Source organism: Dermacentor variabilis, chromosome 3 (assembly GCF_050947875.1).
Source record: "Dermacentor variabilis isolate Ectoservices chromosome 3, ASM5094787v1, whole genome shotgun sequence".
Lineage (NCBI taxonomy): Eukaryota > Metazoa > Arthropoda > Arachnida > Ixodida > Ixodidae > Dermacentor > Dermacentor variabilis.
In genome coordinates this window covers 144,485,954-144,558,042 of record NC_134570.1, presented here as the reverse complement: position 1 = coordinate 144,558,042, position 72,089 = coordinate 144,485,954, and the positions used below count along the sequence as shown (strand labels likewise).

The window sequence follows — 72,089 nt, the reverse complement described above, 5'->3', positions numbered from 1 at the left end:
TTGGGAAACCAGGACAACCGACAAGGGCAAGGTCTAGGAGTACTAATGGTAGGGCACAGCCGGAACGTGAGTCAAATCCCCGAATATTGGCATTAGAATCAGAAAATCGGAAATTAAGGCAAGAACTGTCTGAGCTCAGGGAGGCTTTCAAATCCTTTAAAGAAAGGTCCGAAACACCGCGTAGTCAGATGGAGACAACGGCTCCAAAACCCTTGGCCGGCAAAACTAAACGTAAAGCCCCCCACCGTGTTCCCATTAGTGCAACAGAGGAGGAAGATTTAGAAACCTCTGAGGCAGAGGAGATGGGAGAGAGTGAGGCACCCCCCAAACACAAAAAAGTCAGAATAGCCTCAAGGTTAGACACAATAGACAGGACTCTGGCGAAAATCATGGAGCTCATCACTAATCTAGATGCTCGAGGGGGTCAACTAGAAAGGCTTAAAGTTAAGGCAAAGGCAAGCGCAGCGGCTGCATCGGTAGTCCACGGAGGCACAAACGGTAGCCCGAGCACGGACTCTAGGGGTTCGGGTAGTCAACCAATGGTATCATAATGGCTTCAAACGACAAGAATAACATTAAAATATGGCAGTGGAATTGTGCGAGTTTCCGAAGGCGCAAGGCTCCCCTGCAGCAGCTCATTAGATCGGAAAAAGTTAAGCCGCACGTTATTCTATTACAGGAAACACTAGCTAAGGAGGATATCTCTCTACCGGGTTACAACTCCGAAACCTTGACCATTCCAGGGGGTCGTGCAATAGCGACTCTGGTTCGAAAGGGTACCTCCTATGAAACAAACGAGCTTCCCAAGTATAAGGTTGGTCTAGATGCACAAATGATCGAACTCATCCTGAAGAACAAAATAGCAGCTAACGTGTATATAGCTAACGTTTATAGGTCTCCGCAAGATAGGAAAAGGGATTTTAAGACCCTCTTGGGCTACATTTCCAGTAAGGCAGATACAGCCCCACTCGTAGTGGCTGGGGACTTCAATGCTCCCAACAAAGAATGGGACTATGGTCATCAGAGCGTCAAGGGTACTAATTTAGCAACCACGGCAAGTGAATTAAAATTTGCTCTTATTACAGATGCTAACTTCCCCACGAGAACTGGTACCTCCACTACCAGTGATACAACCCCGGATCTAACATTCCTTCGGGGAAGTGACAATCATGGGACAATCTGCAGGAGAATTTAGGAAGTGATCATTACATAATTGAAGTCATCTTACAGATGCAACCACCACCACTAAGGAAATATGAGTACGTGGACTGGGATCTCTTTCGTAAGTTGCGTAAGGAAACCCGCATAGATGACAAATCTTATGAGGAGCTTTTAGGTCAACTAAAGGCAACAATTAAGAAAGCTACCAAAGCAGTCTCAACAGAAATCGAACTCCCAAAAATGGACTGCAAGCTAGCTCACATGCTGGTAGCGAAAAATTCCCTTCTAACCAGATGGAAGAGTCACAGACTCAATAGAAGACTTAGAGCCAAGATCGCCCAAGTTAATCGTGATATCGAAACATACGCGGCTCAACTTTCACGTCAACAATGGGACGAAACTTGCTCAGAAGCAGACGGTAGATTGCGCAGAGGAGGCAAATGGAATCTATTGAAGAGCCTATTTAATGAGAAGCTGTCCAGAGGTACTACAAACCTCACCATAAACAGACTCGCCAATAAACAGATAGCTATAGGGCGGACAGCAAGAGAGGTCGCAAACAACCTCGCACACATGTACCTGCCACTTAAAAATGAATATGAAAACGAAGAAGAAATAAGCGAACCTTACTCCGGAATATCGCAACCGGACTTGGACAGTGACTTCACTGCACCTGAGATAAGGCATGCACTTTTTAATTTAAATGGGAGATCTGCCCCGGGTCCGGATGGCATCACAAATAAACTTTTGCGAAACCTGGACGATGATGCCATAGACATAATCATGGTCAAAATGAGTAGTCACTGGCGATCCGGCACTGTCCCACCGGAATGGAAGGATGCCAAGGTGACGTTTATACCGAAACCCGGCAAACCACTAGCAAAGGAGAACCTCAGGCCCATATCACTTACATGCTGTATCGCCAAAGTAGCCGAACATGCTTTTCATAACAGGATAATTGAACGCATAGAAAACCAGGAGCTTTTGAGGCACAATCTCATAGGCTTTCGGAAGGCATTATCCACACAGGACACCACGCTCATGATCAAACGGCCTATTATTGACGACCCTAGCAGGGACGTAAAGGGCCTCCTGGGTCTGGATCTTATCAAAGCATTTGATGCGGTTGCACATAAACATATCCTACATGAAATCTCAACCTTGAACCTGGGAAGCAATTTTTACAATTATGTGAGGTCATTTCTAGCTAATTGGACAGCTCGGGTCAAACTCGGCATAGTCACAGGCGGTCCATACAATTTAGGCAACAACGGCACACCACAAGGTTCAGTATTTTCCCCACTCCTCTTTAACATTGCCATGCACAGGCTCTCGGAGGAATTGTCCAAAATCCCGAGCTTGGGGCACGTCATATACGCTGATGATATCACAGTGTGGGTCCCAAGGGGGTCACTCGCAGCACTAAAGCAGACACTACAAGCAGCGGTAGACACCACAGAATCCTTCATAAGGGCAGAGGACTCAGGCTATCACCTAGTAAATCTGAGCTGCTGCTCTTTAGACAGGGGAGACAAGGTGTTAGAAACCTTGCGCCTTTAGAAACTCTGCCAATTAAAATCACAGACAACACAGGACGGGTCATACCGGACGGGTCAAGTAGAGAAAATTAAAATTCTGGGTCTTCTCATTGCCGCAAGGAGCTGTAACGCTACGGCCCTGAACCGTCTCACAGGTCAGGCCAACAGTACTTTAATGCTCCTGGACAGGGTCTCAAATCGAAATGCAGGCCTCAAGGAGGACAATCTCATCAGAGCATATCATGCATTTTTCATCAGTCATGTGACGTACATTGCATCATACCTGAACTGGGGGAAAGGAGAGAAGGCTAAGCTAAACGCACTTACACGCTCCGGACTCAAAAGGGCTCTGGGACTCCCGCACGGAACGAGTACCGAACTCTTCAGCAAGTTAGGACTTCATAACACTATAGATGAGCTCATTGAGGCACATTCGATGTCACAAATTGCAAGACTCTCCAACACTAAGCCAGGGTGTAAAATTCTAGATGAAGCCGGAATACTGCCTCGAGGAGGAGACGTCTCTAAGTTCAAAATACCCAAGGAGGTGGAGACAGAATTAGTTGTAGACCGCATACCAATAAATATTCATCCTGTCCACAACAAGGGCAGAAGGGACGCCAGGGCCAAATGCATTCTGGGTAAACTGCACCAACAACACAACTCAGCTCTTTTTGTCGATGCAACTAGTTATGGATCGGGCAACCACTACGCTATTGCCGTGGTCGATGAGAGCGGCAAATTAATAAGCGCGGCGTCACTAAGAACGAGCTCCATTCATGCCGCCGAAGAAGCAAGCATAGCACTTGCAAGTACAATGAGGAGAGGCTCCACGATTTTCTCCGATTCCCGTACAGCTATTAGGAATTACTCAGCCGGCTTCGTCTCAGTGGAAGCACACAAGTTACTTATACACAGTATTAATGCTCATAATTACGACCAACTGGATAGCTCACACCTAGTCTGGTTTCCGGCTTATCAGGGCCACTCGGTCAGCCCCAATGGCTGCAATCCTAATGAGCAAGCTCACTCTGCTGTGCGAGATCTCACATGCCGCACATCAGATCAGGAACTGCTCCAGGATGACTGCGGCTCCTGCAAAGACCCACTTACTACTTTTCACGAGATCACCTCAAACTATAGGGACGGCAGGAGGTCTTTTCCTCCCCCCCATCAGAAGCTCAACCGAGCTCAGGCAGTCACATTAAGAATGATTCAAACTAAATCTTATCCCACACCTTTCGTGCTTAACAAAATTGACCATGATTATCCCGCGGAATGTAAAAGTTGTGGACACACTCCATGTCTATTTCATCATATGTTCTGGCTGTGCCCCAACCAAAGGGCTTCGGATCCCAACAGTGAGGAGGACTGGAGTCGACGCATATCCAGCGAAGTCCTCCAAGATCAACTCCTAGCCGTCCGGAGAGCTCACGACATCGGGAAAGCCTTTGGCCTACCGGTGCCTACGTGGGCGGAGCCACCGACTTAGCCTGGGGTTTGTGCCCTCGGACCCAAGTTTCCCTGCACTAAAATAAAGTTCGTGCCATGCCATGCCAAGTGAGCTTAAAGTTGCCCTTTGGCTGAAAAAAAGGTTATTTTGCTTCGATAAGAATCGTTAAAAGCAATACAAGAAACAACGATGTAAAATTAAGTGGAAGTAGTGAAGGAAAGGATATGAATAAAATACATACGACCGCAAAAGTTCCTGTATGACAGTGCCGTAGGTTATATTATCTAAATATGCTTTGCCTGGCGCATCCACGACACCTGATATTATACGGCCGGGTTCCAGGCTGTTGGGTTGTTGGGTTCCAGGTTGTTGTTCAGATGACCCGCATCAAAAGCTCATGCGGAGCAAATTTTCTCTGCCTGGCATTAGCGCTACTTTTACCACTACTTTTGACGACGTCACTCAGGTGGTATATACAGAGTGCTCTTTCTTTAGACAATACCGATCTTTTATAAAATCCCATGCCCATGAGACATCTGTCGTCTTCACGTACTAGCTCTACGATAAAGTGGAAATGATTTCTCGCTGCTTAAGTTACTCAGAAAAGACTAGGTAACACAATGCGCTAATTAACTATATAATTATTATATAACGTGAGGCCCGTGGTTTATATGAAGAACTTGTGTGGCGTCGTCATTTATGGCATATGGTTTTCGTTAACAAAAAAGAAACATCGAACGTAGTTTGAGATATTCATCATCGACATCCGAGGCCAAATCCAGGCAAATTCGAGACTTGCTTCATCCCGCTGCACACCGAGCGGCAACGCCCCGTAAGAAGTGGGGGGCGAAGTTTGAATGATAGCATGACATGGCAAATGCTGACCCTACACAGCGGCACATGGTTTCAGTCGAAGTATCTGTAGTTGCCGCTATTGCCCGAGGCGTGTCGTTTTGTAGTTCCTCGCGCTTGTCGTCACGGGAGGATTGGGTATGATAAGTCAGCGGGGCCGCTTTTTCTGCTTTGACCCAGCGCTCGGTTTCGATATTAGCTTTATTTAGCGTTGAAATACGATAAGAACTTCTCGATTTAGTTAATATGTTCAAGATCTATAAAATGTGAGGGTGCAGGAAAATGTGAGTTTCTTTCAATTCTTCACTTAAACGTGCCCCTAGAACATTAATAAAAATACTTAAGTAATAAAGTCTTCTGAAGCTCACGTTAGCAGCGGCATAGCGTATTCTCGCCTAGGATCTCGTCTGGAAAAGCGCCATATCCGTTACGCTTATTCATCTGATTACACAAACTCTATTATCTAAGAAAAACACCCTGTCTTAATATTCGATACAGACAAAAGAACAGTATGCATAATGTATTCTGCATAATAGTTGGCCTTGGTGAGACAAAACACAGTTCGATAAGCGCACCAATATTTACTTGAATTGTACTTATGCTTGTCAAAAAATAACATTCTACACTGATTTTTTTTCCAATGTAGCTCCTTACGCAAAACGAAAAATTTCACTGATCTGATCGTAGTGAGAGATGGCGCCAGAGAGCAAAGGTCACAGTCCCTGTACCAGTAATCCATCCTGCTGGATGAATACGAGGGACGCTGAGAGGAGATGCTACAGCAGGTGAAACTTAATTGTCCACGCCCGTTGCTGGTTCCACAACGGAAGGAGCGGCCGCATAGGAGGAATAGCGCTTGCGCTGAACGTCAAAGAAGAGAGAGTAGCAGCAGGCCGGCGTGTCCGAGGTTATTCGAGTACAAAACACGATGACAGACATGTGTTCTGACGATGCGGTCGCCAACGGAAGAGCGTAGTGTTGTCCGGTATGAATGGGCACCTATTTCCTGAATTGAAAGCCCCACTCTCGAGATGTCACTTCCAAAAGAATGCTGAGGTAGATCAGGCTGTGCAACTATTCTTCGCATCGCAGGGAACCGAATTTTACCAGGGTGGTTTCTTGAAACAGATTTTACTCTACGACAAATGTCTCAATGTCGGCGGCGACAATCTGGAAAAATAGTGCAATAGTTCATGATGCCTGGCGTACTTATTTGCTAACAAAATTTCCTTGCTAAAATAAGTGACGAAGCTTAGTTTGGGAAAATCTCCCGTACCCATTGTAGAGAGATGTCGTTAGCAGTAACTTTACATTTTACGATCTCATTTTTTCCATGGTGAAAAGGCTACTGTAAGTCTATCTATTTTTGCTGTTGTGTATGCCATTTGGTATTCGTAATGACTTAGTGGTCTAGTGTTCAGGGTAAATTGCGATTTCTAAATTTGAAAACGACTTTATTTTCTCTACCTATCATTTGTTATGTCCGGTTACCTAAGCTGCGCTCGGTGTTCGATTGCATTAATTAGGATTTTTGCTTGCAAAAGTTTGTTGCTCTATAACATTTACCGCAGTATACAGGATCGTAAATAATCGAGCAGAGTGAACTCTCAGGATTCTGTCGTCGATTTTTTAATGCAGCAAGCAAGATTCCAGCATAACCATATGTTGGTATTATTTATCAAGACACTCAGAAAGTGAGGTCCCTGCACGTCAAGGTTAACCGTGATCAGTATTCTCGCTTTCATAAGCAAAGAAATTTTCTGCATATATTACATTTTCATAGCTCAAACGTATGCACTTTTTTTCTAAGTTGGAATAAACTAATATAATTGTTTAATATATTTATGCTGTTTTATGGAATCATTTCTCACTGGAGAATATTAAGCGTGATGTTTAACTTGTACTTATTCATCACTGCGTGTGCTTAAAAAGGGCAACTCGCATAATTGAGCTTCATTCAGCAACTACATTATGGCGGATTTAACGAAACATTATTCGCTCATTTATCTACTCACATGCTACAAGTCCTAATCTTGCATCACCGCACCGAGTACAAATAATTTAGAAAGCGACGATTTATTTTAACTCACTTCAATCACCTGTTGTTGCCAGCAGAATAAATTAATGAACAGTGGTTTGTTGCTATAAGGCCCCAACTGATAGTGCACTTTGCCGCTAAACAGCAGTAAATGTGGAATATTCAGGGCTCTATTTTGCAATAGGAAAAGAATCCATTTTCAAGCGACATATTTTATAACAGACCATGCATTGCCTTTGCATTACACAAATGTAAAGAAAGAGGAACTGTATTTGAAAAATCTGATACAGCGCACATTTAGCCCAGAGAGCTTTCCTATTAACACAAGAATATCCCACACATTTCTCGTGCTTAAGTAATCTGGTTGAAGCGCGAGACATTGACAATGATGCTCCTTACCCAAACATTATTTACCGCAATTTCATGTCTGGAAAATATTATTGGTGTCTATCAAAAAGGTTGGCCATTCAAGCTTTACATTGACTTTCCAAATCAACTTTTCGCAATGCTTTTCCATGCGAATTGGTGTATAGAATAACAGGTGTGCTTCACGTCATGTGCTTGATGTGCATTTCATGTACTTCCCTAATTGACTTTGCCATATACAGTTTTTTAAGGCCATCATAACTTAAACTTTTGCACTTCGAATTTAAGGCTGAAAATTTATTTCCTTGGGTGGCACAAAACGCATTCAAGGCGAACTCCGGCTCTTTGAGTGTTACCATAATATTTCTCCTTTTTAAGGACAAGTTTGATGACTTCATAGTGTTAACATACTTTTAAGAAAGGTAAATACTGTGGCGCTTACAGATGTGTTTTGGCATTGCGCTTGTTTAGGTTATTGTTATTGATCTATATTGTGTACTCTGTATTCTAGCATGGGATAATTATATTTACTGTTTCCTTCAAAATGCAGTTGCGCATGTCTTGCCGGTCCGCATTGCATTTTGCACGGATCTGAAAATCTTGACAGCTATTGCTCTAAATATGCACAATGAGAAGTATGGAATTTGATAGGTTGCACTTGTTCAGTGAAGACAACTTTGGCCATACACACCCTGAATTACTAATACTTAATGTGATCCACACATGTAAACGCTGTGTACGTCCATCGAAGCTTCAAGCTCGGCTATCGAATTGCGGGTTTGGTAGCCGATATGTAACCGTCTGGCGCACAGGAGTTACGCGTGGATCGCTCTAAATCGTCGTGATTCAAGGTGTGTAAAGCCGAGCCTGCCTTCCGTGCAAACTCTACAAATATAACGGTGTACACTCTTCCAACACCCATGAATATGGGTATTGATGCGAATTAGCACCCTAACACCCTAACTTTATTGGTGCTGGGCACCCTTCTTCTAGGGAGCTATAATAGCACCCCAACTGTAAGGTGTAGGCAAGAGTGCCGTTAGGGTGTTTGTCTGGCGACAATGGAATCTACACCCTCAAGGTTGGTAAAATGTTTAGTACGTATTCTGACGTATTAAGTTTCCTAACGCCATGAAGGCTATTTTTGGTATTGAAGGGTAACTTACCAATGCAGCCCAAAGAGTGTTTATTTCGAGCATCATGACAAGTATTAATTGGCATTTACGAAGCGTCCGCTTGCATTCAGGGTCGATGTCTGTCGAATTGAACCTGCATACGCGTTCGAAGTTTTCTGCGCATACACACACTTTGAGTCAAATTGTCAAGGAATAGCAATAGTTGCGCCCTTTAGTGTATTTTATAAATTCAGAAGACATTCTCACAGCGAACGCATCGTAAAAAACAGCAGCTCTTTTCGATCTGTCCAACCTGCTCTACATTAAGGTAACCTATTTGGGAGAAATATAGGCTGCAACACTAACCACATCTCGCTGAGCCTACGTGGGTGCCACTTTGAAGTTTTATATAAATGGACGCAATGATAAGAATGTGACTGCGCTCATAATACAATTCCTGACACCACTTCTCTTGAAGCCAGCCATTTTAAGTCCCCCAGTTCATGCATTGTAAATTCATCCTATGCAGCCACATATCATGATTACGTCACTCCGTCTAAGTTCTTTTCAACTGACGCAAATCATATTTCTCTAGCAGATCCAAATTTTTCTGCTGCGTTAACTATTGCACTTGCTTCGCAACTCATCTTGTTTTTATTATCCGAAGAACAGAATATCCACTGCTTGTGTTTGCTTTCTTATTTTATTGTTCGAGTTTGCCGCGAGATCAAGTGGGGTCACCACCCGGCAGACATGGCTAAACTAGCTGAACGTTCGCTGAGTGTTTCTTTACTTCTGTATAGATTTTTTACCTTTTTTCCTCTTTCATTAGTACAGCTCAGGCCATGGATCGACATCGAACCTAACTAGCCCAAGGAGAAGCTCTTTCAAATGAATTGAACGATTTCAGACCATTATTGTGCACGTAACCATAAGACACCTTTCCTTAATGCGATGTTATTATGGTAGCTAGCACAGAAATTACGGAGTATGAAGTAACTTAGAAATCATGCTAGCGCAATGACAGTCCCAGTGACATATAGCTTGTTCATAGAACTTACTGTTCTTGGCTTAACAAAAAAATGTGGTGCGTAGGAGTTCTGAAGTTGAGCGCACTTTAACAGTTAATTATTTTATCAGCTAGACCTTATTATGCAGCGCAATATCAGCAGTTGATGCTGCTTTATTTAACCTACAGAACTTCCATGCCAAACGAGTAGGCAAAATAAGCGCTACACAATCAAGCACCACCATGGAAGTGTCGAAATAAACTTTGTGTCTGGCTGTACTTAAATTGTAGCTTCTGCTTCTCTCACGCATCACAAAGACATTCTGCTCGCTTCGAGCAAGGATGTGAAACTGCAGAGCACTATATCATCAGTTCACCACAGTGAGAGCGTTTTATGAGCCTCATACAATCGCTGACAGAAATCAGGAGCAGCGAAGCGTCGAAGTCTACATTTCAATGCGCACCGACGACCACGTACAAGCACCAACGAGGGGACAATGCTCCCATCCACATTTGAATTGCGTGGCGAGTATTACGATGTTTAGCACATCATTTCATCTTTCAGAATCTGATTGTATAAGTTACAAGGTACGACGAAAAGATACAAACGCGTCACTCTTCACGTAAGCACTGTCTTTCTTTTTTAAATGGTTTTGCTATTCTAAATAGTAAATGAGCTCGAGCACATATAAACTCCACTGCAGGTGCGCTTCAGTGGCTCATGCCTATTGCTAGTATTGCATCATTTTTACTTCAGTCTTAATGAATGAATTCACGCACTGTTTGAGAACTATTTTGCTTTAATTTGCACTAAGCAATCAAATACAGCTCTGTAGCTGGTGCAGCGTCCAGATATCATCTTTTAACCCGAAGGGATGATTAAGCGGCACTAGCAACAATAAACAAGGCAGTGGCGTAGATGTAGAACACCCGCCTCGCGTGCAAGAGGTCCATGGTTCGAATCCCGGTGCCGGTAATTTTCCACCGGATTAAAAAAAAATCCGCGTGTTGATAAAATTGCACAAACAGGCCTGGAGTGTGGCCTGATCCCGGTGACCAGAACCGGTAACGCACTCCCTCACCAGAGCAGGATTGGCCACCCTGGTGCAGTACTTGGCCACAACCTTCTATATGAACACAACAATCAAACCCGGGCCCTCAGTTCCCAGCAGTTGCGAAGCAACTGACCACGGCGGCGGTCAGACCTGCGACGCAGTAGAGGGTGCTAAGAATCACTGGCTCCGGACAGGCCGCCATTGGAATATGAACCTGGCAACGTTTAACGCTAGAACGTTATTTAGTGAGGCGAGTCTAGCAGTGCTATTGGAGGAATTAGAGGGCAGTAAATGGGATATAATAGGGCTCAGTGAAGTTAGGAGGCCGAAAGAAGCCTATACAGTGCTAAAAAGCGGGCACGTCCTGTGCTACCGGGGCTTAGCGGAGAGAAGAGAACTAGGAGTCGGATTCCTGATTAATAAGAATATAGCTGGTAACATACAGGAATTCTATAGCATTAACGAGAGGGTGGCAGGTCTTGCTGTGAAACTTAATAAGAGGTACAAAATGAAGATTGTACAGGTCTACGCCCCTACATCCAGTCATAATGATCAGGAAGTCGAAAGCTTCTAATCGGCGATGGGTAGAGCGAAAACTAAATACACTATACTAATGGGCGACTTTAATGCCAAGGTAGGCAAGAAGCAGGCTGGAGACAAGGCAGTGGGGGAATATGGCATAGGCACTAGGAATAGCAGGGGAGAGTTATTAGTAGAGTTTGCGGAACAGAATAATATGAGGATAATGAATACCTTCCTCCGCAAGCGGGACAGCCGAAAGTGGACCTGGAGGAGCCCGAACGGCGAGACTAGAAATGAAACAAGGCATCGGCATTCACTAAATTTAATTTTCTACTTACCTGTTTCTGTGGACGGGCAAATGAGAAGTAAAGACCCACGAAATAACCAAGAGCAGTCAACACGCCGAAAACAGCGCAGTCCGTAGCATCCAGTCTCGTGGTGCTTGACATGTTGCCTCAGTTTTCCCCCACTGTCTCGCTGTCTGAAATTATTTTTAAAAGAATAACTAACATGCGGCTTTTTGTAAATTAGCGGTGTCCTTATTGTGTTTCCTTTACATGCGACGAAGCTCTTGCGTTTTATTATTAGTATTGCGAAACTGGGAGCGGTCGGCAGTCTTGCGTAGTTCTTATTGTTAAGCCTAAACAACCAGAAACCTGCAAATATCACCACGCTAAAATGAATTATACTTTTCCAAGGTAACTATGACCTCCACATGACTGTCGGGCTAAAATTCCGCCTGCGACAATGCAATATTTTAAACGTTAAGCCTTGGCTGACATAGACTCTCGAAACTCTAGGAAGTGCATAGGAAAACTAAGTCAAGGTTTACTGAAAGCTTTCACCTAAGTGAGCGAATAGTCGACTGAAAACATTTGCCACAGTACCCCCTCCGGCTATGTCCGTCATCATCAATGAAAATTTTGTTGAAACCAGCAGGTGAATGTGGTGTTGCAGGACTACGCACGCTATCAAAGTTACAGCGCAACGGACGCTTACTTCCTGGTGTCCTTCCCACGAGAAGCGAGTCTCAGAATAGAGAATGATTAGGTAAACTATAACAAATAGTGCCGTTACTTTAGCACTTGTATGCACTAAAGCACACAGACATGGTCTCAAATAATCAGTATGGTCCACACCTGGCACTTTCAATTAAGAAAGACTGGATGTCCCAAAAGCATTTAGTGACGGTACAGCGTCCGCTCTTACTGCGCTCATACAACACTATTCCGCTTAAAAACTCAGCAAAACGGAAATTGTTTACCGGATGCCAGCTTTTCGCACATCGTACCTGCGTGCTTGCTCGGATTGCCCCTCCCCTCCCCCCCCCCCTCACGTCCGCTTCCATGATTTCAAAACTCTCCACCATTATCAGCGCAGAAGCATATGAACAACTGTCGTTGGCAAGCACGTGCAAACGAAAGAGCAGCTCGCTGAGCAAGAACCCTGGCTCATTCAGACGCTCAAGCTGATTTTATGTCTCTGTAGGTTCTTGATAAATACAGTTATGTTAGTATACTGCCTCTACCATTCAACCTGTTAGATGCAGCCTTTGCTCTGGTATACGAGCGTTCAGACAAGAAAACAAATTGGGACCATGACTAGACCATCATGCATGTACGCGGGCCTAAAAGCACTACTATGCTTCTTGAAGACGTCTGAGCACTTAGACTGGCTTTGATTGCACTATGAATAGTTTCAGTTTTTATTGCTTTCCTTTTTTTTCCTTTTCAGCCCGCTTCCCGCCTCTTCCAGTGTAGGGCAGCACACGTTATCTTTCCTGTACTTTTTCAACACGAAAGCATTCTATGTCCCATGAGGCACAAAATCCGGCCTAATTACGCGATGGTTCGGAAATTGGCCTACGGCACAAAGAGTAAAAAGCACGTCAAAATACCCCGATTGTCAAATTTCTCATGGAGCTTCCTGAGAACAAAGTAAATTGATGGCATTGAAAAAAAATTTGGTACATTTGAGTCTCGGCGGCCATCCAACACGGGCCTCCGTGGTGCGAGACCAGAACACGACTATCCGGCGGCTCTGCGGTTCTGATAGACTAAAGGTGTACCTATGGGGTGTTCCATTGCAAACGTCACCTTGAAACCATAATTGCGACGTTACAGTGGCTTCAGTTGGAAAAAGGTTGGTGCAAATCAGAGCAAAGTTGATTAAAATTGACTAAGGCAAAGTTGCTTAGGACACGTGATAATACATGGCGTCCCGTATCATGGTCCTATGATAGGTGCAAGTGAAATTGGTTCCGAGATGCTGATGTGTGTCATCGCGTCACGTTTGACACCACGTTGCAACTCACACAACCTGACGCCATGCCCTACCATTGGTCCACATGTTTCATACGATGGAACGTGTTGACACATGAACTGTGCACATGATGAGAAAAGGTAGCAGTGGAGAGGAAGAAACGCCGCTGCGGTACATAAACGCCGCGGCACGCGGCTCCGTCAATCTGCGGTCTGGTGCGTTAAGGTTGGCACAAATTCGAGCATGCTGGATTAAGGTGGATTGAAAAAGGATTAAGCTAGGCACAGATTAGAGAAGGGAAATTAAAGTTCAATAAAGCGAATTAAGTTGGGTTAAGGTCGTACAAATGAAAGCAATGGGGAATAAGGAATGTTGTGAAGGACACGTGAAATGTATGATGTCACGTATCATAGACGTAAGTAATTATTAGAGAAGTGAAAATGCTTTTGCATTGAAATCACGGAAGGATTAGTGCACGTAATTTTTGTCTTTCTCTATATGATCTGCGATGCCGCTAGCGAATAATGAAAGGGTGACTGGGTTTGATTATTCTTATCAGAATTGCATGGCAAACCATGGCCACCACGTCGCGTTCTCCTTCTTGACAAATGCAGCCTGCGGTTCCTGCTCGTTTCTGACGTTGTGTCAAAAAGGAGTTCGTTCTTCTGCTTTGACGCGTACGATGTAGAAACGCACGAAATATCTTGAAGACGATGCACTCCCGGAAATTATCGCTCGAGAGCGTCGCCCTGGAACACCTTACCTTTGAACGTTACTTTTGGGTTTTCAGGCGCCATCGTACCCAAAGTCACCCCGAGAAAGCGTTTGTCAAGCAGATGTCGATGGGCAAGTGACTGATCTGGGGAAATGTAACTTTTGCCGCTGTGTTTGCTGCACTTTACATGCTTTGTGCGCGTTGGCTGGTCCGCGTCGCACTTGCCTGCTGCGCCGCGGTGCACACTTTCGCTCTGAAAGTTGGGACAGGAAAGATGTGCTCAGCCTTTCTTTACTAAGCGTTGTGGTCTACGCAGCCAGTGCTCGCGTTCGAGTACGTATTCGAGCACCTGACGGGCACGCAAGGAATCGCCATTCTTGCGAGAGCTGAAGTCACGACCGCAGTAGGGAGAACTCATGCTGTGTCAACTTGCAAATGATGAGCGAGCAATTCACCTGGTACACTGCCTGGCAACCCAGGTGCAACATCTCCCAACTGAGAGAACAACAGTTGCGCACGGATCTTCAATATTCGCAATATCCGCATCGCTGCCGCTTTGCGGCCATATGCACGCGTCGTCTGCGTAGCTGTTATTTAATTGGTGCTCATAACAAAATTAGGCAACTAGCCGCCCTGCGGCGTTGCAAAGAATACTTTGAGAGTACACACTAGGCATTTATAGACATTTTAGCCGAAATGAAATTTCGTTGCAGTTGGCCTTTAAGTCGCAGGGCGCCCAGCTGTGAGAGGAAAGCGAGCGCCGGAGGAGGAGGCTGCCTAGAGGTCGACAGGAGGCACCCGAGCCGGGGAGGTAGGGAGGATCGTGGGACGCAGCGGTGCAGGAGGTGCTACGCGGAGATTCGCGATAGAGAAGGGTATTCACCTCCTCTGGCAGTATCTACAAGCTCATTATGCCCTGTGGATGTACCGGGTTCGTCTGGCGATCGAGAGTCCGATTGCCGAACGAGAAACTCGTAGCAGCAACGCAAGCGGTGGTCGGCAGAGCGCGAGTAGAGCGACGCCGAAGTCGTCTTTGCGCCGGACATAAGCTGAACAACACCGACAAACAGCGCTGGCTAGCCGTGAACAGGAGATGTTTACAGGGGCTTACCATCCTGTCTAGTAGCACTTAACACTTTCTAAAAATAAGAAAATGAGTATAAAATCTGGAAAATAAAGATAAGCCTTAAAGGTCGGCAACACTTAGATACAAACAAAGGATTTCTAAAGCACTCTGCCTGCAATTCACAAACAGAGAATAGTACTCATCCACTTGCAGAGAACCGGCGTTCACAAAGTGAAACCTCACTGTGCCTTTGATTCTGGTTCAAGAGGCGAATCCAATTCGGTATATCATTGACAGGACAAATATATTCGTTAAAACGAGGTGTTAAGTATACGGAGCTCTGTGGAGATTTCAAGGAATATTGCCATTCCTTCGTTATATCCTATATTCCGTGGTATCCTTTCTTTTTAAAATGAGATTAAAGTGCGCGATACTATGCAAACGGCAAGTACTGCTCTCCAGAACCAAATACTCCACCACCCGCTAAGCCCTTGCATTTGTCCCTTGCGATGTGAAGAAACTATAAACAGCAAATGGAGAAGAGTTCGGCAACAGAAAAGTAAACATGAAGTCGCCCCCAGAAACACCCGAATGTGGAAGGCAGTTGTAAGACGTAAAACTTTAACAAAGTCAGACCAAAGCGTGAATTAAGTGTCGAAGAATCGGAGGCTCGGAAGAAGCTGAATAAGAACATCTTCGTGACAATGCGAAACGCGGTGTCGAAGTCAAGCGGTTTCTAGCTCAAAAACGCTTTGGGAGAAAACGAACAACTACGTCCGGCGGCCGTGAGCTCCGAGCAGCGTGGAGGACATTAAAGCCAAAAGAGGGGAGTGGAGCAATCACGTAAGACGACAATGGGTAATCGCGACTTTGCATTGAATTCACATGTACAGGCGCCGACAAAAGTGGTATGCTCCACGCAGATTGCTACTGCAGCGGCGTCGCTCGGCATTTTGGCGAGCTGAAGCACGAAATATTGACACGAGTCAAGCGACATGCTTGCAGATAATAAAGGGCACCGATTAGCTGTCTGGATCCCAGATGCTGCCTGTAGATGGCGTTGCGATGCAGGTTGCCGTTGCTCCGGCTCCCGCTGCGTGGAGTATGCCACTTTTGCCGGCGCCTATACATTTCAGAATAGTTGAAATGATCTTTCTTGTTGCACTGAGATCGTGCATTTCCTAGCGATGACATGACGCTCGCGCAACTACTTGATATGGTACTTGTTGAATACGCGGTGGTGATTACAAACACAAAGAATTTTGACAATAAGGAACGTGAAAACGCTGTCTTGCGATTGGTCGTACTCACGTGGTGTGTAATTTACATTGGACCGAACAAATACATAGTCCCTTTCTGCTGCTTGAAAAGGCAGGCCCCACGCATACGCATTGGCGTCATCGCATTACATTCGCATACACGCTGCATTAGATTTGCAAATTATTTTAACATTTGTGCTAACATTGTATTTATTGCATATACACGACATTCTGCAAAGGCTTAGGTTGTTAGCGTCACGTTTAAGTTATATCTGTGGGATTATTTATGTACAGCCAAACAAAAATTTATATAACCCGCACTTCCATACATACATGAGATCTAACAAATACTTTTCTTCTTACATTCTCTATGCCAGAAATGTTTCTACACGACAAAAATAAAGCAGTCAGCAACAGCGTTGTGCAGGTATGGCGTATTTATGGGAGGAATGCATCAGAATAATAAATCTACGGGATTTCAAATCAAGTGATATTTTTGCTGGGAGATTCCATAGAAATGGCGATAATAATAATTTACATTTTAATGGTAAATGCCATAACATTTCAGCCAAAGTTCAGATACTACATCGTCAAATATCGACTTTTCAGGGTAAGCTGAAACTGACATAGTGAATTCAACGAGTGCTATAACGACAAAGTACGTTTCGCTATGAAACGCTTTGCTGCACAAGTATGCTAAAATACCTATTTATAATATGGCACGGAACATGTTATTGCTCCAGTTGGCAGTTTCTAATATTCTCTTTTCATTGAGCGAAATGATAATAATTGCCGAGTTTTTCTAGCAAAAGCTCGGGTTTGTGTACCGGCTGACTTCCGTTACACTGACACGTGTACTTATTTATCTTTCTTTTTCCCGGCGACTGCATTTCACCCGCTAAGCACCCAAAATTATTCCTCAACACAAGGCACCTTTGCATGATTTGGAGCTTACTCGAGCTTTAACGTTCATTCTACGTGTTTTGTATTTTCTTACAGAAATTTGTGTAATCAGATTGTTCGCACAAAAGGAATTGTGTAGTACTTTCTGGAAGGCACGCCGGCACTAGCATTTATGTTGGAGCGTTCGACGTGAAGACTATTTTCCTTCTAGTTTTAAAGGCGAAAGACGGGGTTAAAGGCTGAAAGGCCTGATGAAGGCCTCGGTTCCAATGTGCAGTTTGACATCAGATGACACTTAACTGAAAACATAGCATTATCAACATAATAATTACGCGCATACGCTCGCAAGTGTCACATAGAAACAGATAACAAGCGACCAACAGAAAGAACTTGCGCTACACAAAACACACATCACAATCAATGAAATATTGTTTAATTTGTTTTTAAGTACACTGTAAAAAAAAATGCGCCTTACCCTACAGAAAATCTGTTGGTAATTTGCGGCCGAACATTCTTCCATAAATAAAGAATGGTCATCTCCTTTGCACGGGCAGCTGTAACAGAGAGGCCGTAATACAACATACGAGTGCGATTGTATTTAGAAAACGGAAGACTCTGGTATGCTGAATCTGTACTCAAACAGTTAAAATACAGGTGCTTTCTTTATTCAGAAAACAAAAGACTCTGTATGGTGAATCTGTACTATATCCGTTAAAGTACACGTGCTTCCATTATTAAGAAAACTAAAGACTCTGTATGATGAATCTGTACTATATCCGTTAAAGTACAGGTGCTTCCCATATTTCGTCTGGCACAGGACATCCATTGTTTGGAGAATGCACCACATGGACAAACAAAATTGCCCTGGACGCGCGAGAGTCGACTGCATTTTATTTGTGTGCTATTTGCTGGGATCAGCCGTTCTACCATATGCGTTCGGAATGTGCATACGTGACCAACTGTTTCCAGCGGTCTTGAACACAGATATGTAATTTGGTCGACGCTCGCACTTATAGGTTACTTTTGTCGACGATAGCACATCTACATTAATGTTGATGAAGGCAGCTCATAGCCCAAGCAGCAGGTAACCATTGAGAAAATTGACTTGCCAGCACAGTGACATAGCTGCAGAGATGCAGAAATGCACCTTAGGTCCTAGTGAACCATCAGCCGCTAATTTTTTTTCAACATAGATGCCTACACATTATATATGTTGGCAGGAGTGCCAGCGAATTATATACTTCTTGTCGCAACCAAAGTGAAGCTTGGTATCACTGAGTGAAAGAAACAAACAGCATTACACAATACTGATTTAAGTCATCCCGAAGAGTTGCTGAAGCTATTGTACACCCCCCACCCCACCATGCACACAATTATACAACACACTGACTGTCATGGTATCAACCATGCTATTATAACACTGGGTGTCAAGTGAGGACAATTAAAGAATAAGAGGGCACAATACTTTTTGTTAGAACATCAAATGTACTTTACATTAATGCTGCATTCAAGCTAACAAAGAGGCAGCCGGTTTGCGAGATAGTGACAAATGCATACGAAAGCTCATGACATTCTTTACAGCAGAACGTTGCCTATGACGTGTTATCCGCAAAAGTGCACTCTTTCACACAAAATGACATCCTGCAGTCAAACCTTGTGCCAACATTACAGTTTGAAAAACACCACAGTGGAAGGCAAAGAGCGCTAAATTTGTTGAAAATTACAAAAAATTTTTCGATTATTCATTGTGCGTACTGTTCGTTAAAGACTCACAAACTGTTCTCTACGGGTGCCTCAAAAGGACACCCTGCTTTAAGAGTTGTAGCAACAATGATCTGTGGCACAGACAAGGAGAAATGCTTATGAAGTTTATGCAACAGTATGCCCTACAAATTACGCACCATTTCACATTCGAATCTGGTAGAGGAGGAAGATGAAAAAACTATTTTCAGCTGGAGAACGCATACTCCAGAGCAGAGGAAACAAGTGTACCCTAACCACTGCTATTGCCGATGTCTGTGCACTAGCAGTTACATATAATATGGCAGTTACAATTGTCTTTCCACAAGCACTGCAAGCTACTGCCAGTTTACCAGAACAGAGCTGGAATACATTTAGGGCAAGTTAAAGCTCTTTAATGAATTTATTTCATATGACACAATTGGAATGCCATAGTCTGCAAATAAGTGAAACGCGATGTGCCATCCCATACAATGAAACACCTTTGAAGAACCTGGGTAACCACCTGGGCCGTGGCGAGGTAAAGAGTGTGTTCTGTGTAAAGTAGTGCACCTGTATAGCCTAAAGGTGTGCAGAGTGCATTAGTATCAGTTGCGAAGGTTCATAATTTAAATTGCACACAGTAAAAACCTCCATGCAGTTTTGCAAAACCCAAACCCCCGACCTTTTTGTTGTTTAAAGATAATGACACGTACGACCATAACATGCACACTATGGGCTTTATTGCAAAAGGATAGACAGTTGGGCGAGTTCGTACGGTAACATGGTCTTGGTTTCTAGCACGAAGTGAACACGGAAACAGAAAGGAGCAGACAGGACGAGCGCTCGTCCTGTCTATGGGCTATGGGCTTTATTCCCAAACAATCAAAACGAATAGCACCACCTCAAGTGTTATGGGCCTTCTGTCTTACATTTCCCATATGGGAACCAATGTGCACTCTGAGGTTGTTAATGCCAATGAGTTGGTCCATGACGGCGAGAGGTCTTACACACCACGGCGGTTCAGGTGGACTCACGGGCGGCGACTTACGTCTGCACAAGAATTCGCTTCTCACCTTCCATGAAATCTCGGCACATTATCAACTTACTCGGCGGGCCTTTCCGCTACCACATCCTAAACTTAATAGACCACAATCGTCGGCCTTTCGCATGCTCCAAACATGTTCATTCCCCTGCCGGGGTCGATTCAGTCACTTCGCGCCTAATGTAGAAACCCACTGTCCAGACTGTGGGGAGGCGTACTGCTCCTTATCCCATATGTTCTGGCAATGCCCTGCGTTACGCAGCTCATCGCTAATCACTTTAACCGTCTGGGAGGCAGCCCTTAAGAACGGCGACTTCTCAGAGCAACTACTGTCCAGAAGGCCTGCGACAGGGCGGAGGACCACGATCTTCAGACCACGACGTGGGTGCGGCCCGCGACGGCTACGGGGATTCCCTGAAAAGGGGGCTACCCTAACGCGGTTCCTCAGGAGCATTAGTAAAGTTCTTTGTCTGTCTGTCTGTCTGTCTGTCTGTCTGTCTGACATTTGCTGTGAAAAATTGTTAGTGTCAGATGCTGCAATCAGCTGAAAAACTTATTTCTACAGCAATATGAAGTATTAGGTACTGTGATATCAGGTATTTCACTGCTGTATAAGCATTATCGCGTCCTCAAGTAAAAAAATGAGGAATAAATACAACATGTATATTTCACGTCGCAGCCCTCATACAAAGACACATAGTAGTCTGAATAGTAGTAGTAGTTTCCAGATTTACAGCGCAAGACAGATTTTAGTCCACTAAATGAATGGCATCACGCCGATTATTCTTGCATTTGGTGCTATAATTATTTGTATTTATTTCAGTTGTGTGTGAATTGTGAGGGATATCCCTTGACATGTTTTAGATTGACTGTTCGCCAATTTAGGCAAACTCATATTTGCAATTAACCTTGTATAAGACACCAAGAACTTGCTTAGCAGGAGTATTTCTAACATTTGCAAGATGCGAGGTTCCTGAATGCATATCTAAGCCTGGGGTGCATGCCACCCTTTAATCTCATCAGCAAGTTTCAGGAAATCATCTATAAGGTTTCTTATGACGAATGTAAATTTGCTTGAACGGGAGAAACAGTGAATTTAAACAGGCGAATTATGCAGCATCAGAATAATGTCAGCAAGAAGCAAGCATCAAGAAGCGCTGTCGCTCGATGCGCATAGACTATCAAACAAAAGAATTATTTGGGATGATTTCAAATTCTGGAACTGGAATGAGATATCTCTGTTAATCTATATATAAACTCTGATTATTGACTCTACTACCCATACTTTCACCAGAAACGTTCATAATCATTTTCGTATCTATGCAAATCATCCTGGCCAATATTCAGCCCTCCATAAGCTGATTGTTTACTTCTGATTCTCGGAGGAAAAGAGGTGTCCATATGAAGACCATATCATATATTATTTCCTATTTTATAAAACAGATAGGGGAAAAATTTCTCACACAAAATGTATTAAGCTTGAGCAAGTTCTATGTTTGAAGCCGTTGATTTTTTTCCCATTTGTCATCTTTGACCCACCTGGCTAGCAAAGTAGACAGAAAAGCTGCGGGAAAAAGGTGGTGGTGCCAAATTAGACTTGCGCCCGAGGCGATATTTCACGGTCACTGGAGGTCACTGTGATCTTAAGTTCTGCAGTCAACTGCTGTGGTCTCAGCATTTTCCTTGAGGGCCATGGTCATGTCTATGAAACCTTGTCTTGGCTGCATAAAGAAGGTTAATTTTCTGAGCTGTCTTTTTTTAAAAGACCCATCTAAGTTGTGTTCGTGGCTTTGCAACACAATATTGCCACGTGACTGGCGACTCAAGACCTTTTACGTGTGTTTGCAGGCTTCTTGCTTGGAAAAACACTTTTGTGTTGCACGCCATGAGTAACAGAAAAGTGTATCGCGAGGCTTTCATTTTGCTCTGCAATCTTTTCATTGACACTTTTCATTTTATTATTTTAGAAGTTTTTTAACTAATTAAGAATTATTACGTAATGAGGCAGTATGCAAAAAAAATCTGAGTAGCTCCAAGAAAGGGCAAACGACGTTACCTTCATTCTGTCTAGTTACATCGCATTTACATATTTCTAAACCTTGGTGCATGATAGTTAGAACAACATGTAGATAAAGAACAATATTATAATTTTCCTAATCATGTCTTGCGTCTTAATGGTGGCTATGGCTACTTCAAGTGATACATTCAGTAAGGTGCAAGCAGGTTGGATGTAAAGTTGTTTTGCAGCAAGGGCGTGTAATCTAGAAAATCAAGCAAAAGGCCAAGTTGTGCTCACTATTCAGATGTTTAACTAAGAAGCTGTAGGAAAATAAAACAGGACACAAGACCTAATAAACAATGCAAAACTTGAAAATCTCAACTGAACGAGAAGCCAGGAAAAAGCCACTAGCTTACATCGAGTACACCCTTGCTATGTACTCCAAGTGAACTTGGAGTACCGCAATGCTTGGGCACCATATGAACGTAACAATCGATAACTTTCAGCAGAATATGAACACAACTAAATAAATTGGGCTTAGAAGGTTGTCGATGTGAAATCCTCAACGACATGTTCTCGCGTTTAATCTGTTGAGCTCATTCTGCGTTCTCCAAAGCTGGCTCTCCGCCATAATTTCTCTAAACGTAACATCAGCTTAAGTCACAAAATAGGGTTGACCTGTACATAAAGTTGATAATGCATGACAAACATCATGAAAACTGTTACGTGTTAACCAGTGGGTTCACTCATGCAGCCATGAAAAGATGTGAGGCAGACACATGATATATTGAAGCTTGTTTCGTTTCCTGAAGCAGGCTTCTTCTCCAGTTGTAAAAGCTGTACCCACTAGCTAAATAAACGATGAGAATAAAGAGAACTTGAACATTCTAACAATACGTTGGTCATTTGCAAGTAACCAGCAGTCTTTTTGGCTCCTAGGTTCCCTGGTGCAAATTTACTATGCCGCAGTACTTGCTTTACCTAGCACCAGCCACATTAAAATGCAATGTGTTCAGAGCCCTTTCCCTCTGTTTTTTCTGCTTTGGAAACAGTTTACCATGTGTTCAGTTGGCGTTGAGAAAGGGGACAGAAAACACTGTGCACCACTGATTTCTAATATGTTTTGGCGGATGCAGCACGCCACACAGCATCCAGGTGAAGCCAGTGGAAATTCAGTGTCGTGCAGTGGCTTTGTACTGGAAGCATGACGTACGGTGGACTGACTAGTGCGTGCGATCAGATAATATTGCTGCCGTAAAACTTTTATCGGGGTTTTTCACATTTGAGGAGATGTGAAAGGAGATGTGAAAGGCGAGTGCTTCTATGACAATCTGAACCCGTATACGATAGTGTTTTCTTACATCAAGTGTTTTATCATCCACCAGTGTTTCCACTGCGCGCCACGTATGTTAGCGACACTGTGGACACTGCAATGAAAAAATTCTGGACACCTCTAAACACTGCTCTGGCCTGCTTGGGTAGTCTATGACACATCAGGCGGGCATTTTAGGGGAAGAAATGCCACACACCCGTGCAGATGAAGTGCTGCTTCAAAGTTGTGAAGCACTAACTTCTGGGACAAGGTTGGCTTCAGTCGAGGGCGCTTGATGCGCAGTCCATCCCCTGTAGTGGCGTGGACTCTATTATACTGGCTTTCCTTCCTCGTTGGGACCTTGGCAACAGCTTATACCTTACATTTTTGAACCTGCAACATGTACACAGAAAGTCACATCACTGTGCGTTGATTCTATGGCTTTATTTTTGTATATATTCTATGAAATCGTCACAAAATACAGTTCGCTCATTTTTAGTACATTAAAAGACAGGCTGGTTGCTATACATGTGAAACGTTACCATCCCTCTTACAGAATACAACAATTGAAGCATACACTGGAAAGCGACACTACAACTTAAATTTACGTGACACCGTATGACCATACAGTATGCTTACTGTGTGCTATAGCCCTGTGTCAAGTAAAAGTTAATTGTCAATCGTGTATGGTGTATTTATACTCATTCTGAGTAGTAAAACTATACAATAAATTTTTACACATTGTTGGCTTCTGATTGCCTATGTGATCCGTTTCCTACTTACGCATGCAGTAATCCCACTGCAATAAGCAAAAAGCGTTAGGAAAAGAAATGCCGAAAAATAAATTTCCTAAGGGCCCCTGCAATGGCCAGTAGCATGTAGTTGAAGCTACACAAACACTCAGTTTTCACACAGCTTATTGTTCAGCGAGTAATAAAGAGGTACGCGGTGTCCCTCTGCATGACCAATAATATCTGTCTACTTGAGACTGCACTAAGGCTGCTGCTCAGTACTGTTCGGCAGTTCGGCTTTGGTATTCTGCTATGCAGAACTGTTTAGCTGCCAGTAGTTTACTTTGCAATAAAATGCAACTTGGAGCACTTGTCATTGGCCCACAAGTAATGCGACAGCAAATATAAAACAAGCATAGGTACGTCGGTCTCAGAAAAAGAACATATACTTTACAATTATAATGAGATGTGATGCCACAATGAAATGGAAAGCAACGCATAAAAGTGGACGGCACTTCCATGCCGCCAAGGTTATTGGACAGACAATACTTCACAAGTGCCCGCAACACAGTCAAACAAGGCAAAGCCGCGTTTCCTTATGTGTGTTTGAAGACAGCTCTACACGCGGTAGTGATTCCAGTCTTGCTGCCCAGTGGTTTAGCTCGCCGCAGTTTGAAGTGCGACAAAATACAAAGGGAGCAAACTGCATTATAGTCTTGTTGCAAACAAGAATATAACGTGAACTGCATTCCGAGGCCAGAAGCTATCGAAAAAATTCATGCCATATATTCAAGCAAAATGGTAAGCTGCATGACATGTTTAACATGATAAATTTTTATGTTGCACCAGTGTGCAGCGTCTTATAGACAAAGGCATATATATTTAGTGCAAATATCACACTATGATTGTACACAATGGTCGTAATTTCCAATAATATAAACGGTGTTGCCTTAATGTTACAACAAATGTTGACATTACTTAATAATAGCCCTGTAAATTTTAGCATGTAGTGGCACCACTTGGTTAAACAATAGTGATGTAATGTCTACGTGTACAAATATTACCCATGCATTTCTGCCATTGTCCAAATGGCAGAAATGAATGGGTAATACTTGTATACATACACATTACATCACTATTTAACCAAGTGGTTAAACTATGTCTGCCTTACACAAGATTAGAACTAAAACATAAATTATAGTCACCCTAACAGTAACACTTCATTTGAATTTCACAGTAAATAAACGTCTGTTGATGCCAGCCTCCCACAATGCTTAACCGTGCTGCATGCTATACAGAGCAATTATAGTGGTATCACTTAACTCTGAAGCTATTCGGCACTGCAGCATTATAGAAGACATCTACAAATGTCCCATTTCATGTGTAACAGCTTGACTTGCTTGCACATCTCACCAAGTGAAAATTAACATTAGTTCTTGTTTAGCAATTTTGCCTGCTAGACCACAATCGAATGACATCAATATATTAACATATTAACTCAGAGAACCTAATTTGGCTTACATATTAACAACTTCGCATACAGCCACAGCTGCACTCTGTCATATGTTTTGCAATAATGAAGGAATGCTTGTCCACCAGCACTCTGATGTCACTAACAGTGATGACCTCTACAGCTATATAGATGGTCATGATTCAGGTAGCAAATAGCTAACAGAAAGAAATCTACTCACTTTGAGAGCTACAATACTGCGATCACTTGAGAGAGATGGATCCATTGCAGGCAGCAGACCTCATCTCAGCTCCAGCAGAACAGCAACTTTCTTTTCACTAAAAGAAAAGGATTAATCAGTAATGATATGTTACCTTGTTCCTGCTGAGTATCAATACAAGCTGATTTTCATGCATATCTACTCTCCACTTTAGTAATACAACTGAATCATTCGTAGAGTCTATGATGATACCATTCGCTTTTCTTGATTACGACCCCGTCATTAAGCTATTATTGTCGCTGTGTCGCCGTCAGATAGCCACTGAGGCACCTAGGTAGTCACTCCAATTATTGTCATTCCGGGGTTGTCATGTTTTCCTCGTAACATCATCATCATTTCAAAACCGTCACGCCATCATCGTCATGCACCTTTTGCCAATCCGTCAACGTCCTTCCGGCCTCGGCTTTCCATCGTCAGCGCTCCTTTTCCGTACAGTCGTCGTTACGTGGTCTTCGTCTTTGGTGACTATACCTAAAACAGATGCCGCAGCAACGTAGACTGACACGGAATACATTGCATATCGTATATAGCGGAAGTAAGGAAAGTCTTACAATGATCACTGCTGACATTAAATAAACGTAACTTCAGCAATACGTCCGTTACTACGTGGCTTGAAGCGCTCATCGCATTACCGTCAACAGTAATCGTGGGGTGATTTCTACAGTAATTGTTTTTTATCACTGTTTAGACACCGGTGTAGTTTTAATATGTGTAATCATATATTACTACTTAAACTTTATTTTTCGTAATGTTATGGTGAAAATCACTTATAACACTTTTTGCGCATGTGGTTTGGAGTGTAAAATTATTACATTCATTATATCGTTCTATAAGGTATCACTCCAGAAAACAACATATGCATTTATTAATTCCTATATACGTTGGCTTTATTTCATTATTTGTATTTTGTTATGCTATCTCTCCGGCTTTTTGTGTTTTTTTTCTTCTGTGTGCAATAATACGCCACAGTAGTATGTACACAAAATACAGCCGAATGCTTCTGCAATGACCTGCTCTACATTGAAATAGGCGGTACAACGAAGAGTTGAGAATGTTCCGGCCGCATTCCAGTTTTTTGTGTGCATTGTGAAGCCTCTTCCAGGAAGACAACTATAACAAATTTTCCAGTTCAATGAAGAATTTACCTGCCCCGAAGGCTGATTTGTTTCTTTACGAAGAAATTCATGGAGCGGTGCCGCTATTGTCCTTTGCAGACACACTGAAGTGCTCTGACGCACATTAAGAGCGTGCAGGTGTCAGTAGTCCTGGGATACTACTACCGGAATCGGTCAATTCATACGCTACTTGCTGCAACGCATCAGCGGGTGTGAGGGCTGATTCGTACTGTAACCTTGACAATGGCACCATGATGTAATCGTAATTGACTACCGATGCCCTCCTAAAAGCCACCTAGGGCAGAAAGGACACGAAAGTAACTGAAGGCAACAGTGAGGATCTGAAAATCAACCCAAAAGTTTCACTGCAGAAGAAGCGGAAGCCTTTTTGTACTGTACAATCTGCGTATTTACTTTGCACAGCTACGGCGTCTCGTCAAACAACATGCTGCAGGCCTAGCCTCAACAACATCATGTGCAATCGCACATTCTGTCAGTCAACGTGTGGGTCCATTAACTCTTCAATTCATGATGAATAATTTTTTTCTTTCTTCAATGCGCTTAGCCTGTTCTATTGTCAACAGCAGGCTGGGCGACATTTACAACGACGTCAGCTGTATAACAAATGTATTCGGAGGTCCCGAGCACTTTGTTTGACTGTAACAATTTGTATTGATGCAGTGAATCTGTATGCCTGTGTTTCGATGCCAAGAACACGGGCCAGAACATTAGTCAAGCTGCTACGTAGGAGCGTTTACCTTGTCCTCGCTTTCTTTAGGATGGTGTACTTTAATGAAAGCCGAATAAAAGTGATTTGATTTCTCGCACCTTCCCACTCGCATTAGGGAATGCTGTCTAGTGTGTCACTCAGTAAAATTGTATTGTGCCGCTGTCCTGGCTACATTAGTTCATATTTCGTCGGCATTGTCATTGTTGCCGCGCCATAATTTTTCGAGTCCACGTCGTCATTGTGAGGTTTTCTTTTGCCCACTGCAGTTCTCGGGAATTTCCCAGGTAATGAAACTTGCCCAATTACATGGTCTTGTTGTGGCTACATAGTATTATAGCTTGTGTATCACAGCGAGCGGTGCTGCCACAGCAGGAGCAGAGTATTCTTTGAGGGCAAAGTAGAAATAGCTGAAGATAGCACCTGTCCCTTTACGTCAGGCTATTCGCGGTGGAGCGTGATCATATGGGAAAACACAGATCCTCTGGAGCGTAGAACAATTACCTTCTTGATAAGAGGGAAATGCCAAGTCTGTAGTTTCCCCGATTCTGGCAGAATGCAGACCACTAAGCAAGCGGACGTGCGCCGCACGATTGTTACCTATATTACAAAACTGACCATCGAAATGAAAAAAAAATCTTGATGTGATATGGGAATGTCGTTGTTAACTCTACCACGGCATTAGTATTTGAACGCCAAGGGCTATTTTTATTCGTCCGCCCTGCAAATATCCAAATGATAAATTATTTTACAGTTAATTGCAAGACTATGTGTTAGAAGGCTGCTCTGTACGAGTTAAGGCACATCTATGAATGCCAGGTTGCGGCATGCTATCATATATTGATTTCATACGTCAATATTCCGAGTGACGTTATACTTCTCTTATATTGTCGTGTGTTCTGCGTTTTAATAGGGAAGTAGATATATTGTTCAACAGAATGGCTTTCTAAACAAGGAGCACTTGTTTTCAATTCAGCAGTTATGTTTGTTATAAGGGATGTCAGCACAAATAAACATAGAATTATTTAAGGAATAATAAACAATAATTCTGTAGAAACATGCTGAACAAGCGCACACGGAACCGCAAGCGCTATCGAGACAGAATTGGTATGCGTAGCATGTTGCTCGGTACAGACGACAGCGCTTTTATCGGTAGAAGATAACGCTGTCTCGTGATGGCCTCTCTTGCAATTGTATTTCCCACAGATAAGGAACATGAATAAAGAAATGAGCAAAACGGCGGTCCTTGTCCTGAAAATGAATATAAAAGGTAATCACTCCTGTGCAGTACCGATATTTGAGGGAGATTCCTATTCAAGAAGGAGCTCAGTGCCAAATTTGTTTAGTAAGATATATAGCGTTCGGCGCTGAAACTGAACTACGACATCTAATTTTGGATCACGAAGCTCACTAAGTGAATTCGTAAGCGAAAATTGTTATTTTGGTAAGTATGGCACCGCCTTTTATTTCGTTAATCCTGATCAGCACACGAAAATGTTGGTGAAAGATAGATGGTTTATTTTTATCTCGCCATGGTGTTCTGCGTAGATCTTCCCCATATGTAGCTTTCCTTATTCTTGCTTTGTTTTTAATTTTCCTATTTTTTCTTAAGGTAAATATAATAGAATTTTTGTATATTCCTTATAGTTACATAGAGCCTACTTATTACACAGCTCCTGCTTTATTAGGATCGACGCAACTAGTATCGAAATGTGGCAAAATAACTTCGCCTGTGAATTAGAACATTTGGCTGTGCGCATTCCATGACCATTCTTAAAAATCAAGACAATAGATTTAGTATCTCTGCAACCAACAGGGTGCTGCAAGCTTCAATCTCATGTACAGCCAAGTACCTATGGCTGGTGCACATAGAGGTGCATAATTTGCCTTAAATACGCGGTGAAGTTCTCAAACTAGAGCGTAGGATATTACCAACAGTCTGGTTTTTCCATGTTTTCCGCATCCTGTGCTTGAAGAGTTCGTGCAAGTGACCTTGCCACGACGATCCTCAGGACAAAGCAACTATGCGGACAATGTGACGCACAAAATATATGTTTAAAATTATAGTCTGTTTTGGCTATGAATCGAGCAATAATGATGCGCCTATATTCGCTTGTGTGGCGACTAAATAAAATGCATCTTTTAAGCCAATCTTATGGCTTTCCAGTGTCGCTCTATGGGTTCTCTCGCGCTAATTGTCGTGTCTCTGTTTACATGTGAGTGTTTAATTGCATTCCATTGATGCCGCAAAAGAGGTCATGTCGACAACTCGAGCGTCAATGCCACGCACAAAACTGACGGCAACTCGTCTGGCGCCGCGCTAAGAGGAGGGCCCTCAGATGTGTGAAGAATTTTTGTTTGATTAGAGTTCGCATCTGTAAGCGTGGATTCATTGTTTCTGCTATATATTGTTGTAATGAGTTTGTTACTTTAAATTTGTGCCTAAAATATTATATGTCATGCACTCCGCCGCAACAATTGCTACACAATGAGCAAGGGATCAAGAAGGTGAATAATACGTGGAGCCCGGGAAGCGCTGGGAGGCCCAGGAAGTCGTGTTCTTTATCACAGCCCTCTTCCGTCACACCAGTGCCTCGCTATTTATCCGCGGGGCAACAGGCTGACGATGTATCTTGGTTTCACATCCTAGCATGTGACATGAAACACTCAAATGCGCACGTGCAGACAGATGCGGAACAGCTTGTTGACACGGTGGTCGGAGTCCTCATTGACCGACTTGCTTCTTGCTCAGATGCCCAGAATCATGAACAAGTGGCTGACCTTCCTGTTTTTGTTTGGACTCTGCGTTGTTTTGGCCGGTTCCGATACAAGTGAGTAGATGTGCTTTTAAAGTGCTTGAGTAAACAGCGCATATTTGCATATGAAGAGAGCATAGGTACGCTGAGACGTAAATTCCTAATACCAATCGCGTTCGGCCAGCTAGCTTGAGTGTTGTTTTGCATCATTGGAAATATTATGGCCTGATAAATATCATGTGAATGTGGAACCTCCATCTACCATACATTATCACGGCAATGCAAGGCCATTGTGATCTCTTTGAACAAGAAATACATTTGCAGTTCATGGTGACGGCGAAAAAAGATTGCGATAGCCTTTCTTGGTAAAGTTAAACGGCCTAGATTTTGAGCAACCAAGCATGAATACTATCGAACTCAACAGCAATATTACGCGAATAAATGTTTTAAATATATTGATGAGACACAATATTGCCTTGTACCTACTCACCCCCCCACCCCACGCGCGATTATCCGGCATCCATATCCAAACAAAGCGATCGGGGTCCGAACACGAGCTGCCAGCATGGTGCACGTTCATTGAATTTAGATTCTGTATGAACAGTCACTACCACTTGCACCACCGCCTGTTACATTGTCCTTGGAAAACTTGAGCCTTGTTAAAGTTTCCATTGCAGAAGGGATTTTGCTCTAGCTCTCCCGCAGACTTTCGTTTTACTGACACTAGAGCCCTGCACGCGACGGTTTTTCAGGGCCCGGCCCGATGACATTAAACCTGGTCCGTACCCAACTTGACGCAGCCCGGCTCGGTTCTGTCCGACCATTGAGCTTATACGAAGCTAGGTGGAGCTCTCGATCACTGTGAAGATGCGGTCATGTGACCAAAAGGCGTCGGGGGATCTTCAACCTGCATCAAAGCAGTCCTTTTGCCTTGCATCTCGTCTTGCTGGCTACTCTAACGTAAGAGAAAGAAAACATTTTAGTTCATTTCATCGCCAGCCGAACATGCACGGATTATTATTCGAACATTTGGTATGAAAACACACATATATAACGGAGAGTTAGGCAAATAGGGAGGGACGAGGCTGGCAACAGCCACCGGGAGTGTCAGAACACCTGCTTACAATCAGGGAGGATGATATAGAAAAGTACATCCGTTGATCGCCATGCTCGTGCTTTAAGTTGTGATAAGAACTGTCGTACTATAATTTTTAATAGCTTTGCGGCCATGTATTATAGCGAAGGCATAGCTGAACACTTCCTGCACACCACCTGCCATTTTATCTCATTTTTGAATCTCATATGAACAATGGAATGTACAGTGATGGAACTGGAGCCAATGAAACTGGCGCGAATGCAAATTTAGATGCACTGGTCTATTGCCTTTCAGGAATAACAAAACACACGGCCACTAGAAATTCTTGTATTAAATATAAATTGGTGATGCTCAAGGAAAACTCCCATGTTTAATCGTATTTTCACATGGAACATGTAATATTTATCATTTTATTCGGCATCATTTTAATGGTCTCACTGTTTCAGTCGACAATTTAGACATCTTTGTCTGGCAATGTATGCGGGTTCGCCTCTGTCGCCTTTTGATTCAGTACAGTGCATGCATAACGTAGGTAACATAGTTTTCCTCCGGTCAGATCGGAATATGATCTGCTTGCTTGTTCACGTAAAAATAGCAGAAAATCCAAGTAGTGTTAGAAAAAAACATCTGCAAGGCGGCGAGCGCAAGTGTTCAGCCACACAAAATGTGAACCTAGCACTCAAAGAATAGAATTTTCTGCGTTATATATATTTTTTCACATCCTTATGACCAATTTCGAGAAATTTCCCAGCCTCCCAGTAGGCTAAAAGTATTTATCTAAGCACACTAGACGCTTCAAAGCCTAATTTAATTAGTTGATGTAATTCTGCATTAAACTACGGTGAAATATTCAACTTACCTTAATAAATTATGTAGAAAAATAATGAGACCCAGTAGCGAGTGGCACTGTGCCTTAACAGAAACAAAAATGGGGAATGAGCTTTCCGGAGTTTATGTGCCAACACTTTATTTAGGTACTCTACAAAGTTGTTAAAATGTATTTCATTTTTGTTTTCCAGTTAATGTTCACCTCTGTCCTCTGTCAAAAATCTACATATTCTTGTCGGGCAACAAAATGTTGCAGACGACTCTTCTGGGCACGTCTTCTGCTCTTAAAATATCTAGCCAGCTATACCGAAATTCCTGTTATTGATTTCTCTTGCGGTCGATATTTGCAGAATAGCTTGGATACTTGGAGACAGTCTAGGGATTTTTTTTCCAATAGGTGTCGCACCAGGCACATAGTTTTTATCTTATTTAGCACCATTGCAATGCAAATATCTTCCTTACTCTTCGTCATAAACATTCGACTCTGATTCAAGAGGATCCCTTGAAGCTTGCATTTCTCCGCCACTCGCAATCAGCCAATTGCGCTTGCCCTTGTCGATAGGCGGTGCCGCTATCAAACTCGCAGCACTTCATCCATCAAACGTCATGTCGTCCGTCTTACGAATGACCATGATCACCTCTTGGAACTCGAGGTCCTAATAACCGGGGAATAATGTTGACCAAAGTTTGATGTGTCGCGAAGACGTAAGGATTGCGGCAGAACCCATATTAATATAACTATGGAAGTTTATGCGATCAGTATTCATGCAATGTAGCGACCACGCAATGACACGCCATACTAACACAACTTAACTTAGAATCTAGAGGCCCTTCTGAGATTTCAAGTGATTCGGCTATATGCGACTATCTCCATGGTTGACCCACATTGTTATGGCCATGGCTCGCCAAGGTTATATACCAATGGACGCCGAGTGACGGCGATGGAATTACGAAGATGGAATGACGTCGATAGAACGACGAAGGCTTCATGAGGACGATGGCTTGCCGACAATGTGATGATTCTGAAGTGATGACGATAAATACCCACAACCCACTTGCAATGCCATGACGACGGTGGTATAATCACGATTGATTGACGATAGCACGATCATAACGGAATGAAGGAGAAATTATGTTGACGCATCGACGAAGTTGATATGACGACGACGGCGAAAATGCCCATCGCAATAAAAAAAAACGGGGGCTGCAATTGGCGCGGCTCATCACTGGTACTGTTTTCTCCGTGGCAGTAGAGCGCCGCTAATGTAACTAATCTGTGCAGCATACAGCTGCTGTGTTCTGGTCTACCTGCCTCAATTTTCCCATCAAGCGACAGACACCACTTACCTATAGTTTGCACATTGGTGCTGTTTTTACAGCCATCACTTTTGTGGAGCCACAAATAGCATGTCGGGGCCTAATCCGGGCCCGACCCGAACCCAAATCCCGCTGAATGGCTCAACACATTCAGACACATAGATTGAGTCGGCGCATAGCCATATTGTCCTGCCATGCTTGCGTATTCATTTTGGCGTTGTCTTACTAAGCCCGACAGTTTAGATGAAATTCTGGCCTCGGCAACCGCATTGCGATATAGATGAAATGCGAAAACTCTCCCGTACAGTGCACCGGCTGGTAATCAGAAACCCCAGATAGTTAAAATTGATCAGGAGTACCAGACTTCGGTGTGCCTCGTAATCATGTCGTGGTGTTGGCACTTAAAAGGACAGAATATCATTTCATTTTATTTTAGCCATATTTGCTAACCCTATAGACGCGCCGGTCACTGGTTTTCTTCTCTGCCGGAATGCTCAACTGAAACAAGAAACGATACGTAAATACCCTCACCACAACACACTTTGCGCCGCCAGGCTCATCATTTCTGCAACGAACCGACTTCATTTACTTAACTCTTCCTCTCGCTATACAACAAGCACTTTTCTTTCGTTCGTTTCCCCAGAATGCAGCTACTTGCTCTAAAGGAACCTGCTCTCACGTAACCGAGTTGCGGGGAGGTTGTGTCACCGAAAACTAAGTGGCTGCTTAGGACAAAGGTGTCTCGCAAGAGAATATAAGTGTTTTGAACTGCAATATGCTGTGGTCGTTGCTCAGGGTGTGTGGCCTTTCTCCGCCGCCTAGGCTACTTGTGCGAGGCCTCCGAGAGTGCTAGTTCGACGACAACACATGCGCTGGCTATCGACTGCGGGCTATCGGAGTCGCCCGTTTTGCCGGGGGTCCTCCTCCCGTGGTCCTGCTGTCTATGCTGCTTGTTCTGAATGTTGGGATTCCATGGCGCGTTTGTCGCTGCAGTTCACTGCCCGTTTATTGTGTAGACGTTTAGAAACTTCTACGGTAGTTACTGAAGTGGCAGCTGCTGGGTGCGCTAGAAACATGTTTCTAGGGCACCCAGCACCTGCCATTTCTACGGTAACCTAGCTAGTTTGGCTTGAAATCAAATAGCCATAAAATGATTTCATCGTCAGTTTCGCACATCTGGAACAAAATTTTTACGCCCAGTTGCGAAGCCCTGTCCCCCACATAAATTAAAAGAAATGGAAGGGAAACGCCCCCACACATGATCCCAGCTTCGCAGAACCTGGAGCAAGAGTTGTGTTTCTGACCGTGTGGCTCAATAGGATCCGAAAAAGTGCACAGAAAAGCTAGAATTTTTACTCAACAATAAAGTTAATTTTCGTATATCGTCTATGAAACGGGGCTCCAGAATTACATCTGCTATTTTTACCCCGTCTGCAGCCTCCAAAGCACCACGTACAAGAAGACCCCGGGACCCCAACTGTGAAAGAAGCCGCCCATTGGAGTCGGTAAATAAGATTATGGATATTCTGTTTGTTTTCCGGAATGTGATGCTAAAAAAGTGTGACGACGTTATCAACTCAGTCATCTTTATCGCTGTCATCTTTTGAATCACGAGGAACCATAGCATTTCTTTGTCTGTTTCACAAAATAATTCCTAGCACGCGCCCATCCACCCTCTTGATCTCGTGCATGTCGACGTCTGCCTCAACATCTCAGCTTTAAGCGTACGTTTGTCCGCCCCGGTGCTTTCAATTCCGTCCTGCCGTGTGTCATTCAGCTATAAAATGGGCTACTAAACGATATAGTAGAAATTCTTGAACCTTTATGCTTCAGAGATTATATAAACATATAGTTTCCATAATAGATCACAATTAGCCCTACTGCGCGCCTAAGTCGCTTGTCGCGAAGTTGTGTACAGTCTTTCTTGCTTCATTTATGGCGTTATTCGAATTTGTTAGACTTGTTCTTCTCTCTTTACGCGCTAACAATGTATAAATTCCTTGTACCCCATGTGTTTCCTACGCCCCTTGTATCCTCCCCTCACGCAGTACTTCTCGGGAGCCATTGAAGTAACTGAATGAACAAACGCATAATAAAAAAAATAAAAAATAAAGATTTTTGCAAGGTAGTTTGAGTAAATCTACAGAGTAATACAAGTCAGGAAGAAAAAGGAAACAGACCAGCTTATCACGTGATAGAACTAGAACGTGTGAATTGTCGACAACTATTGAGCTGTCACTAGCTGCCATGAAAAAACAACTTTCTTTTTAGATAAAGAAACACGTGACGAACTAACCCGCTCCTAATCTTCAGTCGTCATTGCTGCTGCCTCGACAATCACGCGCGCGCAGCGATCTCGTTCCTTGACTAAAACGACATCATTGTCAAAATATGGGGCACACCCACAATCGCAGCAGTGAGATGTAAAATTACCTTCTCTTTATCTATTCACGTTTCTGTTATGCTCCTTTGGGAATTCGTGTGCGCATTAAGCTTCTGAGGGTTGTGTATTACCAATATGCCTGAACAAATGCTATTCCGCCATAAAATATTTCTGCCCCTCGATTATTGCAGTGAGGTGGTAATTTCAACCACTGGATAGCGTTTAGGACCTTAGGACCTCAAATCCACTCACTCACTCACTCACTCACTCACTCACTCACTCACTCACTCACTCACTCACTCACTCACTCACTCACTCACTGAATAAATCAAGCAAGCAAGCAAGAAATCAAGCGGTCGATCAACGAACGATATCACTGTTTCTGCAAACTATAAAAGAATACTTCATTCGACGCATTCGTAAACTTGATGGAATCGAGTGTTTTGAAAAATTCTTAGCGCAATGTCTCAAAAATATTGGTTGCTGTGGAAATAATTAAGCTCTTCAGAAACACACAAGGTGGCGGAAGTATTACGTGAAGGAAGAATATGGCCATCCGCGTAAGCTTAGACGGGGCCTCAAAGTGCGGCCGTGCCAGATTCGACCCAGTTGGGATGGTGTCTGGCGCTGCTGAGGAGTAATTATTCTTAATGAAATTGTTTTAGAAATTCTTATGCGCTCCATTTAAGGCTCGATTCTATTTGTATAAATATTTTCCTTTCATGAAGCCTTTCCGGAATTGGAGATTTCTGCAAACCTAAACATCAATGACATTGTTCTATCTCATATACGATTTAATTACATTACTTACGGATATACACGTTTGAAAGTGAAGTGTTGTGATCTCAGAACATTCCGTTAGTCTCGACAAACAGAAAATAATTCATTGCAGTAAAGCACCATTTCTTACATAAAACTGGAAAGGCGAGCGTAAGCTCACATATACATTAATAAGCAATAAAACAAAACTAAGGATATACAAAACCATACAGCAATGCTATAGTGACATATTTATTATGGCGAGCCTGCAGATACTGTATGAAAGCACGCAAATTGAATTCGAAAATTAACCGCAAAATATTTCTCAAGTGCGTTAAATATTTTTGCTTACTCAATAATGCTACGCTTAGGGTTGTCGATCATTTTTCTTCCACCTGTTGTCTACTGGTGCCTAGCTGGTCAGCTATGTGAAAATAATCACTTCCGAGCAAAGCTGGTAATGCCTGGTTTGATCCCAACACAAGGACAAATTTCCATTGAATTTCGAAGCCATTCGCCTCCTGAACCTACAGAAATTTTCTTAGTAATTTCCTGCTATTTTTTGGATGGAATACTTTTTTCGGGGCTACGTAGCTGACCAGTGTTTTCATTTCAGTGAATACAAGCTCTCCACTAAAAACCTTTAAGGACGCGTAATCTTCACTCATATTCATAAAGTCTTTACACAGCTAGTATTAGGAGCAAGATCTGTCGTTGTAAATCCTTAGGAACATTTTACCTTCCTTTATGCAGGAGCGCTGAGTCTAATAGCCTTTACCAAAGTAAAACTTGGTGAAAGCTGCAAACTGCGATAAGTAGCTCCCTCCGAGGAGAATTCTGTCAATTATTTTGTTATTTATTGCATGCATACTAGAATATATATATATATATATATATATATATATATATATATATATATATATATATATATATATATATATATATATATATATATATATATATATTGTACTGTAAAATAGGGAGCAGTGGGGCTGTGGCTAGGAGAGAGACAACGACGACGAGAAGGAACAACCTTGTTTCGGTGCTCGGTCGGCTACACTACCTCTCGCTGCTCCAACGTTCTAGTCGCGAACGCTTACTGTTCAAAGTGCTTCGCGACATTTGGTGGAAGGTGCTGGACTTATTGCCATCCTGGAACTCCGAAGCCGCACGATCCCTGTCACATCTCCCATGCCTGAGGAGACTAGCCCTACCGCGCCACCCATGGCACCGCCTCCAGTCGTCTGTCCTGGTGCGCCACGCCAACGGGATCCTCCCATCTTCAATGGAACTGACGATCATGACGTAGAGGACTGGCTGTCGTCATACAACCGAGTGAGTGCCCACAACAAATGCTCTGAAGCTGACAAGCTTGGCTACGTCCCTTTCTACCTTTCCGGGGTCGCCCATCTTTGGTTCCGCAACCATGAGGCTGACTTTTCCACCTGGTCAGCATTCCGAACGGCACTTCAAGAAGTATTCGGTTGCCCTGCTGTGCGCAAACTTCGGGCTGAGCAACAGCTTCGCTGTCGTGCCCAACAAAAGGGCGAAACGTTTACGAGCTACATTGAAGATGTAGTTGACATCTGCCGGCGTATAGACCCAGATATGACCGAAGATAACAAGGTCAAGAACATCTTGAAAGCATAGAAGACGACGCCTTCCAGATGCTCTTGGCAAGGAATCCTCAGACGGTCAACGACATCATAACGCTTTGCCAGAGCTATGAGGAGCTGCGCAAACAGCGGCTTTCTACGCGCCGAGCTCTCGCTCCGGACGTCGCGCTTTCAGCTCTGAGTGATGGTGTCACTTCTACTCCTTGCAGTTCCGAAATTTTCGACAGAATCAAGCAATTTGTACGAGAAGAAGTGGCGCGCCAACTCTCTCTTCTGCCAGTCACTCCAGCCTCAGAGCCGCGCTTGTCTCCAGATCTCCGTCACCTGATACAAGAACAAGTCGCTAACGCAGTACCACTTGCTCATCCACCGCCTCCTACGCCTGTGCCACTTGCGTACGCTGCCGTTGTCGCTAATCCAAGGCCTCCTTCTGCAGGTAATCAGTCCAGACTTACCAGCGCCTTTCCCTCACCTCCGCAAGCAGCTGCAACATATTCTCCTGCCCCCCCAAGCAGCTACTGGCCGCCACAGCAGCCCGTGCGCCCACCTCGCCAATATTTCCAACAGTCTACGCCCGCTGTTCTCAATCCATGGCGCACCCATGACAATCGGCCTATCTGTTATTCGTGTGGCCTACCTGGGCATGTAGCACGGCTTTGCCGCCGGCGTGGATGGTATCCTTCGGATTCTCCGAGAGCACAAAGTAACGGTTTCGACTCTCCGTCCCGTTCTGCTCCTGCCGCTCAGCCCTTCGAAGTCTCGTCTCCTCTTTCCCGACCCTTCAATACCCGTCGGTCTCCGTCTCCCCGTCGGCGTTCTCTGTCGCCGCTTATCCGTCGTCCTGAAGCTATCCGAGAGGAAAACTAAGGACCGCAGTTCCGGAGGCACGAACTGCGATCTCAGCGAACTCCTCAAGACCTCATTTATTTCCTGCGAACGTCCTTGAAGTTTATGCCGAAGACATTGCCGTTCATGCGCTTGTAGACACGGGAGCAGCAATATCAGTGATTTCGGACCAGCTTCGTCTTACCCTTAGCAAAGTCGCGACGCCTTATTCAGCCATTTCATTACGTACAGCAAGCACTGCGCCGATTGAACCCTTAGGAAAGTGTACAGTGCGTGTTGTTATAAGCGGCGCTTTATACCATATTGAGTTCGTTGTTCTGCCTCGCTGCTCCCATGCCATGATTTTAGGCTGGGACTTTCTGTCCTCTCATCATGCCGTTATCGATTGTGGCCGTGCTGAACTCGCGCTGTCGCCATTCGGCACCAACGTTTTTGAAGATACTGATGACACTTCCAGTCGTGTGTTCGTCACCGCCGACACCGAGATTCCTCCATACTCTGCCGCACTTGTACCCGTTTCCTGCGTTGGGCTTTCCGACTCCACAGTTCTTTTCACGCCGTCTAAGCTTGTTGCTCGCCGCCATCCTTTCTTGCTTCCTTTTGCCCTTCTTGCCATTCGACAAGGTTCGAGCGCACTTTATGTATCCAACCTGTTTCCTTGCCCTGCTAGGCTGCTCCACAATGAGTGTCTTGGTTATGCCGACGAAATCGAACCAAGCTTCCTTTACGATGTGCCTGACGACCCGGCTTCTCCTCCGGTTGACGCTCTGGCCCTTCAAGCTTCTCCTCCCACGCCGCCATGTGACACAACATTTTACCAGAGTATTGATCCCAACCTCACTCCAGCGCAGCACGCCCAGATCGTCCATCTTCTAGACCGCTTTCGCACGTCATTCGACCTACAACAATCTCGCTTAGGCCGCACTTCCACTGTTGTCCATCACATCGACACCGGCAACCATGCGCCTTTACGCCACAGGCCGTATCGTGTATCCGCCACGGAGCGTAGCGTGATCGCTGAGCAAGTTGCAGACATGCTCCAACGCGGTGTCATACAACCTTCGCACAGTCCCTGGGCTTCTCCTGTAGTGCTGGTTAAAAAGAAAGATGGCACAATTCGCTTTTGCGTGGACTACCGGCGACTTAATAAGATCACACGCAAGGACGTTTATCCGCTACCCCGTATTGACGATGCGCTAGACTGCCTCCAAGGCGCTGAATTTTACTCATCCTTAGACTTACGATCCGGGTACTGGCAAGTGCCAGTGGCTGAGTCAGACCATCCGAAAACGGCCTTCATCACACCTGACGGTTTATTCGAATTCACCGTGATGCCATTTGGCCTGTGTAATGCGCCTGCCACATTTGAAATAATGATGGACAACATCTTGCGCGGCCTCAAATGGCAGATATGCCTGTGTTATCTGGACGACATCGTTATCTTTTCACCGGACATCCCTTCCCACTTACTTCGACTTGAACGCGTCCTAAAGTGCATCGCCGATGCTGGCCTCCAGCTTAACTTGAAGAAGTGTCACTTCGCTGCCCGGCAGCAGGTCATCCTCGGCCATGTGGTGTCGAAAGAAGGTGTACTTCCTGATCCGGCGAAACTACAAGCTGTTGCCCAGTTTCCCCGACCAACGACTTTGAAAGAACTGCGCAGCTTCATTGGATTAGCGTCATACTTTCGCCGTTTCATCCGCAATTTTGCCACTATAATAGCACCTTTAACGCAGCTTCTTCATGGTGGCCACAACCTTTCAACCTGGTCACCGGATTGCGATGCCGCCTTCACAAAGCTGCGTCGTCTCTTGTCGTCACCACCAATCCTGCGCCATTTCGACCCCAGTGCTCCAACTGAAATACACACGGATGCCAGTGGCGTTGGCCTTGGGGCCGTTCTCGCTCAGAGAAAGGCTGGCTTCGCTGAGTACGTCGTTGCCTTCGCCAGTCGTGCACTCACTAAACCTGAATTGAACTATTCTGTCACAGAAAAGGAGTGCCTGGCTATAATTTGGGCCATAACCAAATTCCGTCCGTATCTTTATGGCCACCCGTTTGATGTCATAACTGATCACCATTCGCTGTGCTGGCTGTCATCCTTAAAAGAACCGTCCGGTCGTCTTGCTCGATGGGCCCTTCGACTGCAGGAGTATGACATTCGCGTACTGTATCGTTCTGGCCGAAAACATTCGGATGCGGATGCCTTGTCTCGTTCGCCACTAACAGACGAGGCTAGCTTCCCGAACGCCTCATTGTCCGAGTCTTCCCTTGCTGCCACGGACATTCTTCTGGAGCAGAAGAAAGACCCATGGATTGTGTCCATGCTGCGTTTTTTCTCCAGCCCATCGACACCCACTAACAATCGCGCATTACCTCGCCAAGCGCATCACTTCTCCATTCGCGACGGGCTCCTGTACCGTCGCAACTACCTCCCGGACGGCCGCAAATGGTTGCTTGTCATCCCGTGACACCTGCGTTCGGATATTTGCGCAGCGTTCCACGACGATCCCCAATGCGCGCATGCAGGGGTACTGAGGTCATACGCGCGTCTACGCCTTCGTTACTACTGGCGGGGGATGTATCGATTCATCCATCATTATGTCCGCTCCTGTTTGGTTTGCCAACGCCGTAAAGATCCCCCTCGTCGTTCAACCACCCCATTGCAGCCTTTGCCTTGCCCAGCACGTGCTTTTGATCGAGTCGGCATCGACATTTATGGACCTCTGCCAACCACATCCGATGGCTATCGCTGGGTAATCGTGGCCATCGACCATCTTACGCGCTATGCGGAAACTTCCCCTTTGTCCAGCGCTTCTGCACGTGACGTCGCCTGGTTTCTCCTGCGCCACATCATCCTTCGCCACGGAGCTCCCAGGGAATTACTCAGTGACAGAGGCCGCGTCTTCCTGTCCGACGTCATCGAGGCTCTCCTCAAAGAATGCCGCATCATTCATCGCACCACTAGTGCGTATCATCCGCAGACTAATGGCATGACCGAGCGCTTTAATCGCACTCTTGGTGACATGCTGGCCATGTACGTTGCATCCGACCAAACCAAATGGGACCATGTTCTACCTTTTCTGACCTACGCTTACAACACCGCCACGCAGACTACCACGGGATTTTCGCCCTTCTTTCTCCTGTACGGACGCGAACCTTTTTCCACAATGGATACTATCCTTCCGTACCGCCCTGACTCCACGGAAACAACTACCCTATCCGAAGCTGCTGCACACGCAGAAGAGTGTCGCAAGCTTTCCCGTATATTTACGTCAGAAGACCAGCAACGCCAGAAGCACCATCGAGAAAGTTCCAATGCTCCTGTATCCTATGCTCCTGGCTCGCTAGTGTGGCTTTGGGTTCCAGCCTCTCCCACTGGACTGTCACCGAAACTCGCGTCGAAGTACCAAGGCCCATACCGCGTGATCAAACAAACGTCTCCAGTCAACTATATTGTGGAACCCCTCGAGCTACCTTTGGATCATCGCCGTCGTGGCCGCGAAATTGTGCATGCCCAGCGTCTCAAGCCCTACTATGATCCGCCTGTGCTCTCCTACCCGTAGGTCACCGGGACGGCTTCCTTTTCCGCGGGGGAGATAACTGTACTGTAAAATAGGGAGCAGTGGGGCTGTGGCTAGGAGAGAGACAACGACGACGAGAAGGAACAACCTTGTTTCTGTGCTCGGTCGGCTACACTACCTCTCGCTGCTCCAACGTTCTAGTCGCGAACGCTTACTGTTCAAAGTGCTATATATATATATATATATAATGTTAAGCGCGATCCGTTTACTTCAAAATGCAAGGTAGATCAAGGGAAACGGTTGGCGTTTATTCCGGGAGCGGTCAAAAGGTAGGCCGCCTAACGTCGTCGTCCTCTTTCTGCACCCACCGTCTTTTTCTCATACCCGCTCCTTCTACCCGTGGTTGCGAGAGCTCCTGACATTTACCCGTTGACAGACGAAGCCCGCCAGGCAAGTCAGTCAGTCTCTCGAGGATTGTAAGGCTACAGGCGGAGGCAACGTGCGTGACTTCAGCTTTGGCCGAGTGTCATCCACTGTTTGTGAGGCGTGTAGTGCGATACTTGACCTCACTGAGGCATTCGAGTATAACGTAAGGTCCAACGTAGTGGGCCAAGAACTTCTGGCAGAAACCGCGCTTCCGTAATGGCGTCCAGTTAGCCACACAAGGTCACCACGATCGTAATATACATGTAGAGACGGCTGTTGCAGCAGATCTTTGATCTGTCCGGCGAAACCAGGGTGAGCAGAGAAAGGCATCGCGCTTCTTGTGCTCGACAGAGGATATTGGTAATAGAGTCATTGTCATGAGCGAAGTAAGGAAACATGGTGTCGGGCGTGTAGAGAAGCGGACGAGCATAAAGACGAAAGAACGGTTAGTAACCAGAGGTCTCGTGTCTTGCGGTGTTGAATCCATAGGTGACAACACACTGTCCGAGTTGTTATGGGCGGAGTCGACATGCATTGATAGCATATTTGCAAGCTTTATGTTTGTACGTTCAACCAGACCATTAGTTTGTGAATGGTATAGTGTCGACTGCCGGAAGCTAGCTGAACACAGACGAAGGGTCTCTTCAACAACGTCTGCGATAAATTGTATCCCACTATCGCTCACTATAATGCGAGGAGGCCCGTGTCGGAGAACGATGGAATAAAACAGGAAAAGATAGGCTTCTGCTGCTGATGCCGATGGCAGCGCTCCAGTCTCACAATAACGGGTCAGGTGGTCTACATGGAAACTAATCCTACGATTGCCGTTGGAGAATCGCGAGAAGGCGCCCAGGAGATCTATACGAACTTGTTCGGAATGGGCGCTGGAAGACGGAACTGGATAAAGTCAACCATGTGGTCTGTTTCGGGGTCGCTTGTAACGCTGGAATTCGGTGCAGCTGGCAACGTACCGCTCGGTATCGTGACGCATCTTAGCGCAGTAAAAACATTCTTGAGCACGGTATAGCGTTCTGGTAGAGCCAAGATGGCAAGAGGTTGGATCATCGTGCATGGCGCATAGCACTTGATTACGGAGGTAATTGGGGACAACTAAAAGGTAGCGCGTCCCAATGCTCGCGTAGCCCTTCTTATACAGGACGCAGTCTCGTAGGCAAAAGCGGCTATTTCATGAAAGCTCGTGTGCGGTCGTGAATAGCAGTTGCAAACTGTCGGCCTTCCGCTGTTCGGATGTGAAGGGACCCATATCAGGAAATTCCGGAGATACAAAGGAGATGTATTGATCGAAGTTGTCAGCGTCGCATTCAGTCCTTGGAAGAGGCATCCGAAAGTGGCAATCAACATCATCGTGTCGTCGACCGCTCTTGTACGACAGAACAAAATCGAATTCTTCTAGGCGAACTGCGCAACGCGCAAGACTACCCGAAGACTATATATATATATATATATATATATATATATATATAGAGAGAGAGAGAGAGAGAGAGAGAGAGAGAGAGATGGAACTCTATCTCACGAAACCACATTTAACGAAGATTTTCCAGACATAAATTTGTAAAAAAAAGATGTGATTCCTTCCTAATTTTGACGCAGACGAGTTTTTCTTCGAGGGTGCTCTCTAACGCTATCGCGTTAAAACATCCGGGCACAATAGTCACGGCCCTAGCTTTATTTTCACGAGGCTGCACGCCGGGCTCATGCACGGAACAACAGACGCAGTAGTCGCTAGCGTTCTTAAATATCAGATGGTGCTAGGCGCAGTGCCAGTTGGGTCGCCCTCGCAGACTTTTAACACGCGCAGGCGTGGGATAAGGGCAAACACAATACAGCGGTACCTTTTGGGTGTCACTACGTTACACTCTTAGATTTCGAATGACCGAAAAATCTCTCACTAGATTTTGAAAACTTCCCGATTTAACAAAATAATTTTAGCGCGGTCACCACTTCGATAAATCGACTTTCAACTGTATATATTTTTGCGGTCACGGATTCATGCTTCTTTTCACCAATTTTCATCATACCAAATGATGACATTCAGAGTACCTTACTCATTAAATCACGTGCATTTATTTTCAGAACACGCATTATATCCTTTATACTTAGCGTTCATTCATAGTCATGTCACCTACGGTAGTGCTTCGTGAGGGAAGGCATATAAGTGTCACCTCTAGTCATTCAAAGCATATAGAACCAGGCTATTCGCATAATCACCAACAGTTCCCTTTAGCGAGGGAAAGAGAGAGAGAGCTCTGTATTGAAAATTCAGAGTGTTTAGCCTGCGTTTTTTCACCTGCATGCTTCTCAGCAGGGAATGGATCCTAAACGAAAGGGTCCGAAAGAAAGAAAGGGTCCTAGAAGAAAGGTGATGAAAATAACAAACAAATGAAAATAAAAAAAAATGAGGTGGGCGGATATCAGTAGCAAGGCCAGTGCCCGATGCCTCGCATGTAGACGGTGAGTGCAAATGAAAATAAAATAACTGTATTGATGAGACGGCGTGAGTGAGTCATAGTTTAGACAGTAAAACGCTTGACTCTATTTATGAGAACAAGAAGTCCAGGGCTCTGCGCTGTTTTGATGGGCAAGACCGGGGACCCGGCGTCCGTGTCGATGTCAAGGGGGCTGGTCGAGCTTTTCTATGTTCATATTGTATTGATCCTAATCCATATCCTAATCCATAAGAAAGGGGACGCCAAAGACTTGAAAAATTTAGACTGATCAGCTTACTGTCCGTTGGCTACAAAGTATTTACAAAGGTAATCGCAAATAGAATCAGGAACACGTCAGACTTCTGTCAACCAAAGGACCACACAGATTCCCTAAGGGCTACTCAACAATAGACCACATTCACACTATCAATCAGGTGATAGAGAAATCTGCGGAGTATAACCAACCCTTATATATAGCTTTCATTGATTACGAAACAGCGTTTGATTCAGCCGAAACCTCAGCAGTCATGGAGGCATTACGGAATCAGGGTGTAGACGAGCCGTATGTAAAAATACTGAAAGATATCTATAGCGGCTCCACAGCCACCATAGTCCTCCATAAAGCAAGCAACAAAATCCCAATAAAGAAAGGCGTCAGGCAGGGAGATACGATATCTCCAATGCTATTCACAGCGTGTTTACAGGAGGTATTCAGAGACCTGGATTGGGAAGAATTGGGGATAAAGGTTAATGGAGAATACCTTAGTAACTTGCGATTCGCTGATGATATTGCCTTGCATAGTGACTCAGGGGACCAATTGCAATGCATGCTCACTGACCTGGAGAGGCAAAGCAGAAGAGTGGGTCTGAAAATTAATTTGCAGAAAACTAAAGTAATGCTTAACAGTCTCGGAAGAGAACAGCAATTTACAATAGGCCGCGAGGCACTGGAAGTCGTAAGGGAATACATCTACTTAGGGCAGGTAGTGACGGCGGATCCGGATCATGAGACGGAAATAATCAGAAGAATAAGAATGGGCTAGGGTGCGTTTGGCAGGCATTCTCAGATCATGAACAGCAGGTTGCCATTATCCCTCAAGAGAAAACTGTATAACAGCTGTGTCTTACCAGTAGTCACGTACGGGGCAGAAACCTGGAGGCTTTCGAAAAGGGTTCTACTTAAATTGAAGACAACGCAACAAGCTATGTAAAGAAGAATGATGGGTGTAACGTTAAGAGATAAGAAAAGAGCAGATTGGGTGAGGGAACAAACGCGAGTTAGTGACATCTTAGTTGAAATCAAGAAAAAGAAATGGGGGGCATGGGCAGGACATGTAATGAGGAGGGAAGGTAACCGATGGTCATTAAGGGTTGCGGACTGGATTCCAAGAGAAGGGAAGCGTAGCAGGGGGCGGCAGAAAGTTAGGTGGGCGGATGAGATTAAGAAGTTTAAGAAGGGACGACATGGCCACAATTAGTACATAACCGGGGTAGTTGGAGAAGTATGGGAGAGGCCTTTGCCCTGCAGTGGCTTTAACCAGGCTGAGGATGATGATGATGATGGCGATTATATTGATGGCCCTCCTCTCTGTAAGTGGGGCACTCGAGCAAGAGATTCTCTAGAGATTCTACCGCACCACAGTTGACACAACATGCACTTGTGGCCTGGCGATTGTGGAAACGAAGATTGTTCCTGCGTGGAACGTTCAGCCTAGGCCGGTGATAGATGGTCTCCAGATGCCGTGGTAGACAATGCCGTAGCCGTGATTAGAGTTCTTATGTTGAAAAAAGCATGTAATTGTCTGAAGGTAAGACCATCTTCTACGCTGTTTACTGAGTACATATCGCTTCGTCAATGATCCAGCTTCATTTTCAGTGAAAAACAGCTCTATAAATTTTATGCCATCATGTCGTTTGGGGGCTGACTCATGCGCCGTTTCATTACATATTATACCGCAACGTCCTGGAAGCCACTGAAACGCTATCGCATGTCCAGTGTTAGATGCCAAGTGGTGTTGGTATGCTATGTTCTGGAGCAAAATGTAATTGCTTGACTTAGTGCTTTTCGTGGAAAGGCTTTGCAATGCTGGTTTTAATCAAATGATTTCCCGATATTGCAGGCTACCTTTGTACTACCTGTATCTGGCTTGTTTGTTTATCATTTAATCACTCTTCATTTTAATTTCATTAACACACAGCTTGATTACGAATTTCTGGACTAGAGTTTCCTTTTGTACCAACCACACTAGACTTGCGCATAATTACTTTTTTACTGTCTAAAGTTAACACCAAGTACGGAAAGTGGCATCCTCGTTTTCAGCGTTAAGAAAACAGAATGACGTCCCACATTCAGTTAAACTAACGTCATGTTTGGGTGTATTCAAATATGTGTTCTATTGCTTTATCTTTTGTAAGTAGTTTCATGCCCTATACCATGTTGTTCCAAATGATTATGTTTTTGAATATGTGTACTTCATTATTTTCTGGTAACAATCTATTGCATTTCCCACGTTCATTGGTTTTCCTTGTACATTTTAAATTTCTCTCCTTTAACCCACGTTTTCTATACATTCATCTTCCTTTTTAAAACCGAGGGTCCCATTGCAGCCATTCACTTGGGACCCTCGTCTGCATACAATCTGTTACGTATTCATTGCTATTGAATAGAGAATAAACTGAAACTTAACTGAAACATGTACGTGCTGATGACGCTTCTCATGCAGATTACCGCAATGTGGCAAAGCCTTTCGCACAAAGCAGAAGTGAAGACTTTTGCAACATTTCTTTTGATATCTCAGGAAAAACACTGAGGTTAAAGATAACACGCGAGCTGCATCTTTCGTACGTGTCTTCCAAAGCCCTGTCCGGAAACCTTTGAACCACTCATCTGAATAATCAGAGGTACACTGATTACCTTCCCAATACTGTATTTGTTGCAGAGAATGCCGGGGGCGAGAGTCAAGTGCACATTTGTCTGCAAAGGATCTCCTGTGCGGATAGGTTATGAACCGGAAGGAACGTTTTGCACGGTATGTGGCAGATTCTACAGTATATGCGACTTCTACAAAAGAAAGTAGACCAATTTTCCTCGGTCAAATAATTGAACAGGATTTTTATTATAGGCACACAAACAAATTTAAGAAACTTTCATTTTTCAATTTACCTGCAGCTGATTTGTTTCATAGATATGCCTGGTGTGTCTTGTAATCGGTATCTTGTGAATAATAATAAACATTTTTCTTGATGCGCTAAAGAACGATCGCCTCTGGCGATCAATGAATTAGCTTTTACCAATAAAGTAGCATCAATGCCAGTAAAAACATTACCAGCCTTCTCATGCTTTCATCGTTCCACCTTACTTTGTCGGGACTCCACTCGTGCCTCCCGACAAGGCATTGTTCTTCAATAATACACCAGGCTGATGCGATCTGCGCATTATGCGTACTAGTATTCATTTTGTTTTCGGTACGCAAGCTGTAATAACAGCTACCTGTTGCAGCCTACGCCATGTTTGCTAACTACAAATCCTTAGAAGTGGAAACAGAGTTCCTCATCAAGGAACGCCGAAAGAAATTGCTGATGTCTCTTTTATCAAGGAAGATACGATGGTAGAAAAAGAACAAAGAAATTTTTTTCAGCCATAAGTTATTTACTGAACTCAATAGCTATTTTTACGATTTGTTGAACAATCTACAGCTGACACTTCCTCCCATATGTAAAAAACCCCCGTGTAGCCTTTGTGTTGAGTTTCCTGTGCTTCAGTCAGCATTTTGAAGGATCACCGTGAGCGTAGCATGTATGATACATTGGGCGTTACAACGAACCACCTCCAGTCACACGGCTGGTTGAACAGCTGTTTTACACGCATTTGTTAGATTGTTTGTGCCTGCCAGGTTCTGGCAAATACAATGCGACTGTGTTTTCCCAGTCGTCGGATTTGAGCACGATATCCAATAAAAGCGCTGCACACACAAAAAGACATAGCACGTTGCAAACTCTGAAATGGACGCAATAGAATGTGTTAAAAATCTAGAATTTATAAGTCTCCTATTATTATAGACATTAAATTCGTTGAATGATCCAGTGCAAATTATTGGAGGAAAATACAAACCGCACTGCACAGTTGTCAGGATTTTTTCAACTTGCTTCAATATATTTTATACGCATAAAGTGGCTCATTGCATGTTGAAGCATTGTACAAAATAGCTTCGTAAGCTCCTTTATCAATCAGGTGAGCAACAGAAGAAGAACTTTCCTACCCTCGTAATACTTATTTTCCTTCTTCCTCCTATTCTCGCTTTGTCCGTGTTCCTTCCCCAGCTCTCTCCTTCAGCTTATGAGGTAACACTCGGCCACACCACAAGGTAAAGAGCTGTGAATCGTAGCACGCGCCACTGTTTTCCTATCCTTAGTGACTAATTCTCTAAAGGTTTCATTCGTGCACCGCGAAGCTGGTATATCGCCGTCCATCCTGGTCGCCTTCGTCGTCAGGTTTGCCTCATATATCTTATACCAAAATCCTAAGAAAGGCATCGGGTTCCACTGAAAAATCGCCACAGATGCCTCCAAACAGTAAATTGAACAATAACAAAAGATATCAGCTACCCTCGAAAATTTAGTGCATCTATGCCAGTTTTCGGCGCCGACAGAGGCAGTGGGTGGTGTTAATGCGTGACTGCGTGCAATTGACGAACCTAGTTTCTAGACTCTTAGTTGTGTCATGTGCCTGAGACTATAGGAAATGTGCTATGTGATTGCCCTCAGTACGTGGAAGAGCGACAGAAGCTGAGAGATAATCTTGCACGTCTACTAAGCGAACAATTGTGAGAGGACGTTATATTGTGTGTATATATAGTTATCAGGTTATTCAAGTATTGCTTACCTTATTAAAAAACACGCAATCCGGACACTAGGCTTTGAGTGGAATTGCATGTAATGTCTTTTGCGTCCTTTTTTTTTTCGTCATCATCCCGCACAACATTCCTCATTCCTCCCCTCTTTTATTTTCCTGTTTCTCTTCCCGTAGCCCAGGGTAGCTTGGTGGACGAATCTACATGAGGCTAACCCTTCTGCCTCTCGTATCACTGACTTTTGTCTCTCTACCTACATGACAGGTGTTGTCAAGCGGCGTGTCTTATATATATATATATATATATATATATACATATATATATATATGTATATATATATATATATATATATATATATATATATATATATATATATATATATATATATATATATATATATATATATATATATATATATATATATATATATATATATATATATATATATACGTGCCGGTGGGTGGCAGCAAGGTTATAACTTAAATGTTGTCGGAAAAAATCCGCCTAAATTCCACTGTGGCAAAGTCGACGAAGTGAATTCACTTGTTCAAAGCGAATTGCGTCAGCGAAATTGTCAAGTACGACTTACACAAGGCTGCAGACGTGGTAGCTTCGGATTGTAAATCGCCACGTTACCATATCGCCTCATGAGGCAATCTGATAACGCCATCGTGTGAAATGTCACGCCACGCGAGGACATCTTGGTCGAGTGATGTCACCTGATGGCGTCATATGCTGTCTCTTGAAGAAGCAGCAAGCACACGGTGCGCTTCGCGCCTCTTTGCACTGCCTCTGACATCGGCCAACATTTTTGCGTGACCATTGCGTACGCGCACACAATAAATATCGACAATCTAGAGGCTAACAGCGTTGCTGTAAAAGGTTGGTCTCCAGCTACAGTCAACAGACTAAGCAGTTGATTTGAGGAATTGCGCAAACCTCTGACTCTGATAATATATATATATATATATATATATATATATATATATATATATATATTTTTTTTTTTTTTTTCGCACATCAGTTCAGCCATAGCGTTAAAAATGGGAGGCAGTCCGGACGCGAGTTGAACCTAATGCATGAAGTTTTTACTGGCATAGAATTACTCAGGCTATCTTAATTTGCCTTTAACTAACGCATTATTTATCTTTAAATGAAAATAAATTATGGGGTTTTACGTGCCACAACCACTCTCTGATTATGAGGCACGCCGTAGTGGAGGACTCCGGAAATTTTGACCACCTGGAATTTTCTAACGTGCACCTAAATCTAAGTACACGGGTGTTTTCGCATTTCGCCCCCATCGAAATGCGGCCGCCGTGGCCGGAATTCGATCCCGCGACGTCGTGCTCAGCAGCCCAACACCATAGCAACGGAGCAACAACGGCGGGTGATTAGTTATGTTTAATTAATCAACTTTATGAGTATTGGCTGGAGACCCCAAGTGTTACAAGCAACGTTGTAGAGCAGCTTTAGGACCCCCCCAAAATTGTTTCCAACCCGATATATCTCACGTGGTCCTTTCTTCCGCGTTGCAAATTAAGCCAGGGAAATATAAAAAAAAATACCAGGTGACGGGGGGAGCGCCCGCTGTTATTGCACTTCCCTCAAGCGTACGGCGGATAAAAAAGGTCGGCTGCAGCGAGACTGGCCCCCGAGAGGGCGTGATCGCTGGTGTAGGTTGAATGGGAAGGGATGAGGATCGAGGAGAAAGTTGATATCAACAAGGGACGGAGGCAGGGGTGCCTTTTATCCCCACTGCTGTTTATGATGTACATTCTGAGGACGGAAAGGGCGCTATAAGGAAGTAATATCAGTTTTAATCTCTCATACAAACATGCGGGTACAGTAGTACAGCAGCAGCTTCCAGGTTTATTTTATGTGGACGATATTGTGCTGCTAGCAAACAAGCAGGGTGATTTGCAACGTCTGGCTGATATCTGTGGACAGGAAGGCAACCATTTAGGTTTGAAATTTAGTGTTAGAAAATCAGGTGTTATGGTATTCAATGAAAACAGGGAACAGCCAGTGGCGATACAGGGCCAGAAAATACCTCGGCTAACAGAATATAAATACCTTGGTAAATGGATAAACGAAGGCAATAGATATATGGAAACACAGGAAAAAACAATAACAGTGAAGGGCAAGAGAAATACAGCCATAATGAAGCACAGAGCGCTTTGGGGATATAATAGGTACGAGGGGCTCCGAGGTATGGGGAAAAGTATAATAGTTCCAGGACTTACTCTTGGAAATGTGGTTGTTTCCTTTAAATCAGGGGTACAATCAGGACTCGATGGGAATCAAAGGCCAGTGGGTCGTCTCGCATTGGGCGCTCACGCGAAGACTACAAAGGAAGCTGTGCAGGTTGATATGGGCTGGACTAGTTTTGAAGTGAGGGAATCTCGCAGTAAAATTGAGGCTGAAGAACGACTGAGGAATACGGATGAAAGTAAATGGGTTGGGAGAGTGTTGAGGTATCCGTACAGGAAAAACATTGATTCCCTGTGGAGGAAAAGAACTTGGAAGCTTACCAGCAAGTATGCGGCTTGTAGGGTGGGCAACAGAGCAACAAAGAACGTCAAGCGGAAAGTCAGAGTGGCCGAAATAATATCATGGGTGGCGGCAATGGAAAAGAAACCCACCATGAGTAATTAATTAAGAAGGAAAAGCGAAAACAGGAAAGAAACAATTTATGATAACTCAAAGGGAAGCTCATTACTATTCGAAGCGAGATCTGGATGCCTTAGAATACGCACCTTTAAAGCGAGATATAAGAAGGAAGAAGAAGCATGTGCTTGCTGCGGTAAAGCTAGAGAAACTATGGAGCATGGTTTATTAGAATGTAAAGACGTCTACCCAGCAGTCGATTTAGGCACCACTGGCCTCCTTGAAGCCCTTGGGTTCAGCGAGAGCAGTGGAAAAGTAAACATGTCCGCAGCAGGGATTAGCAAGAGGCAATTGGAGGATTGGTACTATAAAAGTAAAGAAACGACAAAAACGGAGACGTACAAAAGCACATTTCGCAATAGGGGATCAGAAAATTCGGTTGTGGGAGCCCATAGTGTTTCTTTTTTTTAATGTTTAACCTAGGTAGGACATTAGGCAGTATAATAGCAAGAGCTTGATGGGGCAACACACCGCCCCGTTCCAAAGGAGACGGTCATACCATCCATCCATCCATCCGTATCTGGGCATGCAGCTTCTATTGCATGACGGCGCGACTGCTTGCTGCTGGCCGAGCGGTGCTGAAGCGATGAGGCCTCTAAGGAGACGAAGGAAAACGACAACGTAGGTTTATTTTTTGACGCTAGAAATGGGCAAAGCTGGCAGCTTGCCGACGCGCATTAATGGGGTTGGGTACGGAGGCGGCTTTAGGGCCGGAAGGATTTTCCAGTGACCTTCAATTCAAAAAGCACCCTTTGGTTATAATGCATGTTCGCAGAGGTCACCATCTGCGGCAATGCACATTTGGCCTCTCACAGGCATATTTTCTGAAGCGTTCTTGATCATGGTATCAGAGATAGAGTTGCAGACTTATCTAATTGTTTTCTTTTAGGCTCTCTGACGCTGTGGTTGGTGTCCGGTATACTTGATCCTTGACGTAGCCCCAGAGAAATAAATCCAGGGAAGTTAAATCCGGTGACCGTGTCAGCCAAGCAATGGACCCATGCCGTCCAATACACTGCTGCAGGAATACTTCATGCAGCAGTTTGCAAGCTTTGGTTCTGCCGTGCGCGGGAGCACCATCATGCTGATACCAAATATCCTTGATCCTGTCCAATGGAACTTCGCAAAAAGTCCTCAAGCGCCCCATCAAGGATGTCGTTGACGTATCTTTCGATTGTAAGCATGTTATAAAAAACCACGGGGCCATTGACAATTTCATACCAGATGTTTACCGAGCACTGATATTGGTGATGTGTCTTCAAAGCCCAGTGAGGGTTTTCGTTGCTCTAATAGTGAGCGTTGTGGATGTTCACATGGGCATTACGAACGAAGATAGCTTCATTGGTCCACAGTATTTTGTTGACAAAGCCCGGGTCCTCTTCCGTCTTGAATATAATCCACTTTCGAAAGTCCTTACGTTTTTGTAGATCGCACGGCTGCAACATATGGCGCAGCTGCACGTGGTACGGATGAAGTCGCCTCTCCTTAAGTACTCTCCACACTGAAGACTTCACACTCCACGCTATGAACACTCCCATGTGGGTCTTAGGAAAACGTTCAAGGATCCAGATTTCTGTCGTTTTTTTTGTAAACGTCCAGGGTTGGCTTGCACGAACATTTAATACCGAAAATACTAACGAATTTAAGAACGCGTTCTTAAACGTTCCATAGACAATGCCTAGTCCGCACAAAAACGCGTTGTTAAATTCATTATTATTTTCGTTATTAAATGTTCGTGCAAGCCACCCCAGATCTGTCTCAGCGTTTTATATGCACGCACAATCATCTTTGAGCTGGGACGCGTGCAGTACCTGGATGCCAGCGTTGAAATAGCTCAACTCCGTACCTTGGATGTGCACTTGACGCACCTAGAGCCAAAACCAAACCCGCTCTTTCCTCATTCGAGTAAGCCATACTTGCGGCTCAACGATGGTAACAGCGAAATAGCTTTATTGTGGAGAACACGCAGGCGTACGGGCGCCTGAGGAGCACTGGATATATTGCAGTTCGCTGGGATTGCTTCAAACGAGGTGCATAAGGTATGATCTACATCCGGCAAATTCGAACAGCCTGCGCGCGCACTCAGGGACTGACGCGTCGGTCACGGTGCACAAGTGTGAAGCCAGACGTGGCCAGCCGATACTGCGACTACGAATCGATGCGCCCGTGTGAGGTGCGAGATCAAAAAGAACGTGTGGTAGACCGTAAGTGTGAGACGGATAGCAGACGGAGCCAGTGCGAAAAGTGTCATCGTCTGAAGAAGACAGACCTAATCTTCCTTGAATATAGCCAACGTTATTTTTTACCATTAGTTTGTTTAGTCCCCGTGTGATTTATCCGCTGTTATTCGACCCCTAAGGTTTAAACAAATCATGATTCAATTTGAAAACTACTACATGGTCATTTGTCTACAAAGGCAAAATTTAGAAAGCCGGCATCGCCCTCCATCGCTCACACGCGCTTCGCCCTTTCCTCCTTTCAACACAATCAAAATGTTATTTTCGTCTTTTTCTTTTTAATGGCCTTAGACGCTTTATCGCTTCGGCAACGCTCGGCCAGCAGCATGCATCTGCACCGTCATGCGATAAGAGTCGAGCGCCCAGTTACCTACGCCTGCATAACGCCCTGTCGCGGGCCAGTCTCGTTCATCCATCGTACGCAGCACAGTAACAGTGCGCAAGGGCCCCGTCACGTGGTATTTTTTCATATTTCGCAAGCTTTCTTTGGAACGCGGAGAAAGGACCACGTGAGATATATCGTATTGGAAGCAATTTATTGAGAGGTTTCTGAAGGTGTTCTACAATTTCCCGTAACACACTTGGGGTCTGCAGCCGAAACTTCCATAGTTTATTAATTAAACATTACTAATCCGTTAATTAAGGGGAAAATAAAAAAATTGCCTGGGTAACTCTAGGCGAGTGCCTACGTTCTGCATTCAGTTCAGCTCGCGTCCGCAATGCCTTTCATTTTTAAAACTGTGGCTCAAGTTATGTGGGTTAACTTGTATATATATGCGCTTGTGTTTGCCTGTGTGTTTGTGTGTGTTTATATAGGTTTGTGTTTGTGCGCGGTGGGCATTGTGTATGCTTACACGTTTACGCTTTCTTGCAGCGCCGCGGTAAGAAACGAGCTCCGGGTGTATGCAAGGAAGGCAAGTGCGTCAAACCTGCTAACTCAACCATATAACCTCTTCTCCATGCGCCAAGTCGGACTGCAGCAATTCCAGCGTCCTTAAAGTTAACCCACGTAGCAAGATCTTGCTGTAATAAAATAAAACATGCCAACTGTTAAGAAGCGTATTTTATGTGATTCATTTCCTCGTTTCCTACCAGTGCACGTGGAAAGAGGGGTTGATAAGCACTGATTCTTACCTAGAAGAATGTTTAGCTACCGATTCGTAATGCAACCCCATTATACATATTCCCCCAAGAAGTGAATTTACATTTGCCCGGTATCTGCCCTGCAAAAGCATTCTTCCGTCCGTTGGTGCAACCACTCCTTGGCAGCTATAATTCCCTCGAGAACAGTGTGCATTCTTTTTTTCACATTGGCGAAATATTGATAGTGAAAACGAGCAATGCCAGGCGAATGGGGCATATGATACATAGCGTAAAAGCCGAAAGTGGTCAGCTTTGACATTCTTTCACATCCAATCTCTCATAAAGCATTCACGCGCCACATTATCACACCTTTAGAATGCCTTCCGCTACGTTTTTCCTCCATGTTTTACCTCAACTTTTTGCATAAAGCGTAGTAGTAGTTTGAATTGATGGTTGCATAATGTTACAGGTAGCCCACCAACGAAAATTATTTAATAGAACCTGTTGCCATTCGCTTCATCACCGAACTTTGCGAATATAAGTTCTTTGGCTAGGATGAACCATTGTGCCTCCAATCCTTTGGCTTATACTTCGTAATGGGATCATAACACTAGATCTGTCTCTCATGTCCTACCAGTTTGTAGTTTGTCTAGTAAAAAGGACCAATATCCTCGCGAAATATTACAAAGTAGCCACAATGCCTCCACACGCTTCCTCTTCGTCAGGCAGCCAACGTTTTGAATTGACTTGCTGCAACATTTCCTATTGCTAACTCATCGTGGATTGTGGCAGAAACTCGCTCGCGTGATATTCCCAGATACGCACGTCTCAATACTTCTGCCTGCTATTTCGTGCTCCTACTCTATGAACATATCAAACAGCGGTTCCACATTTGTAGGCACGGACACAGAGACATGCGTTTTACGGTGTTTTTCGCTTTTAATAGTGAATTGGCATGTTTGAAAATTGCCAACACAGCCCCAATTATTCTTATGTGAAGGGCCACTATCGCTACGAATTTGCATAGTTTCAATACAATCCGCCTGTCAATATTGCCTTTGAGAAATTGGCAGCTAATTATGGCACCATGCGTTTCTAGGATAAACTTTACTGGATGTGCTGCTATTTTTACTTTACACTTCTTAAAACAAGCTCAAAATATAGCTATTTGATTTTTGTATCTTGGATTATAGATAAATTGGATAATAAACTCGACAAGGGGCACTATACCGAACCTAATTTCCTGTGAGTAAGGCTCAACAGATGTCACCAGACTATCGTATTATGCTTGAATTCACATGCACTTCTCGCGAATGGGGTCTAACAAAAATATATTAGCGTTTTCGTTCATGTTTGAGGTCGTGCGTTATGATAAAGTCTGTCGAGAACGAAGCAGGAATTATTCAGTGCGTGATATTTACCGTGCTAGTTAAGTGGACTGGCTTGAGTAGTCTATAAATATGTTCATAGCGTCGTACCGATAATTGCAATCCCTGTAAAAAATACGAGCAGTCAGAAAAAATTGATTCACAGAGTATAATACACAATATATGGTGTTTTATGATGCGCGAAACGAGGTCCTGAAGACGGCAAATGGATGAACGTATGTTCTAGCCTAGAAATGCAGTTGCGAGACATTATTGCTATTTGTCTGGCTGGGCTAGTTGGCAACAAACAATGAGGACCAACCGAGCCGAAGCCCACACGAGAAAGGAAAAGCCACCGCATTTTGCTCCTCATGTAAACTTTTGCGCTGTTTACGCTCACATATTTGCCGCTATAACAACGCGAGTGAAAAAAAAAATCACACGCAAAAAGAAAACAATCATGAGGGCGGCACTCTTGCTACGGGCGGTGGGATGTGTCGTCGTGATACTTAGCATTCGAATCTCTGCTTTCCAGTGCTTCATTTTAGCGGGAATTGTGTCTCAGAGAGGGTACCAACTATTCGAAGAACAAACAAGTTCCTCTCATGTTTTGTGCATGCGTTTTATCGTGTGCAATATGTTTCTCCCACGTCACCGTATGTTTTCATACGTTAAACTAGTGCACATTTCGAGGAGCATTTGGAATAATAGTTAACGACTCATAGTTGTGAGAAACTACATAACCTTGGTTACGCCTGTAACCTGTCAAAATGCATCGTTAAAATGGCTCAACTTTGAATGTTGAGCCTGTCAAGCAAAGAGTCATAAACCGCTTTATAAGAAGCAGACTTATTATAACTCGCTTATGTTGAATTTTTTAATATGGATTTAGGCATTTTTTGTTGCTTGTTTTATATTACTGTAAGTCCCATATGCGAATCTAGCGACAGCAGCCCTAGGTGAAAAATATGATCTAACGCAGATGGACTATGAGCCCATACGATAACTTATGATGTACAAAAATCGAGCTTTACAATGACAATAAAGCCCACTTACAGAATCTATGGAACTGTTCAAAGCTTGAATTGCTAACATCGGCAAAATACAGTGAATTTATGCTCAAATAATTGAAGGAAGTAGACACTTTGCGAGCTGTCAGAAACAGTGATTTCACCAGCGACAACAAATGGTAAGTCCTTCACTTTTCAGAAGGTACTTATCGATACAAGGTGAGAAAGTGTGTGTTCTGACTTCTGACAATCTCGCCAAGCCGAAGTGAACGAGTCAGACAGGTCTCGTTTGTCATATCCCTATGGAAAATTGAATCGAGTATGCCGACTGGAGCAGGCTGAACGTGGTGAGAGCGTTGAAAGAAAGATGTAGTTAAGGCACAGATCAAAAGAAAGAGAACGGTATGGTAAGAGGACTTCATCTAAAATGAAAGGTGAAGAAAACAGGACATAAAAAGAAGCATATGCTCTATCTAACATAGGTTAAGTGTGTATGATATTGCGTCCGTAAAGGCCGATCCACACGACGGACCACGTCCGCGGACCGCTCGGTCACGTGATGCGACGTCACGGCTACACTCTCGGCCAGAGTGTTATCATTGTTATCGCTCCGGCTCGAGTCCCACAAAGCCGGGAACTGCTCAACGAGGTATACAAAATGAAAAAAAACCTCCTCGTCCCTCCAAGAGGTCACGGTGTTTAAAAAATATATCTGCTGCACGCACGTGTAGGCGGAACGGCGGACATGAAACGACTGGCTTGACTGGCTTTTGCTGAACCGAAAACTAGATTGGATTTGGCTGAAGACACTCTGTTGCCGGACAACATTCGTTCGCTTAGCCAAAATCGCTGCGGTTCGCATGCGGTCCGCCGCCAAAACGGAAGCGGGAAAAGCCTCGGCGATTTGTTAGACCGCGAGGGCCGCGGTCTTGCACGGGCCAACGGCGGTACGCGCGAACTGGTGACGTCCTATCACGTGATGCGCAGACCGCGGTCCAAAAGAGGAATTTGGTCCGTCGTGTGGATCGGCCTTAACAAGAGGTGTCTCGTCTCTGGTAGGTTTGGCACCTTGAGGCAGCATACCAGAGTTTATTCGTCGGATGCCTGCGCCTATATTTTACCTACTACGTCATGCCGTCGCTCGAAAGGAACTAAAATATCCACCAGCATGACAATGACTGGCGCTGGCTAACACACCCCGGGGATTACCTTGTGCAGAAATATAAATACACAAAAATATGGATGTGGGCACAACCACCATCCCTCTAGCTCGATTGTTAAAGCAAGGTACGCATATTCCAATGGGGGGTGGGGGGAGGTAGAGATATGGTTGGCATTGACGCAAGTTGCTTTTTAATTGACCTTAACGTCCGCTGACGTTATCGTTTCCGTCCTTCTAATAAAAAACAATTGACAATTTTTCTCTGTGCCTTTCTTGACTTTACTGTTACAAACAAAATTCAGTTCAACTGAAATTCCGATTGGCTTCATATCTTTGCGACTAGCAGAAGTCAGGGCTTTCGAGTTCACCTGTTCTCGTTCATTGCTAGGATGACACACGCAAAACGGGACACACATAGACGGGGGCAAAGGTGCCAATGCGTCATTTTTTTACGCGAAAGGATCACATAGCCCTTTAAGCGAAACAGCCGGCGTCTGTCGCCTGGACAAGTGGAAAGCGTCACCTAAGTTCCCATTGGCGGCGATGCCACGTGACGAGCGCGCTTCGGTGCAGCATCGCCCGATGCCGAAGGGGTATTCTTGGTTTGTGGGAGGGGAAACGTTGTGTGCGATTTGCAGCTCGGTAAATGTCTCTCTGAGGAGGACACCTCAGCCTCATCCGGCTACCGTGCTAGCGCAGCACTATACCTCTTTTCACAAGCTGTTTGCAGCAGTGTGGAATCATCATCAGCCTGGCTACGCCCAATGCAGGGCAAACACCTCTCCCATACTTCTCCGACTACCCCGGTCATTTGCTAATTGTGGCCATGTTGTCCCTGCAAACATCTTAATCTCATCCGCCCGCGTAACTCCCTGCCGCCCCCTGCTGCGCTTCCCTTTTCTTGGAATCTATTCCATAACCCTTAATGACCATTCCTTATCTACCCTTCTCATTACATGCCCAGCCCATGGCATTTTTCTTTTTCTTCATTTCAACTAAAATGTCATTAACTTGTGTTTGTTCCCTCACCCAATCTGCTGTCTGCTTATCCCTTAACGTTACACCCATCATTTGTCTTTCCATAGTTCGTTGCGTCGTCCTCACTTTAAGTAGAACCCTTTTCGTAAGCCTCCAGATTTCTGCCCCGTAGGTGAGTACTGGTAAGACAGCTGCCGCTGCCAGTACCTGCGCCAGATAGCAGAGCTGCGGCGCCAGGGTAGACCCTTCTAATGGGATAACTTGAATCATTTCTTGTGTGTACACAAGTCGAGATCATTCACTGCTGTCGCAGTGAAAGCAGCGAAAATGAGAAGGAGAACGTCTCCAACGAACTATGGCAGACGCCGTAGTGGAGGGCTTCGGATTAATTTTGGCTGCTTTTGTGTAGGAAAAGAAATGGGGCAGTACCTTAGGAACGGGCGTCGCCCGTCCAAAAATAAAACAAGAAAAAAAGATCAGCAACACACCAGCCCCACCTGCTGCAAAAATAAGCGAGCTAAATATTACCACACTTCTTTTAACATAGATGGAGCCACCTGTCATTGTTATCGTGGAGCTACGGGTGCGTAGGCGCACAACTTCCTCAAGTGCACCTAGGCTAAGCGGCCCTGCCTTCCAACGCGCTGCAAACAGCTTGTGAAACGAAGTGTAGGCGTTCGGGTTGGTGAGAGGGCGTCTCCGCGTGACCACGTCACCCTTACTCTCGGAAGCCTGTGTTTTTCTGCGCGTACTTTGACCGCGCGAGCTATAACCTGCGTTCTAAGTGCGCATCGGTAAGGCCACATGAAAACGCGCCAAACTTGCCCAAGCGCGCCAACGCGCTCGCTTTCCCACGAGCAGGTCATAACTGGAAGGACCTTTCAGAGGCGTTCAATTGGAAATTAGAGCTTTCGCATTCACAACTCCTAAGTGATTACATGTCCAGGAATTCAGGACATTCTCATTTGGAGCTTCACAGCAGTGCACAAGTGTAACTCAATGGGAATTTTTTTTTCAAAGATATATTTCTAAATATCGGCCGAGGGTCAAAAAGATTCAAGTGACTGCAACAAGAGGGTAGTCCCTTCTAACAACATATTCATTTTGGTACTTAGTTTGAACACTGGTGGTGCGCTATAGCGGTTAAAGCAGGTGTGACAGGGACGGTGAAGTCCCACGACAGGAGCAAATCGTTTCGCACCCTCCCGCCAGAGGGCACATTGACTTGAAGAAGCGCCAAATTTCAACCACAAAGCGATTTTTTACAGTTGTCATTGAGACTGTAATGGTAGAGGGAGTGTTATGAAGTCTGTTAGCGCGCGCAGGTTGTTTAGAGGGAGCCGAGATGGTATAGAGTGGTTATGCGTGTGCATGTCTTGAGCGTGCCTGGGTATGGTTGTATGCGCGTAGGCGCTCTGTATATGTGTTTGCGGGCGTATGCCTCGGTATTTGCGTTTGCATGCGCGGCAGTGCGTGTATGCGTGTGTGAACGTTCGTGGCGTGTGTGCGTGACTGCGTGTGCCTGCGTATGCGCGCTCGCTTGCAGTACATGCGTGCGCGCTGTGAACGTGTAAGCGTGCAACGTGCGTTTTCGAGTTTCAGCATGCACGAATGCGAACAAATGTGTGACTGTTTTGTGCTCATTATGTGTGTGTGTGTGTGTGTGTGTGTGTGTGTGCGCGCGCGTGTGTACGACGGATAGAGAGAGAGAGTACATGCGTGTGAGGGAGAATGCATTTGTGTGCGAGGGAGAGAGAACGTGCGTAAGCGCGAGGCAAAGATAATGTGTGTGTGTGTGTGCTAGTGCATCCGTATTTGCATACGCTTGCGCGCGAGTGCGTATACGCGTGTGTGAGCGTTCGCGGCGTGTCTGCATGCCTGTATCTGGGCGTGCGTGAGCGCATGCGCGCGGGTTAATGCATGTGTGTGCGCGTTTGCGTGCTTGCGGCACATGCATTGCGGTGTGTGAATGTGCACGCGTGCGACCGTGCGTGTTCGTATTTAAAGGCAACCTGAACCACTTTTTATCGAAGTGGAGGAAGGCATTTGAACTGAAGCTAGGCTATTTCAGAACCACTTTACCGCAAACAGTACTTCAATGCGTTCAGCAGAACCGGAGTTATCTGCAATCAAACACGGCCTCAGCTGTGTTCCCCTTCCTCCTCCAATGTCTTGCACTGCGAAGGCTACGGCGGAGACGTCACCGTGGCGCGCTGTTGAAATTTCCGATTTGGTGCCTGTGCGGACTATACGTAAGCAAAACGCGGCTGTCGTCAGAGAGACGCAGTGCGCTTAGCCACTGGACTCGTGGCGGCACCTCGCGGCGGCCGCGGTGTAGCCGAGCGCAGCGACCAATAGCAGCCGCGTATTGGAGTGTGCTTTATGACTTGATAAAGCACACAGAAAAAAGCGAGGATCATAGAGTTTTTCAAACGAGAGCGTTTGAGAAAAGGGTAACTTCGCGCTCCGCCTGCGAGCTCCACGGACCGCGTAGGATAGCAGAACGTGGCGGAGATGTTCACAACAGCGTATGCTACCCGCGGACTATGTTATTTCACCAAGCCCGAGGGGTGGTTCAGGGCCCCTTTAAGCACGCATGCCTGCGGACAAAAGTGTGCGTGTTTGTGTGCGCATGGATATCTGTACGTGCGATGGAGAGAGAGTGTGTGCGTGCGTGTGAGAAAGAGAGTGTGCGTTGGCTCGATGGAGAGTGCGTGTGTGTGCGCGAGAGTGTTTGTGTGTTTGCGGGTGTGAGCGACCATAGTGCGGCTTACACCTAGTCTTGGAAACAAACGCAATGTGGAGATCACTAAAACCTGCATTTAAATCCGGGAGCCAAGAATAAATGACACTGCATTTGTAGCATTATCTCTTTCTGAAAGTGAAACCGACAAAAAAAAAAAAAAGAATACGCTTGTGACGCCAGAGTAGCAGCCCTTGGGTGGCACGGCCCAGTAAGAAGCTGCCAAGCAGTTTAAGTTTGTTATCTTGCTTCTGTCGGTGACAGCGCAAGGTCTCGAGGACAATGACGCGCTAAATCTGCGCTATCATTCAATCGTGTATCGTCTCCGTGACCAAGCAAGCTTTCGGCAGCGCACGTTCGTTGCTACACTGACGTTTGAACTTTAAAGTGCTTGCCCTCAGAAAAACAATGTGAATAAAAATCCACAGTCGCGTCTGGCCGCAAGGAACATGCTCACGGAGCTGTATCATTCATGACAATATCTCAAAAGGCTGCAAGCGGTCAGGTCGATGTCACCCACGATCTTCTTCCGCGTCAGTTGCGCTTTGAGGCAGCACTTAATTGTAAAATATTCTTAGCTCTTACAGGAGCATGTTTAATAAACACGTTTCTTTGAACTACACACTCTCGAAGACAGGCTCCAAACTCGTCATTGGCTTTAGCCACGCAAGATCAGTTATTTAAAAGATAGATAACATACATTCGTGAATTACGCACACAACTACTCAGCTTGCTCCGTATCCGGATGTTACCATCTGAACAGTCGGATAATAACAATAATGTCGGGAAGATTTAGATTGATCTATTTCTTAAAATTTGGTTCTGTTAAAAAGGACCGCTTGTATATTGATAGTGCAGTAGGCATCTGATAAAGCAGGTGCGAATGCTTGGAGAGGTATTGTGGACGCAATTGAAGTTTATTAACTTAGAACGCATGGAGCCCAACCGTGCACCACAGTCTTTACGATGTCTTCTACATTGTACAAGTAACGCCTCAGCGCCACGGTACATCACACAAGGCGTGCGAGAGCATTATTTCATCATCAGGCTTGATTTCCTGGCGTCATCAGAAATGAAAGGAGCCCATACCTAGAGGTCCAAGCAGGTAGCCTACTTTCTCCACTGGGTTGGCGTAAGATTACAGACAGACAGACAGACAGACAGACAGACAGACAGACAGACAGACAGACAGACAGACAGACAGACAGACAGACAGACAGACAGACGGACGGACGGACGGACGGATGGACATTCTATATAAAAGTATTTTTGCGAGCGTGAAAGAAGCCCACAAATGCACGCAAAATTGCCGCGAGACTGGTCGTTCGAGTCATTTTAGGTGTGCTCGTGGGCTTCTTTCACTTGCGGAAAAACACTTTTACCTAGCAGAGCAACACAAAACTGTATCGGTAGTTTTTCATTTTGCTCTATGATGTTCTCATTGACACTTTCAATATAATTATAATATTTGAGAAGTTCAATAATTAAGACTAATTATCTAAATGGTGGAATGAAAAAAATATATCTGAGTATCTCCAAGCGACGACAAACAACACTACCTTCGTTCTGTCCAGCTCTGTTGCATTTACATATATTTAATGTTTGGCTCAAGTTCCGTGGGACGCCCTGTATATAGGCATAGGTACTTACATTGTTTGACTATGGGTACGACGTGCTGTTGAATTGACACCATGTAATTACTCGTATTTTCATTAAAGATCATAATTCCCAATTTCTCTGTGCAAAACTAACGCTTAGGTTAGTCGCTCCGTTGCCACAAATATACACAGAGTCCACGTGAGAGAGACCGTGATTACGGAAATAAAGAGGCGCTATTTTCGGCATCAGTTATATATTAATTATTTAATAATTAGTAATTATTATTCAATTATTTATTTATTCAATTATAAAGAAGATGTCGTACCGAGTACCGGGAGAAGCAAGTCTTAGCAAGTTGCGAAAGGGTCGAGTGACATTAAGAGAAAAAAAGAGAAGAGTCGTGGTGGCCGGCGAAGTCCCAATTAGGAGCAAGAGGATACAAGAGGGCGTTGGTGAAGCCAGTTGAATTCCAGTGTAGATGTGTCACGTGGCCAGCAAACGATCGCTGTCACCACCCAACATATCCGTCCTTTGCAGTGGTATAGGCACACGCAGTTCATGATAATAAACGCCTCCTGAATGCCGTTCTTGGTAATAATTTCGTCATCGGCCATACTCGATTGCGTATTTCCTAGAGGCAGGCGCTGTGAATTGCAACTCCATTGTCTTGACAACTTACAACTAAAAGAACAGGTCACACTTTTGGCTCTTGTGATTGTGGGAATACAAGCAATATGGGTGCAATGAAACGCTATTCTGAACAGGCAGTTTGGAATAGCGTATCTCTGCTTACATACGTAGGAGAGATACGTTACATATGTTAAACGTAAGCAACACTACCGCATGTTACGATGCGCGTCCTTACAGAACTGAGTATCCTGTACGGAAATGCCACCATAATAAGACGTAATAACAAGACAAACACATAATTAGATGCCGGCAAAATGAGACAAACATATCCCCGTCATCAAAAGGCATTTGCAACCATCCTGTAGTTTCTAGGCCGACTAGTGTCGTTAGGTTGACGGAGGCTGGACACTCAACACCGGACGCTCCACTCTCGGCTTCAGAAGCGTAGCAGTAGCCGCTTGGATGGCAGGCTGCGCTCGGAGGAAGATGTCTCGGGAACTGGTCCTTCGTACTAATAGATGCTCAAGGCCACAATGACCAAATGTACTTCTCGAAAACGACTTATGATTATATGCGAATGCTTGTGACTGTTAGCGGTCATTGCTCTTGGAGTTTGTCCACTCTGGCTATCCCTTCACTATTCTTATCTTTTTTATTGCTTATCCTTCCCTCCCTTTTCCTGTAATCTGTATCAGCGCGCAAAGAGGAAGTCAAATAAATCGTGTCGAAGTGGACAGACTGAAATATGCTAAGGATATTTTTTGTTGACTTTACTTGTTCTGCCGTCCTGTTAAACCTGAATAATACGCAATAAAACCTTCTTTTCACTTGAGACATATCCATGTTCCTCTATTTTGCAATATGTTAGAGAAAAAAATTGGTTGTGATTGATAAAATATTGTGTTAGACGAGTAACCGCAAACACAGCAAAACTACAAGGTCTTTTCACGCGTATTCATTCTATGAAAATGTAGCATGTCTTTACTGCCATGTAGAAGTGATAGTGAAGAACAAGGACAATTGCAAAATTGTGAGCCGTGAATCTAACTCCATATTTCGCGCACTTATCCTTTGAAAAAGAAGTAATGCTCAAAGCCCAACCCACTCTTTCGCTTTTATTGTGAATCACTATATGGCTGCACTTTCGCATATTTTTGTTCTCCATTAAAAAGGCTATCATCATCATCGATGGCTCATACTTCCGTAAACATTAATGCTCCCGTAAGCAAGCAACAAATGCAATGCCTCATAGCCCTATAAGGCAGAGCTGACAAGCACCCAGCAAAGTGAAGCGAACAGTGCTTAAATTGTTTCTAATAACTAATATAACATACAGAACAACGTGTCAAAAAATGTCATCATCAATGGCTCATACTCCTGTGAGCAAGGCTCATACACCCGTAAGCAAGCAAAGAATGCAATTACTCATCGTCGCGTAAGGTCCATGGCTGCTAACTTTGCCTGAATTACCTGCGATGACACTACCCCTGTTGTCTTTGTCAATGATTTCAATGTGGATGAGTCGGTAGCGAAAAGGGTACGGCCTACGCGTTCCGTGTTGCAGACATATTCCTTGCGATGCGACACCGATCCGGCCCAACCGACCACCCAACGACGTACGTGCATCGATTTGACATTATCAAAGAACATGATTCTACTTGCGAGTGAAATACTCACTTTGCGTGAATTAGCTGCGATGACACTACCTCTGTTGTCGTTGACGGTGATTTCAATGTGGAGGTGTGTGTGGGTAGCGAAAAGGGAGCGGTTTGCGCATTCCGTGTTGCAGACATATTCCTTGCGATGCCACACCAATCGGGCCCAACCGACCACCTAGCGACGTACGTGCATCAATTTGACATTGTCAAAGAACGGTATTCTAGTTGCGAGTGATATACTGACTTTGCGCGAATTAGCTGCGATAGCACTAACTCTGTTGTCGTCTTCGGTGATTTTAATGTGTATGTGTCGGTACCGAAAAGGGAATGGTTTACGCGCCCCGTGTTGCAGACATATCTCTTAATTATGCGTTTAACGTGTATTTGAGTAGACGGCATCGAAGAAAGGCCTGAGCTAAAGCTTCCTCTTATTGGATAACATCGGTTCTACAGGAAATCCACGAAACATAACGCTGACTATACGGAAGCCCACGGCCACAGCGGTTCACAAATAATAAATAAGAAACAGTGAAGAAAGGTACCCAACGAAAGCTTTGCGGGAGCCGTTATCTCGGCCAGACATCTCCCCCGGAATGCCGATCAGCTGTCTGGCAAGGAGTCTAGCAAGGAGAGTTAAAATATGTTCTCTTATTTCATCACACTGCTACTATAGGAAACCTACAAAACATAACGCTGACTATACAGAAACCCGCGGCTGCAGTGGTTCACAAACAATAAGAAAAAAAAACGAAGAACGGTATCCCAACGAAAGCTTTGCGGAGGCCGTTATCTCGGCCAGACCTCTCCTGGAATGCCGACGAGCTGTCGGGCAGGGAGTCCAGCAAGGCGAGCTAAAGCTTCCTCTTATCGCATGACACCCGTTCTATAGGAAACCCACGAAACATAACGCTGAATATAAGGAAACTCGCGGCCGCAGTGGTTCCAAGAAAATAAGGAAAAAGAAACTGCGAAGAAAGGAAACTAAACTGAATGTTTGCGGGAGCCTTTATCTCGGCCAGACATCTCACCCAGAGTGCCCATGAGCTTTCTGGCAAGAGTCTAGCAAAATCATCGATTCATTGCGAGTCGAGCAAGTAGCAGGTTGTTTGAAGATAAGGCTGATACGTAAGCGCGCTCGTGCCTACGTGAAGCACCGCCGCGAAGCAACAGTCTCAGGGTCTGCTTCTTTTTATTTGGTTTTCCTTAGTTTTGCGTCATGGCAGACGTCACGGCGCGAATTTCAAATCTTTAAGGTTGGTACGCCACGTGGTGTCCTAAAAATGAAACTAAACGTATGTCCAGAATTCCTGGGTATGGGTGTGATCGGATTCTTTTCCTTTGTGTTGAAGTTCATCTTCCCGTTTTTATGTGTAATTTTATAGCCATGTTAGTCTTTCAGCAAGCACCACTAGGCCAAGAAACAGTTCTCACGATGCCCATGGTGTGCATTCGCTGCGAGGATCCGCTTAAGCCCGTCTGCGTAGAGATCTTCAGACTCTTGATTATCACCTTTTCGAAGAACAAAAGTGGTTATGAGTGCGTCGTCGGCACGTCTATATTCGTCCCGGCAGGGTGTACAGCTAGGCTACTTCGTAAATATCCAGGAAATTCAAACTGAAATGAACACACCACGGCAACTGAGAGCGAACAAGTGCGTAGCCTATTGAAGATCAGTTGTCCGCTTTGCATGATTACTTCACTGGACTCTGCCTTAAGGCTTGTGGCGGCTGAATCTTTCTATGTACGCACGGTTTATTGCCATGGCTATGGGTCCTGGTATACCAAGCAGGAAGATTACCTGTGTGCATCCCGCAATGTTTGACCTGCTTGAGGCGCGCTAATTTTGTCTGATATATTTGGTGGACCCCATCCTCTCTCTGACAAAGTCGGCGCACAACTGTGGGACGCACATATCGTGATCTTATTTAATACCATTCCAGAACTCTTCAGAACACTCAATTTATTATTGGGACGGGCCTAGAGTCTTTTATGAAATGTTGCAATTTGTATGGTTTAAAACAGCATAGAGTGTCTCGATTCCTAGATACGTGCTGGGGCTTCATTCGTGCTGCGCCTGTTTCACGGCGACGATGTCACAATAACTACCGCGCGAGATTGCACCCAGTAGTACGGGGTGCAAGGATTCAGTTAGGTATGTTTGAAGCACAATGTAGTTTCAAGCACACGTAAATCGAAGTTAAACTTTTCTCACTGAGAAAAGCTAGGATACGTATGAAGTACGCGGGTGGTCCCAGGATGTTTGTAAGCTATGCATTGACTGTGAAATTGTGGTGGACTAGCGCCTGACAGCGCCTACTCCCCCCTAACAGGTTGTGCATAAATTTGAGCGCCAACAGATACTTCTTAAGCAGTTGCGATTTGCACTTAGTGTTCTCTGCGTTCGTGTCAGCTGTATGAGGTATTTTAGGTACTGGGCGTAGTCATATCACCAATTAAAGGTCTTATTAGGCTGTCGCAGTAAATCGTTGAGGTGCATTGCACTACAAATTCATAGCTCATAACTTACAATCTCGGAGTCTATCGCAGGTTATCTCTGCTATACATAACGCATGGCTGATTCCTTTATAATTATTTAGAAGTTTGCTTTTAATATGTTCATTTCATGCAACACTTTCTAAATGAACCCTAATTAATTGAACGTATAACCATCCTTAGAGCGCTACAAAGCCGAAATTATTAATTTATGACCTCCATTTTCGAGTTTTATGCGCAAGTTGGATGTATAGTGTGCATTAAGTTGCTTAACTACGTAAAATCCGAAATTGTACTGCCCACATGAAGGGGGGAGCCAAGTCCCGGAAGTTAATATCCTTTGAATCGATCGTACAATGCTCTAAATTATTTTAACAACGTGTTATATGCAAATGCAACGATAGGTCCGCGAAAAGTGGGATTGAACAATACTGACGTAAAGTAAACCCATGATGCTAATTTACAATCGTTCCCAAGCACTACGTATCGACGTAACGGTTGAAACCGGCCTCTCGGATCATAAGCTAGTTTATGTGGAGATAAAGTCTACCGCTGTACACCCGAAGGCTGGTAGTACTACGCATGTTCTGTGCTTCGATAGAGCCGATGACACAAGCATTGTTGATCATCTTTGGCTGTGTTTTGATGAATTCACTTCAATGGATGACGTCAATGCGATGTGGCTTGCGTTTAAAGATATTGTTTTTTACTGCGTAAACAGATTCGTGCCAACTCGGAAGAAGAAAATAAATCAACGGAACCCGTGTATAACCCGCGAAATTATACATTTAAAGCGAAAAATTAACCGTGAGAGACAGAAGTCAAACAAAGATCATAATAAAATTTCGGCGCTAAGCTCTATATTGCGCACAAATATGGCTGCTGCTAAAACAAATTACTATGACGTGACATTAACTAATTTTATGAAGCACGATCCGCACTGTTTTTGGCGCCATTTGTCGCATAATAACGAAGGTCCAACTGTCACCGTCGCTAATGACGAACTTGTGTCGGACAACTTGCGTATGGCAGTATGTTTTAATGGTTTTTTTCAATCTGTCTTTACTGACCCTTCTGCAGATGGTCTTTCTCCCCTCTCTCTAGAATCCCCGTACACTTCACCAATGCCTAATGTTCAGGTTTCGCATGAAGGCATTGTAGCTCTTTTGCTTAAAATTAACGATAGGAAATCTGTAGGTCCAGACAGCATACCAAATGCGTTTCTGCGCCGATATGCGGAATGGGTAGCTCACTATCTAGAGATCATTTTTAGTTCTTCGCTGAAACAAAAACGGGTCCCAGATGATTGGCTGGTCGCAAAAGTGGTTCCGGTTCACAAGTCTGGTGAAAGGCAACATATTGGAAACTATCGGCCAATTTCACTCACGTGTGTATGCTGCAAGCTACTTGAACACATAGTTTCAAAGTCAATCTACACCTACCTTGAAGACAAGAAAGCTTTTTTTCCCACCCAGCACGGGTTATGCAGCACCTTTCGACTGTAACACAGTTGATAGAAACGATCCACGTTTTTTCAGCTTCCTTGAACAATAGAAAGCAGGTCGACGCTATATTTTTAGATTACTCGAAGGCTTTCGATCTGGTTGTACATAATGAATTAATTAAAAAACTGATGGAAATGAATATAAATTATGATGTTGTTATGTGGATCCGCTCATATATTACAGATCTGACACCATACGTTCAAATAAATGGTAACAAATCTAACCAATTAAAAATAACCTCAGGCGTTCCACAGGGATCCGTTTTAGGACCACTTCTTTTTCTAGTTTACATAAATGATATTGCTCATAACATAAGTAACGACATAACCATCCGGTTATTTGCAAACGATTGTTTATCATATCGTGAAATCAATAACCAAAGCGATCAGGCGTCACTTAGTCAAGCCCTTAAAG

General features: G+C 44.5%; 1 protein-coding gene across 1 annotated transcript; it reads left to right on the top strand.

Moving 5' to 3' along the window:
- The first annotated feature begins 28,970 nt into the window (after positions 1-28,970).
- Positions 28,971-56,509, top strand: LOC142576359 (uncharacterized). The gene is made up of 5 exons (XM_075686460.1): positions 28,971-29,136; positions 30,445-30,523; positions 35,127-35,194; positions 48,630-48,719; positions 56,322-56,509. The coding sequence occupies exons 2-5, from the start codon at positions 30,445-30,447 to the stop codon at positions 56,394-56,396; spliced, it is 312 nt and encodes a 103-aa protein (XP_075542575.1). The 5' UTR covers positions 28,971-29,136; the 3' UTR covers positions 56,397-56,509.
- Positions 56,510-72,089: the final 15,580 nt, after the last annotated feature.

What these genes read in the sequence shown, in the direction of transcription:
- LOC142576359 (XM_075686460.1), top strand. Translation starts at nt 30,445, where the DNA reads ATGCCCAGAATCATGAACAAGTGGCTGACCTTCCTGTTTTTGTTTGGA. An exon ending in TTTGGCCGGTTCCGATACAA is followed by an intron (nt 30,524 to 35,126) that starts GTGAGTAGATGT and finishes CCCCGTCTGCAG; the next exon opens with CCTCCAAAGCACCACGTACA. An exon ending in CGGAAGGAACGTTTTGCACG is followed by an intron (nt 48,720 to 56,321) that starts GTATGTGGCAGA and finishes GCTTTCTTGCAG; the next exon opens with CGCCGCGGTAAGAAACGAGC.